This window comes from Hypanus sabinus, chromosome 29 (assembly GCF_030144855.1).
Source record: "Hypanus sabinus isolate sHypSab1 chromosome 29, sHypSab1.hap1, whole genome shotgun sequence".
Taxonomy (NCBI): domain Eukaryota; kingdom Metazoa; phylum Chordata; class Chondrichthyes; order Myliobatiformes; family Dasyatidae; genus Hypanus; species Hypanus sabinus.
The window spans coordinates 10,303,877-10,375,965 of NC_082734.1; the positions used below are offsets into that span (position 1 = coordinate 10,303,877).

Sequence of the window (72,089 nt, forward strand, 5' to 3'; positions counted from 1 at the left end):
TGCTAAGACGGTAGCACGATACTAATACGCAGCAGCCTCTCCGGACTCTGGATTGGGGATTGCCAAACGATATGTGGATTTTCTGGTGTAGTCTGTTTTGTCGTGTGCTTTTGTGATATCATTCTGGAGGAACGTTGTCTCATTTTTTAACTGCATTGCATTTGTGGTTTCTAAATGACAATAAACTGAATCTGAATGATCTCATTCTCCTTTATACTCGTGTACTGGAAATGACAGTTAACAATCTTGAACTTTAACCTGGTCCACGACGAACCAAAGACCTCACTCCTGCAAAACCTTACATTTCTCTAGCATCCCTGTGTCTACCGAAAGAGCCTCTTAAATGTCCCCATTGTATCTGCCTCTGCCACCACCCCTAGCAGTGCATAGCTTGCACCCATCATCTATACCTACCTGTGGCAATCCCCCTATACTCCCTTCCAATTGCCTTCAGATTAGGCCCTCTCATATTAGGTATTTCCGTTCTGGGAAAAAGGAACTGGCCATCCACTCTGTCTATGCCTCTATCAAGTCGCCTCTTATCCTTCTTCATTCCAAAGTGAACAGCTCCACCTTTGTAGATGTGAATGTCAATCTGTTTTTAACTTTGAAGAACTTTATTGAAGTTATTCCGATTTCTTGGACATTTTAGAGGTAGTGTGTTTTTTTTTACAGAGAGAGTGGCAGGCGCATGGACCGGGCTCCCGGAGGTTGTGGTAAAGGCAGAGACGTTACGGAGATTTAAGAGACTCCGGGATAGGCGTGTGGATGAACGACAAATGGAGATTTTATGTGGGAGGGAAGACTCAGATTGATTTTGGAGCACAACGTTGTGGTCAGAATCAGAGTTAATATCACTGGCCTATGTCGTGAAATTTATTATCTTTGTAGCAGCAGCACAATGCATTACGTGACAGAAAATATTAAATGGATTATAAAAAGTATATTTATGTGTATCAAATAGTTAAAAATAGGGTGAAAACAGAATTTTTTTATAAAGCGAGGTAGTGTTCATGGGTTCAATGTCCATTCAGAAATCGGATGGCAGAGGGGAAGAAGCTGTTTCTGAATAACTGAGTGTGTGCCTTCAGGCTTCTGTACCTCTGTCCGGATGGTAACAGTGAGAAAAGGGCATGCCCTGGGTGATGGGGGTCCATAATAATAGAGGCACCGCTCCTTGAAGATGTCTTGGATATTACAGAGGCTAGAGATGATTTTACAACTTTCTGTAGCTTCTTTCGATCCTGTGCAGTAGCCCTCCCCTCCCAATACCAGACAGTGATGCAGCCTGTCTGAGCACTCTCCACGGTACATCTGTTCTCAAGTTTTCAAGTGTTTTGGGTGACAAACCAGATCTCCTCAAACTCCCAATGAAATACAGCCGATATCTTGCCTCCTTCATAGTGGTGTCCAGGTTAGATCCTCAGAGATACTGACACCCAAGAACTTGAAGAGCCTAACTACTGTTTTATGTCACACTTGCAAATCTTTCTTGCTCCTTTCTGGAGTGGAAATACTTTTCCCTATTTATTGGCCACACCGCCCAGCGATCCCCCTAACCCTCGACAATTTATAATGACCAACTAACCTACCGGTAGGTCTTTGGACTGTGGGAGGAAACCGGAGCACCCGGAGGAAACCCCCTGGGGACAACGTACAAACTCGTTCCATTCAGCGGCGGGGATCGAACCTGGGTCACCTGTACCGTAAAGCGTTGTGCTACCGTGCCATCCTCCTTCCAACGCAATCCAAAATGTACTCTCCAAAACAACCACTGTTAATCGTTTGGGTCAAATATCCTTAAAATAAAGTTTATTAAAACAAAATTACAGAAATGTACAAAAGTTTATACCGAATGTTTAGTGTAAAGTCATTTCTTTATGTAACATACATACATTCACATTGTTGTTTCAAAGATGAACAAGTCTCACCTACGTTCTTCTTGCAATAATCCTGGAATGCCTTTAAACATTTTCATCCTGTATGAGAGCAAGTTCTGAGCCCCATTTAGAAAAACACCGAAAGTTATAAACTATAAATACTATTACTGGAGTCATTTAGGATGTTGAATCCTCTGAATTCAGAACAGCATGAATACTGAGAGCAAATCTTGGCTTAAAAGCAAGTGTAACATGTCTGGATCCCAACTCCCAAGGGTGCTGGCTCTGAGTGCACTCCAGATCCCATGGGTCCTGGTTGTTTCTGTATCCCAGCCCCAGTGGGTGCCGTCTCGGTCTGTATTCCCACTGCGTTCCTCTTGAACCAAAGCGGGTTACCACGGGCTTCCAGCCAGGTACAGGTATCAATTATAACCGGCGTTTCAATGAGAAACTCTGCCATCTTCAGGATGAGAGAGTTTGTCATCGAAACATTTGTAATAATCAATATCTGCACCCGGCTGGCAGCTCGAGAAATCATACACACCGGGAGAGCACTAGATCCTTTTTCAGAGGGGATACCTTTACTGTTCCCACAGCCTCTAGACTCACTTTCAAGGATTGTTTGTTCATATTCTTGATACTTATTGCTTATTTATAATTATTATTCCTTTCTTTTTGTATTTTGCATGGTTTGCACATTGGCTGTTTGTCCCCTGTTGGGTGCGATCTTTCGTCAATTCTATTGTGATTTCTGTATTTACTGTGAATGCCCTCAAGTAAACGAACCCCGGGGTTGTACATGGTGACATTTATGCACTTCGATAATAAACTTACTTTAAACTTTATACTTGGGTCTGGGGTGCCAGCCTAGTTTCTTAGGGAATTCAAGATTTAGAAGCAGAAGGCACTAATTAAACTAACCATCCAAAGGTTCATTTATTATCGAAGTGTCAACCTCTGGAATTCTTCTTCTCCAGAGAGCCACGGAACCGAGGAAGAAAGGGACGGTTCCTTTTGTTCACCAACCCCCACAAATCCCTCCCCCACCGCACAAAAAAAACATGAGTGGAACAGCCACGTCAATCCCACCCCCTGCACACACAAAAAAAAGAGAGAAAGTTTGGGTGAAAAACGCAGAATATAAAAAGCTATAAGACTGAGAAAAAAGTCTGTAGTCCAAGTCCATATCCCGAACACAGAAAACCTGGGTGACATAACCGTGGTCGCCATGGCAGCGTAGCAGTTAGCGCGACACTATCACAGCTCGGGATGTCGGAGTTCAGAGTTCAATTCTGGTGACCCCTGTACCCCCTCCTCGCAGGGTTTCCCAGAGTGCTTTGGTTTTTCTCCCCACAGGCACACCGAGTAGGTTAATTGGTCATTGTAAATTGTCCCCGTGATTAGGTTAGGGTGAAATCGGGGGTGCCAGGGATTGCTGGAGTGGTGCCCTCGAAGGGCCGGAAGGTTCTAGTCTGTGCTGTTTCGCTAAACGAACAGGGGCAGGCCAGTCAGACTCTTGACTTTTCTCCCATGCGCTAAGATCACGGCTGCTCTCTGTCCCACCGCGTCCATCCTCCACAAGCTGCCCCGGATGGTCCGGGCCTTCCCCTGAGCTCCGACTCCACTGGCCACCGGCTTCTCTCCTCCTGGCTCAGGCCGGTGCTGGTTCTGTGTGCAGTCCCAGCGGGAGGAGAGGCATCGGCAGGCCGCCGGGTAGACTCTGGAGGAGAGGGGTTGAGGGTGGTGTTGAATCGGCGGCTGTCTGGCCCGCTGAGTTCATCCAGACGATTGCCTGTCGCTCCACATTCCCAACTCCCGTCTGCGTCCGTATCGGTTCGGAGGGCTAATGTGATTCCGAACCTTGGGAAAAAGTGGGAAAACCTTCTGTCTGGAATGATTATGGAAGTCCCAAATCCCGGAAGTCCACGCCCGATGGCCAAAGCCTGCAGGCCTGAGGCCTGCCCTGTCGTGAGGGGGACTGTCCACGTGTGTGAGTAGATCGTCGCGAGGGAGGGCCGGGGCCTGTTCTGCTGTTGTTGTTTCATTGCTCGTTGTGTTCTGTGTTGTTCGTTCGAGTGTTGTGGGCAGGCGATGTTGGTGCCCGGGCGTGTGGTAACACTCGCGGGCTGCCCATCCCACCCCACCACACCTTGCGCTGTGCTGGTTTTAACAGGAATGACGCATTTGACTGTTTCTGCGTACGTGTTGTGGATCAATCTGGATCCGAACCTGCAGGGCATTCAGTGTTCAATCTCTCACACACGCCTGGTTTACCAAGCCGCTACTTACTGGCTTAAGTGGCGACTTCCTCGTGGCCACTGGAACGAAGAAAGTGACTAAATATTTTGCCGTTCTCGCTGGTAAACAATTGCTGCAAGCTGTAGCCTGTGGCTTCCCCCATCGGGGTTGAGCCGTACGATGTGGCATTTTGCGGGGACCAGGACGGTTGCAGCCATGTCCGGGGCTGGAGTTGCTGGAGGCGAACGAGGGGGAAATTCGACGCGGCGGGGGCGAGACGAGGTCCGAGGTCTGAACGATTTGAGAGCTGTAGTGAAGCAGCAGAGCCCGGGTCCGAGAGTGAGGAATGTCCCGCGGTTTGGACAACTTAAGCACGGGCCGGGCCGGATTGAAATGGTCGGGGTGCCGGGGTCGGAGGCGAGAGAGGGACCAGCTCGGCTCACTGCTCTGTGCAATGCGCCGGGCTGGTGCTTTCGAATCGGCTGCGGTGATGCTTGGCATTGTGAACTTCAGTTCTGAACACTGTTTGCTTGGTTTTACCGTTTGCACAATTTGTTTTTTTTCTCTCTCAGCACATTGGGTGTTCTTTTGCTTCTAATGGTTTCTGTCGGGGCTCTATGTTTCGTGGCTGCCTGTAAGGAGACGAACTTCGAGGCTGCATAAAGTACACATACCTAGATAGTAAAAAGTCCTTCGAACTTTTGAAAATACAGAGGCAGGCAGGCACTGGTGACCTTGTCAACAGGTTGTCCCAATGCTGCTGATACCAGACCCCGAGATGACAGTTTTTCACTCTGTAATGTGAACTTATCCAAAACACTCATCGCCTACTTTTAGAGGAGGCAGAAGGTGGTGTTCTGCCCCCTCCCGTGCCCCACAAGTTTACAAACGTACCCTTTCTCGGTGATATGAGGAAATATGAATGTGCAGTTCTTCGCCTGGCCACGACGGGGCGCTGTTGTCCACGAAGTTGCCGGCTGTCCGACCCGGGACAGTCGGACATTCGGGTCCGAGCGATCGAGACGCGACGCCGGACCAGAAAAAGACATCAAACAGGTACACCAGGCTGTACAAGCAAATCTACTGTGGTGAACCCGCCCCATTTCCCCCCCCCCTCCACACCTTGCGGAGCTCAAGCGATCCGGATTCATTCCCAAACTCCAGCACGTGGGGTTCCCGCATTCTCCCCGTGATCATCCCGAGCGCTCCGATTCCGTCCCGCACCCCAAAGGCGGGCCGATTGGCGGACTAGTTGCCCCTGATGTGTGGGTGAGTGGTGGAACTGGTGGGGGGGGGGAGAGTTGGCGGGAAAAAGAAAATGAGAAGATGATGTCCAGCACACGCTCGAAGGGCCGAACGGCCTGCAACACGGGTCTGCCGCCAACTCCTCACGAAATCCGGCACTTCTCCTTTTTACTCTTGATGGTGTTGGTGCTGGCGTGGCGTTCCAGGAACGGAGAGCTCGACCTTCCTGTAAAATCCAAAAGGCACAGGCTTGAACCTGGGCAACTGGAACTTCATTCATATAGCGCCTTCAACGATACAGAAGCAATTCCCCGCCCTGTCCCTGCTCTTGATTTAAAAAAACCTTGTCCCAAAACAAAATTAATGCAGCGACACCGCTCAGGTGGTGTCGGGGGGGAGGGGGACGGTGTTGAGGAATTTCAAATGTTTCTTCACAAAACCCCGCATCAGGTCTCAAACCATCTGTAGTTCCTACCCCCCCCCCCCCCCGCCCCCCCACCTCACTGAGATCCCTCGGCGGGTTCTTTGTAGGTAAATCAGCCACGATCAAATGTCAGCACGTCGTTCCCTCTGAGCTGCGTGGCCATGCGGTAGCTGAAATGCCCCCGCACGCATAGCCTGGTTGCCGCGCAGTTGGAATTATTCCTTATTGTAATGTTCAATTAAAGCGCCTCGCAGTTTTCAGGCCCTGTAAAAACTCCCTGCTCAGCGTAAGGGTTGGTCCACGCAGCTGTTAACAAAAAGTCGGAGGGAACGTTGGATGCAGAGTCGATGGGCTGAATGGCCCAATTCTGCTCCTTTGTTTCAGTACAAACAAATTCTGCTCCCGTGTCAGTAAAAGACGGTTTCTGAATTAAGAACAGAAAATGCTGGAACTGGCCAGTCAGTCTGAAAATACAGTCGGATCCAGGATACCCAACTAAGCTTGCCCCTCTTGCCTGTGTTTGGCCCAAATCTCTCTAAACCATGGGTTCCCAGCTTTTTTAATGCCGTGGACTCCTCCCATGCACCAAGGGGTGCACGGACCCCAGGCTGGGAGTCCTTTCCTGTCCCAGTGTCTCCTAAGTGTTATTGATGCAGTTTCAAACACTTCTCCCAGCAGCTCATTTTACCCACGTACCACCCTCTGCGTGGAGAAGCTGCCCCTCGGGTTGCTTTTAAATCCTTCCCCCTCTCGACTGAAACCGTCGCCACAAAGGATTCTGCAGGTGCTGGAAATCTTGAGCTAAACACACACACACGCACACAAAACTCAGCAAGCCCGGCAGCATCGATGTTTCCTGACCTGATGGGCTCCTCCAGCATCCCTTGTGTGTGCCAACCCTACGCCCTCTGCTTTTCCACTCCTTGTCCTTGGGCAATAGACGTTAGCTCAGGTTCTGTCCCTGCCTGACCTGCTGAGAATTTCCAAAACCCGCGTTCCTCGTTACTAAGGGACTTTCGGGGGGCAGCTGGACATTGGTTCAGTTGGGGGGGGTGGGGGGAATGTTTGAGCAGATTGAGGGAGGCAGAGGGGTGGGCAGAGGAGGATTTCAGAGTCAACTAGATAAGGTCAGAATTTTAGGAGCAGAAAGACCTTAGTGTGTTACAGGGCTGGAGGTTCAGACACAGGCAGAGCCCAGATCACAGAACTAATGATCTTAATACTTTTTTTCCACAGTTTACCTTCTTGTGCACATTGTATGTTTCCCAGTTTATGCAGTTTTTCATTGATTATATTGTATTTCTTTTTCCTGCAAATGCCTGCAAGAAAATGAACCTCATGGTTGTGTATGGTAATGTATATATACTTTGATAGTGAATTCACTTTGACCTTTTGTATTTTGACATACACTCAGTGGCCAGTTTATTAGGTACACCTGTATACCTGCTCGTTAATGCAAATGTCTAATCAGCCAATCAGGTGGCAGCAACTCGATGCGTAAAAGCATGCAGACATGGTCAAGAGGTTCAGTTGTTGTTCAGACCAAACACCACAAAGGGGAAGAAATGCGATCGAAGTGACTTTGACTGTGGAATGATTGTTGGTGCCAGATGGGGTGGTTTGAGTATCTCAGAAACCGCTGATCTCCTGGGATTTTCACACACAGCGGTCTCTAGAGTTTACAGAGAATAGCGTGAAAAACAAAAACCATCCAGTGAGTGGCGGTTCTGAGGGTGAAATCACCTCGTTAATGAGAGCGGTCAGAGGAGAATGGCCGAACTGGTTCAAGCTGACAGGGAGGCGACAATAACTCAAATAACCACATGTTACAACAGTGGTGTGTAGAAAAGCATCTCTGAATGCACAATACATCAAACCTGGAAGTGAGTGGTCTATAGCAGCAGAAGACCACAAACATATTGTCAAAAATGAGAGCGGTCCGAGGAGAATGGTTAGACTGGTTCAAGCTGACAGGGAGGTAACAGTAACTCAAATAGCCACACGTTACAACAGTGGTGTGCAGAAGAGCATCTCTGAATGCACAACATGTTGAACTTTGAATTGGATGGGCTCCAGCAGTGGGTTTCACTACTATACCTAATAAAGAGCTCACTGGACATGGATAAATATACAGTTTGATAAATATGTAAATAATGCGAGAGGCTGTGTTTGCGGGGCATTCAGAAATCTGATGGGGGGGGGAAGGAACTGTTCATCTTTCTGTGTTTTTTTACACGTTGGAAACACTCAGCAGGCCGGGCAGCATCTGAGGAGGGGGGAAGCTGACATTTCAGCCGTTTTCCGTACTAAAGCATATTAAAAACTTGTGCAAATGTACTGTGCTGAGCACCATAACTGGCTGCGTCACCACCGGGAATGCGGGTTGGGGTGGGGATGGGGAGCGACTGCACAGGATCGAAGTAAGCTCCAGGGAGTTGTAAACTCAGTCAGCCCCATCATGAGCTCCAGCCACCGTTGCATCCAGGACATCATTACAGACCCCCATCACCCATGTCTTGCCTTGTTCTCATTGCTAACATCAGGAAAGAGGTACAGAAGCCTGAAGACACACACTCAATGATTCAGGAACAGCTTCTTCCCCTCTGCTATCCGATTTCTAAATGGACATTGAACCCTTGGACACTACCTCTACTTTTATACTTCCTATTTTTTTACACTACTTATTTAATTTCACTATTTAATAGACATATATATGACTTAATGTAATTCATTTATTTTTTCTATGCTTATCGTGCATTACATTGTACTGATGTAATGTTAACAAATTTCATGACGTATGCCGATGATGTTAAACCTGAGTCTGATTCTGATGTGGGAGGAAAAGGTTAGATTGGTCATGGAGTAGGTTAAACAGTCAGCATAACATCATGGGCCGAAGGGCCTGTACTGTGCTGTGTTGTTCCATGGTGTAAATGTATCCCCCTCCACAGGCACTGCCCAGCTCACTGAGTGTTTCCCCTTCTGTTTTTAAGGCTGGAAATTTGCAGCTGACCATTCAGCGTCCGTGGAGAGGGGAACAGTTCAGTTTCCTTCAGCAACAAAGGTCTCTCCCTCCACAGGAGCTGCTCGGCCCGCCGAGTGTTTCCCGCCGTTAAGAACTGACAGTGTGGGAAACACTCGGTGGATCCGGCAGTTCCTTTGAAGGGGGGAGAAGCTGAGTTGACTGCACCTTCCACCACAGACGCTGCCCTACCCCGTCAGTGTTTAACATCAGGCTCAAGGACAGCTTCTACCCCATTTTTATAAGTATTGAACCATACCCTAGTACGATAAGATAAGCTCTTGACTTCATAATCTACCTTGCTCCTTTATTATTTATTTGTACAGCTCCTTCTTGTACGCTGTGCCTGTTGTACTTTATTCTACATTCTGTTATTGTTTTACTGTGTACTACAGAAAGTAGTGGATACAGCCCAGTCCATCACGGGTAAAGCCCTCCCCACCATTGGGCACATCTACACGGAGCGTTGTCGTAGAAAAGCAGCAACCAGGATCAAGAACCCCCACCACCCGGATCATGGTCCCTTCTCACTGCTGCCATCAGGAAGGAGGTACAGGAGCCTCAGGTCCCACACCACCAGGTTCAGGAACAGCTATTAACCCTCAGTCATCAGGCTCTTGAACCAGAGGGGATAACTTCACTCAACTTCACTTGCCCCATCATTGAAATGTTCCCACAACCCATGGACTCAGTGGCGTCATATAAAAACAACTCTGCACTTCAACGCCAGTAAGACCAAGGAATTTGTCGTGGGCTTCAGGAAGGGGAAGTCGGGAGAACGCATGCCAGTTCTCATCAAGGGGCTGGCAGTGGAAAGGACGAGCAGCTTCGACATCTCCGAGGATCTGTCCCGAAGAAGGCGTGCCAGTGTGATGAGGTTTGGTGTGTCGCCAATAACTGAAGCAAATTTCTACAGATCTGCGGTGTAAGGTATTCTGACCTGCTGCATCACCGCCGGGTATGGGGGCTCCAGTGTGCAGGACAGAAAGAATCTGTCCTCCTTGTGCCGGCTCCATCACAGGCAGAGACTCATCACTCTGCGAAGACCAGAGGCTCAAGAAGGCAGCATCATTCATTAAGGGCCACCACCATCTGGGACATCTTATCATTACCACAATCAGGGAGGAGATACAGGAGCCGGATACCCGCACTCAAAGTTTTAGAAACTATTTCTTCCCTCTGTCAACAGATTACTCAATGGTCCATGAACCCATGAACCTATTCCTCTTTTCCACCGTCTACTTATTTTGGGTGGCATGGTAGAGCTATCTCTCCTTCCCTCGGCTAGCCTGCAGGTCACCCTTGGGCAAGGTGTGGCACCTGCTCAGCTCCCCGATCAGTCACGTGAAGCCATGGGGGAAGGTGGTGGATGGTCGGATGAGCAGCTGGTGCAAATCGCAAGTACTGGTTACGCGACCACTGATGCCAGGCAGTTGATCTCTGAAGAGTAAGCACAAAGTACACTGCAGATGCTGTGGTTAAAGCGACATGTACAACACGCTGGAGGAACTCAGCAGGTCAGGCAGCATCCGTAGAAGCGAGCAGGCAACATTTAGGGCCGAGTCCTGATGAAGTGTCTCGGCCCGAAACGTTGACTGCTCGTTTCCACAGATGTTGCCCGACCTGCTGAGTTCCTCCAGCGTGTTGTACGTGTTGCTGATCTCTGAAGAGTATTGTAGCGGCTGGGGTCACCTGTCTTGTGAAGTCACTGCCCAGAAGGCGGCAATGGCAAACCACTTCTGTAAAAAGTTTACCCGGAACCATCAATGGTCACGAGACCATGATCGCCCACATCATACGACATGGCACATGTTTATTATTGTAATATAGTATTTTATGTTTGCTGCCACAAAACAACACATTTTCTCATGAAAAGTGGCAATAATAACCCAATTTCCTAGAGTGCATTTACCTGCATTGGCTTTGTCCTGGCCATCAACCTCCTCTTTCTTCCTCTTGCCCTTGGTGCTTTTTTTGGAGGATAGGTCTGACTCAGAGGGGCCGCTGGGGGCCAGCTCTGACAAGTCCCTGCTGCCCATCAGGCTGGATCGGTCCTTTCTGGAGAGCGCCCTCCCAAAGTTGGGGAACTTGAACTTGCTCCCGCCCACTTTGCTGCTATTGGGCATTTTGTGAGGCGGGACCAGGTCCTCCAGAGGCTCCGGTTGGTCGAGGCCCCTGACATCGTTCTTGAGCAGCCAATCGTGGACGGCTCGTTGGCTCTTGCCGTCGTCCTCCTTCCTGCTTTCGTGCAGGGTCCCCCTGCGGTCCCGGCGGGCCAGAGTCCGGTCCCGTTCCGGGAGTTTACCGTCAATGGTCGGCGACAGCTTGTTGTCCGAGGCTGCCCGGCGAACCCCCTCCATCGCCAGCAAGTACTTGGGGTTGTTGAGCTTGCGCTGGAGTTCGGTGGAGCGGGGAGGGATGAGGCCGCCCTCGGTGCCTTTGTCTCGGAGCTTGAAGTCCGAACTGATTCCCAGCTCCTCGTGCAGGTTCACGGCGTCCGAGTTGGCGTAGAGCTCCCGGAACTCGGTGTCGAACGCCTCCAGGATCTGCCCGGTGAAGAGGGTGGTCATACTGCGGTGGAGCCGGGCGCAGCTCCAGGTGAAACTGGCGGAGGGAAACGAGATGGAGGAGGTAGTGAGCAGGGGTTAGGGAGTGGGGTCCCAGGCCACACTGGGGAGCAGACACCTCTCCCAGCTCCTGACCTTGGGCAGGTACAGACACACCAAGAGACATCTCAGCACAGATATTACATTCATCACTTGTATAAAACACACGCTCTGGGCCTCTACTTGCTGGAGTTTAGAAAAATGAGGAGGTATCTCATTGAAACCTATCAAGTATTGAAAGGCCTAGACAGAGTGGACTTGGAGTGGACCTGTAGTGGGGCTGGGGGGGGTGGTCTTGGACCAGCGGGCACATCCTCAGGATAGAAGGACGTCCATTTGGAACAGAAATGTGGAGGGATTTCTTTAGCCAGAGGGTGTTAATCTGTGGAATTCATTGCTGCAGATGGCTGTGTTTATTTAAAGCGGAGGTTGATAGGTTCTTGATTGTTAAGGGCATAAAGGTACAGGGATGGATTTGGGAGGGATTTAAAAAACCAGCCATGATGGAATAGTAGAGCAGACTCGATGGGCTGAGTGGTTTAATTCTGCTTCTATGTCTTATGGTCATGGCATGTACACCCCATCTGAGCGGCCTGCCACGACCCCTCCCTACCCACCACAACTCACAGGCACGCGCCTGTCCTGCACTGGTCATTTCTCATCTTTCCTGCTGCTGTTTCACAGATTTATACATCAGTAATATTATACCGATTTTACCATCTTGCAAAAACAAGCACTTGACACTTTATGCAAGCCCGCCGATCTTCAGGCTGTGTCACTCTGGGATTTCTGCTGATATTATTTTCTGACTGTATCCCGCTGGCGTTCAGGGCAGCAATGAAGGTCCTCCATCTCAGTCCATACCGCCGCAGGAGGATCCTTCATTGCTGTTTCCTTAAGGGTGGTTGGCCCTGAGCTGAGCCCCTGAACCACTCTTAGTCTGACCTCTACCCTTTGACCTGTTTGGCATGGGTGACCCAACCAAGAGCCAAAGCACAAAGCCCTGACTCCAGCCAACATAGCTCTCTGGGTCATTGAAGCACACAAGCCTTCAAAAACCCTACAAAAAGGTCGTAGTCCTCTTGGAGATGCTGATTAAATAAATAGGCATCCGTTAGTCTCGAGCGATCATGGATTTGCACCTTGGAAGGTTTCCAGGGCGCAGGCCTGGGCAGGGTTGTATGGGAGACTGGCAGTTGCCCAAGCTGCAAGTCTCCCCTCTCCACGCTACGGATGTTGTCTAAGGGAAGGGCACTAGGACCCAAGCAGCTTGGCACCGTTGACGTCGCAGAGCAATGTGTTGTTAAGTGCCTTGCTCAAGGACACAACACGCTGCCTCAGCTGAGGCTCGAACCAGTGACCTTCAGATCACTAGATTGATGCCTTATCCACTAGGCCACGTGCTAGATTGTAACTATATATACTGTGTGTGACTATACGTGCAGTGTTTTGTAGTTTGAGCCCAGACTTCATTAAGGACCCCCATCACCCAGGACATGCCCTCTTCTCATTGCTACCATCAGGACGGAGGTACAGGAGCCAGAAGACACACACTCAGTGACTCAGGAACAGCTTCTTCCCCTCTTGCCATCTGATTACCTCACTACTTTTCTTTTTTGCTTTTTTCACTATTGATCCAATTAAAATTACACACACACACACGCACACACGCACACACACACACACACACACACACACACACACACACACACACACACACACACACACACACACACACACACACACACACACACACACACACACACACACACACGCACACACACACACCTCCTCCGGCGCCAACATAGCCTGCCCACAACTTACTAACCCTCACACACAAGGAAATCTGCAGATGCTGGAAATTCAAGCAACACACACAAAATGCTGGTGGAACACAGCAGGCCAGGCAGCATTTATAGGGAGAAGCGCTGTCGACGTTTCGGGCTGAGACCCTTGATCAGGACACTAACTGCTTACTAACTTACTTACTAACCCTAACCATTTGTGTTTGGATGATAGGAAGAATCTGGAGCACACAGAGAAAACTCGTTACAAACTTCTCCTAGGCAGTGACGGGAAAGAGCCCAGATAACGTCCTCCCTTTATTCATTCTGCCCTTGCCACATAATACTGAGGACGGCCAGGGTGACGGAGGGAAGCGTCTGGGGTAGGGTTGAGACCCAGCCTTTTCTTTTACCTGTAAGACCCCGAAAGGGCTTTATCGCCGTCCACGATCATAAACTTCTGATTTAACGAGCCCAACACGTGTCCTGCCACCAAGTAGAGGCCGATGCCAGCAATGGAACGAACTCGTACGTTCTACGGTGGGAGACAAGACATTGGGGTGACAGCAGGGTCCGACCGCCCACCCCTGCCCCACTGCCTCCTCACACTCACTGGGATTGAGTTCCACAGGCCCGGCCGACCCTCCTCCCTCCCAGCAGCTTCACCTCAGGTTCTCCTTCAGTGAGGGCAATTTGCCCGTGGAAGACTTCGAAATGGCAGCAATGTTTGGGCATTGTGCTTATTGCTTTGTTTTCTCCATGTGAAATATGGACCAGGATACGGTGTAAAGCCTCCGTTTTTGCTTGGCACTCAGACAGGGCATTGTATGCAGAAGCAGTTAAAAGAGAAAGCAGCCTAGAAATGAGATTCAAGGGACCTGCCAGGTGACAAAAGACTTCCATGGCCGTCGAGCTGCCCTACGATGGCAGCCTCCCCCCCGAGGAATGGATGTCTGTGTGAGCAGAGCTGGTCAGTCAGCACACCCGGAGCTCGGAACCCTATTGCTGACTGGTCCAGAGGGGCCAGTACCAAAGATCGAAGCCCGAAGGTTGATCGGGAGGCCAATGGCTGAAGCTTTGAGGCCCAGAGGCCGGACCGTGTGTGTTGGGAGTGGGAGGACTGTCCGTCTGTGTGTTGGGGGTGGGAGGACTGTCCATGTGTGTTGGGAGTGGGAGGACTGTCCGTCTGCGTGGGGAGGGGGAGGACTGTCCGTCTGCGTGGGGAGGGGGATGACTGTCTGTGTGTGTTGGGAGTGGGAGGACTGTCCGTGTGTGTTGGGAGTGGGAGGACTGTCCGTCTACGTGGGGAGGGGGGAGCATTGCCTGTATGTATTGGGGGGGGGAGACTAGCCGTGTGTGTTGGGAGTGGGAGGACTGTCCGTCTGCGTGGGGAGTGGGAGGACTGTCCGTGTGTGTTGGGAGTGGGGGGAACTGTCCATGTGTGTTGGGAGTGGGAGGACTGTCCGTCTGCGTGGGGAGGGAGAGGACTGTCCATCTGCGTGGGGAGGGGGATGACTGTCTGTGTGTGTTGGGAGTGGGGGGAACTGTCTGTGTGTGTTGGGAGTGGGAGGACTGTCCGTCTGCGTGGGGAGGGGGGAGCATTGCCTGTATGTATTGGTGGGGGGGAGACTAGCCGTGTGTGTTGGGAGTGGGAGGACTGTCCGTCTGCGTGGGGAGTGGGAGGACTGTCCGTGTGTGTTGGGAGTGGGGGGAACTGTCCATGTGTGTTGGGAGTGGGAGGACTGTCCATCTGTGTTGGGGGTGGGGGGAGCATTGCCCATCTGTATTGGGGGGGGGAGACTAGCGGTGTGTGTTGGGAGTGGGAGGACTGTCCGTCTGTGTGGGGAGGGGGAGCATTGCCTGTATGTATTGGGGGGGGAGATTAGCTGTGTGTGTTGGGAGTGGGAGGACTGTCCGTCTGCGTGGGGAGGGGGGGAGCATTGCCTGTATGTATTGGGGGGGGAGACTAGCCGTGTGTGTTGGGAGTGGGAGGACTGTCCGTCTGTGTTGGGGGTGGGGGGAACTGTCTGTGTGTGTTGGGAGTGGGAGGACTGTCCGTCTGTGTTGGGGGTGGGGGGAACTGTCCGTGTGTGTTGGGAGTGGGAGGACTGTCCGTCTGCGTGGGTTGAGGGGAGCATTGCCTGTATGTATTGCGGGGGGAGACTAGCCGTGTGTGTTGGGGGTGGGGAGGGTAGAAAGGGGTCTGTGTTGCTACTGCTTTGTTGATTATTGTCCACTGCATTGTTCTGCTGAACGTTGAACATGTTGCTTCTATTGGCACCGGAATGTGTGGCAATGCTTATGGGAGGCCCTGGCACACCCTAAGTGTGTTGGTTTTCAACACAAATGAGGCATTTCATTGTACTTGTGATGCATTAATCTAAATCTGAACTTTAATAATGTCCGAAGTTCAAAGTGAATTATATTTCAAAGTACACTACATATATGCTACCATGTACAACCCAGAGATTCATTTATAATAACTGTAATGAAAGGATCTGTTAAAACTATTTTGCTGTGGGGCGTTCTTGGAGAGTGAATTTATGAAAATCATGGGTATCATGTGCCGTGTAATATGACGTGGGCGATTGTGGTCTTGTGACCGTGATTGTTCTTGGAAGATTTTTCTACAGAAGTGGTTTGCCATTGCCTTCTTCTGGGCAGTGTCTTTACAAAGATGAGTGTCATCAATACTCTTCAGAGATTGTCCGCCTGGTGTCAGCGGTGGCATAACCAGGACTTGTGATATGCACCAGCTACTCCCATGTCTTTATGTGACCCTGATCGGGGGCTAAGGAGATGCTACACCTTGCTCAAGGGTGACCCCAGGCTAGCAGAGGGAAGGAGCACCTTACCCCTCCTTTGGTAGAGACGTCTCTCCACCCCACCCCTCATTATAATCATTACACTCTCATAAGTCTCATTTCTAAGGTGTTGTCTTCTGACTATTTTGATGTAATCCTATATGGTCTGATCTGTTTCCATGGCATGCAAAACAGTAGCTTTTCTCTGTGTCTTGGTACGTGTGACGATTATATGCCAATATTAGTCACAATGTCCATGCTGCTGGTATTGGATGAGGTCATGGGGATGAGGATGGAGATCACACACCATATCCTGGAGGTTCACCTAATGTCTCTGCCTGACCCATTTCTTGTCTTCACCAGTACCCTTGGTAGAGTAGACTCAATGGGCTGAATGGCCTACCTCTGCTCCTATATCTTATAATCTCTTCACTAAGTGGATTGTTAGGCTTGGTGGGTTGTGGGGTGTTGGGGAGGGAAGCGATCAGGAGATTCTGGGGGATACAGTATCCAGACTGAGAATAGGAGACCCAGGAGCTGTGGGAGAGAGTTCGCAACGTGTGTTGGGGAAAGGTGGCAGGAGTGGGAAATGGTGAGAGAAGTGATCAAGGGAGGAGAAGGTGATGTGTCGGTGGCGGAGGGGGAATCCCGAGGGTCAGTGTCGGGGGAAGGGAGTGGAATGTCCTGCTCATTCCAAGCCTCATCACTCCCCCATCCCTCTTGACCCTTCTCCCTCACATTCCCCTTATCTCCCACCCTCTCCTTACACCACTCTCAATCACTCTCCCTGCTCACCTCCCTCCCCATCATTCCCTTTCTCACCCTCCACCACTCCCCCTCTAAACTCCCCCTCCCCCCAATCCCTCCTTGCTCCTCCTTCACGCTCTCCCATCTCCATACACCGCCCCTCCCCATCAAACCCCGCCCCTCATTTGCCACTCACTCGAATCTTCAGCTCATTCAGCTCCAACCCACGGCACATCTCCAGGAAGTACTTCAGGTTACCCTGGTCCAGCACGACGTAGACTGCCACCCTGCGCCGGTAACTAGCCTCCAGAAGGTCCATGAGTATGTTCCGGTCCGTGAAGTCGTCCATCACCACCGCAATCACCTGTTCCAAGAGGGAACGGCACCAACTCACAGCGGCCCAGACTGAGCAGAAAATCCGACCCCCTTCCAAACATTTCCAAACCTCCCCCACCCCTCCCACCATCCACCCACCTCATACACTGCATCATTGGGGCTGAGGTGGAGAAGGCTGAGAGCTTAAAGTTCCTTGGTGTAAACATCACCAACAATTTTGTCCTGGTCCAACCGCATAGACACAACAACAAAGAAAGCGCAACTGTGCTCCTACTTTCTCAGAAGGCTGTGCAAATTTGGTATGTCCCCATTGACCCTTGACCAATTTTTATCGAAGCACCATGAAAAGCATCCTCTGCAGCAACATCATGGGATGGACAATCTCGATAGACCATGGATTTTCGCCTTGGAAAGTTTCCAGGGCACAAGCCTAGGCAGGGTTTTCTTTTTAGTGGGAGACCGGCAGTTGCCCAAGCTACAAGTCTTCCCCTCTCCATGCCACCGATGTTGTCCAAGGGACAGTACAGCTGTATAGCTTCACACTATACTACCCCGGTGGTGCCTCAAAAGGTGGCATCCATCATTACGGACCCTCGTCATCCGCTTGAGACCGCAAGGAGCTGCAGAGAGTTGAAGATAAGGCCCAGCAAGTCATGAAAACTAGCCACCCTTCCATCCCCATTTCCCGCTGCCTCAGGAAAGCAGCCAACTCACTCCCACTCCAGTCATTCTCTCTTCTCCCCTCTCTTAGAACTTAGAACAATACAGCAAAGTGTGGGGTCATCAGCCCACGATATTGACCTATTCGGCCACTTTTAGATCTATCTAACCCTTCCCTCCTACATGTCCCTCCATTTTTCTATCATCCACGTTCAATGGTTCCAGTTAATATCAAAGAATGTATACAATATACAACCTGACATTCTTACTCTCCACAGACATCCACAAAACAGAAGAAAAACCCCAAAGAATGAATGCCAGGAAAATGTTAGAAGCCCAAAGTGCCTATCTAAGAGACTCTTAAATGTCCCTAAAGCATCTGCCTCTGTCACCACTGCTGGCAAGGCATTCCGCCTATGCCAACTCTTTGTGTAAAAATTTTATCTCAGATATTCCCCCCCTCCATACTTCCCTCCAATCACCTTGAAATGATCCCCCCCCCCCAATTTACGCCCTGGAAAAACATCTCCGGCTATCCACTCAGTCAATGCCTCGTATCATCTGATTCACCTCTGTCAAGTCACGTTTCAACTTCCTTTGCTCCAAAGAGGAAAATCCTTGGCTTGCACCGTCTGTAATCATGAGACAAAGCTCTCTAGTTCAGGCGGCATCCTGGTAAATCTCCTCTGCACCCTCTTATTGGGCAGAAGTTCAACAGCTTGAACTCATAAACCCAAAGCACATGGAGGAAAGGGGGTGGGAGAGCTGAGGAAGGAAGGAAGGAGATGAGTGGCTATTTCTGTCTCTATGTAGTGCACTGTAGAGGCTTGGATCTAAAGGCAGTAGAGGCTCAGATCTAAACAAGAACAATATATTTGGGCTGAATTATCACACTTTCCTGTGAAACTGTCGTCCCCACTGTCGATATTTTAATTTATTGTTTAAATTTTAGTTTTAGCGATGTAGCATGGAGTAGGCCTCATGGCCTTAGGCCATGCTGCCCCAACACACCTGACCAACCCAATTAACCCTGGCCTAATCACGGGACAATATACTACGAACAATTGACCTTTGGACTATAGGAGGAAACCGGGAACCCGGAAGAAAGACACAAGGAAGAGACAGAGACACTGTTAGAGCTCAGGGCGTTGCGCAGATTGGAATTGAACTCCAAACTTAGGGACACCTCGAGCTGTAACACAGCGTCATGCTAACCACTACACCACTGTGCCTCAGGAAAGTGGCATCCGTCATTAAGGACCCCCCACTGCCCAGGGCATTGGCCTCTTTTTCATTCCTACCATCAGGGAGGAGGTGCAGGATCTGGGGTTGAGGGGGTGAACAGCTTTAAGTATCCTCAGCATCCACATCACCGAGGACCTCACGTGGTCTGTACACACCAGCTTGTGTGGTGAAAAAGGCACAACAGCGCCTCTTTCACCTCAGACAACTGGAGAAGTTTGGTATGGGCCCCCAAATCCTAAGAACTTTCTACAGAGGCACAATTGAGAGCATCCTGATTGGCTGCTTCACTGCCTGGTATGGGAACTGTACTTCCCTCAATTGCAGGACTCTGCAGAGAGTGGTGCGGACAGCCCAGCGCATCTGTAGATGTGAACTCCCCACTATTCAGGACATTTTCAAAGACAGGTGTGGTAAAAGGGCCCAAGGGATCAGTGGGGACCCAAGTCACCCCAACCACAATCTATTCCAGCTGCTACTATCCGGAAAACGGTACCGCAGCATGAAAGCCAGGACCTACAGGCTCTGGGACAGCTTCTTCCACCAGGCCATCAGACTGACTAACTCCTGCTGATCTGAGTGTATTTCTATGTTACATTGACTGTTCTATTTATTATAAATTACTATGATTTCACATTGCACATTTAGATGGAGATGTAACGTAAAGATTTTTACTCCTCATGTATGCAAAGGATATAAGAAATAAAGTCAATTCAATTCAGTTCAGGAGCCTGAAGATTCACACTCAACTTTTTAGGAACAGCTTCTTCCTGGGCTTCCAACCAGGTACAAGTATCAATTTTAACCGATGTTTCGATGGCAAACTCTGCCCTCTTCACCAAGGATGATGTCTAGGCATGACTAGTCTGGTGGTGTTTATACCCCCATCATCCATCCCTCCTGATTGGTTAGTCCTCATCCAATCAGATTTCCGCCATCCCACCTTGCTTACTATCAAATTCCTGTTCTTACTGAGAGCGAGACCTTTGTCTTTGTTAAAGTTCTTTTTTTCTAGTTTTATTTCAATGGCTTCCTTCACCAGGTGGTCCCAAAACCCACTGGCGCGGTGCAGTAGTTTTGTGCTGAAGAATTCAATCCTATGACCATTGAGAAATCACAGCTTATGTGGGTTAAAGGTGACTAGGGACTCGGGATGGCTGGTGGTTTACAGGATTCCCTATGAATGCAGAGCAGCGTAGATCGTCCAGATGGGGCACACGGTGGAAACCGCCATCAAGGAACACTCCAGGTTGGGTTACCTGGAGCAGAACATTGCACTTGCAATAGCCACTGGATTGAGTTCAACGGCACAAAATTACCATGCCGTGCCAATGGTTTTTTGGGACCGCCTGGTGAAGGAAGGAAATAAAGCTAGAGGAAAAGAATTTCAACAAGGACGAGGGTCTCACTGTAAGTAAGAACAGGAATTCGACTTTAAACAAGGTGTAACAGCAGAAACCTGATTGGATGAGGACTAAACCAATCAGGAGGGATGGACGATGGGGGTATAAATGCCACCGGACTAGCCATGCCCAGGCATCATCCCCGATGAAGATGGCAGAGTTTGCCATCGAAACGCTGGTTAAAATCGGTACCTGTACCTGACTGGAAGCCCAGGAAAGCACTGATTTCTTCTCCTCTGCTATCGGCTTTCTGAATGGTTCATGAACCCATGGAAACTACCTTCTAATTCTCTCTTGAACCGTCTATTTGTTTATTGTAACTTGTACTAACCCGTATGTCTTGCACTGCACTGCAAAGCAACAATGTTCCTCAACGCCCGTTCGTGATAATAAACCTGATTCCGATATTATAGACCAACACCCACAATAAAATTCTATCTTCCCCAGAGCAAACAGTGCAATTCTATGCTGCCGTCCTAGAGAGCACCCTGACATCAGCCATTACGGTCTGATTTGCTGCAGTGTCCTCTCACGATATGAGAAAACTGCAGTGTTCTGTTTGCCACTTGTGCAATTTTCGTGCGTTGGGTGTTTAACTTTTTCCTGAACGGTTCCATGGTGCTTCTCTGTTTAGGGGCCGCCTGCAGGAGGGTAAATCCCAGAGCTGTATTCTGTGTATGTAATTTGATAATAAATGCACTTTGAGTCTTTGAACGGTCAAGTTAGCAGAAAGGGTAGTTGGCTGCAGTCTTCCACCACTGCAGTACTTGTAGGTGTCCAGGACAAAGAAGTTGTCAGGGAAAAAAATCATTGGACCTGACCCATCCTGAAAACTCCCTTTTCCAAAAGCTCCCTTCTGTAAAGCACTGTTTTTTTTGTGTGTGCCATACTTTGCCAGAACCTCAGCGACCACTTCTGTTTTTTCAAGTGGTTGCCTTGGGGGAAAGATTCTGTGAGCGGTCCCCCACGTCCCTCTCACAGCGCAGTTTTTTTAAAATACGAGGCCGAGTTGCGAGCTCGACACTCAACTCGGCACGGATGGAAAGCGTGTTCGGGAGCGGCCTGACTGGATTCGAACCCGGGAACCGTCGCTCCGGAGTCCGGCGCTGATGTTACTGCGCTACCCAGCTGACCTATAGGGCTATTAAAACAAAAACTTTGCGTCATCTTAAAAGTTCTTTCCCCCAGGCAGTTCATCTGATTGACCATAATAGTTAATCTCCCCACACCCCTCTATCTATTACTGCAGTCACCACACTGTACAGTAAATACTTTAACCAGCTTTCTATAATCCTGATTATAAGAAGCATGCTGGTATTTATTTATGCACATTTTATTCCATTTCCATACTTTAATTTCTAAGTTAATTTTTTATATAATTCTTCATTCTTCATAATTGTTGAATTTTGATTTTTGTTGCATGTCACACCAACACACCACAGCAAATTCCTAACCCATATAAACGTACTGGGCGAATAGTGTTGATCCTTGCCCCTTGACAAAATGCTGGAAGAACTCTACAAGTCAGGCAGCATCTATGGAGGGGAATAAATAGCCAAAACATCAACTGTTTATTCTCCTCCATAGATGCTACCTGACTTGCTGAGCTCCTCCAGCATTTGTGTGTGATGCTGTAAACTTCCAGCAAAATCTCTCATGTTTCAGGTTTTGCAGACTTGTGCCTGTTCAGCTCCCACTTGTGGGGCCGCTTCCGACATTCCAGAGTTTCCTGGAGGGCAGTTGGCAGTGTGATGGATTTACCAAGAAGCTCTGCAGTTCACAGAGGGTTAAAGTGCAGCTGGGTGGATGTGGTGGGGACCAGGAGCTCAAGTATGATAAGCCTTCTCCTCCTCACCTCAGTTTCCCCTCTTGCTGCTCACACTCCTTCAGATAATGTGCACTTCAAATATCCGACTCAACATGGCTTTAAATGTACCTCCCATGGGAATGTGCCATCAGGGAGGTACTCCCTCCACTACCTCTCCTACAGGGGCTCCAGGACAACTTTAATCCACAGAAGTTCTTATTTTAGTTTGTTAGTTCCAAGAACAAAAATCAATTATAAAAAGTGGCGATATGGCCCAGTCCATCACAGGAGAAGCTCTCCCCACCATTCAGCACATCTACAAGGAGCACTGCTACAAGAAATCATCAAGGACCCCCACCGCCCAGGCCATGATTTTTTCCCACTACTACCGTAGGGCAGGAAGTACAGAAGCCATAGGTCCCACACCACCAGAATCAGGAACAGTTATTACCCCTCAACCATCAGGCTCCTGAACCATCATGGATAATTTCACTCACCGCAACCCTGAACTGATTCTACGACCTATAGATTCACTTTCACGGACTCTTTATAACTCATGTTCTGGGTATTATTTTTAATTTGTCTTCTGTTCTAGATTGATTGCCAGTCTTTCACAGTCTCGTGTAGTTTTTCACAAATTCTATTGTACCTCTTTATTTTCCGTAAATCCCCGAAAGAAATTCCCGCCGCTGCCTGTGAGGAGTTTGCATGTTCTCCCCGTGTCCGTGTGGGTTTCCTCACACAGTCTAAAAGTCGTACCAGTCAGTGGGTCATTGTAGGTTGTCCTGTGATTAGGCTAGGATTAAATCAAGGGTTGCTGGGCAGTGAGTTTCAAAGGGCTGGAAAGGCCTATTCTGTGCTGTATCTCAATGAATAAATAAATCAATAGTAGTTTATGGTGACATATACATACTTCAATAATAAATTTTACTTTGAACTGTGAACAATCAGGCACTGACGGGTCATAAGTAATATCCCTAGCACTGAAGTCCTGGGCAAAGCACATCTTCAACAAGAGGGAGATTCTAACCACCTACCCCTGACTTTCAGTCACTGAGTCCCCGTGTTTGTTACCCCGGGGCGGCGGGGGGGGGGGGGGGTCACAGTTCCTCATGGAATGGTTATAAAAATACATACAGTTACCAGAACAGGTCAGAGGCCCAGTATTCTGTGGAGAGTGACTCACTTCCTGGTACCAAAGACTTTCTGCCATCTGTTGGGCTCAGGGCACCGGAGTTTGGAGCTTGATTCTGACGTCATCCTCCTGCATGGGTTTTCCCCGGGAGCTCCGGGTTCCTCACACAGTCCAAAGACCTGCTGGGTAGGCTGATTAGTCATTGTAAGTTGTCCTGTGATTAGATTAGGGTTAAATTGGGATCGCTGAGGTGGCGTGGCCCAAAGGGCCAGAATTTCTGTGTCACCTCATAGATAAATAAAATCTACGAGCATAGATCAAGACTCCACGTCCTGGATGGATGTAATGTGAGTAACTTCTCAAGAAACTGAGCCCCAAGCTGGATGAAACAGCCCATCTGATTAGGCAGTTCATCAGTCACCCCAAACGTCCATTCATTCTGAAGTTGTGTCCAGGATTTGCAGTGAGTGCTATCCACCAAGGGACTTGTTTGCCAAGCGTACTCCTGATGACATCTCCCATCCCCATCATCTCTACCACTAGCCACCCCCAGGTTCCCCTGATGTCATACCTTTTCATTTTTTCAAGGGGCAAATTGAAGCAGGAAGAGTGAATTAATGAACGGCTGGCGCAAACACAAAGGGTACCCCACACACACACACACACACACACACACACACACATACACACACACACACACACACACACACACACACACACACACACACACACACACACACGCACGCACGCACGCACACACACACACACACACGAGCTCAGCAGGCCAGGCAGCATCAGTGGAGAAGGGTAAACAGTTAACTCTTCAGGCCGAGACCCTTCATCAGGACCGGAAAGGAAGGGGTCCTTAAACTGCTGGAGAACAGTGTGGAAAGATCAGGTGCCGTTTTCTCCTGGTAGGGATCAGTTTTTAGTTCCAAGTGTACCTGCCACCTTTTGTCACCCGGCAACCTTATCCTTCAATCTCTTTGCATGACTCCAGTATTTCTATTATTTTTTAATGTTTCTTAATTGTACATATGATTTTTTTGTGTTCTGTCGCTGAGCAGCAGTGAACCAGCTGACTGGCCTATCAGAGATCAGCATTTCTGATGATTGCACGTAATAATAAAAAAAAGAAGCCAGGATAAGGAGATGGGGAGAGGGGAAGGAGTACAAGCTGGCAGGTGATAGGTGAGAGGGAACGTGGGATGAAGTGTGAAGCTGGGAAGAGATAGATGAAAGAGGCAAGGGCTGAAGAAGGATCTCTTCACAAGAAGAAACATCGACTGTTTATTCCCCTCCATAGATGTTGCCTAACTTGCCGAGTTCCTCCCACATTTTGTGTCTGTTGCTCAAGATCTCCAGCACCGACAGAATCCCTTCCGTTTACGACTCTGCTACAGGAAGGATTTTGTACCTAGTGAAAGGAGCTGCCATGCCAGTGACCTGGACTTTGGCACAGAGAGCTCAGTGTCAAATAGAACTATAAACAATAAACCCTGGCATGATTAACAGGAGCAACGCACACAAAACACTGGAGGAACTCAGCAGGTCAGGCAGGAAACAAATCGATAGTCAACGTTTTGAGCCAATCACCTTCTAGCTAGCGCCTCCCGTCTGCCTTTTTATTCTGGCATCTTCCCCCTCCCTTCAGAACTGAGAAGGTACCAGAATATAAAGGCGGGAGGGGGGAGGGGAAGAGGCTAGCTGGAAGGTAGTAGGTGAAGCCAGCGGGGTGGGAAATGTCAAAGCCTGGAAAAGAGGGAATCTGATAGGAGAGGAGAGTGGACCATTGGATAAAGGAAAGGAGGAGGGGACCCAGGGGGCAGAAATAGGCAAGTGAGAAGTGAAAGGTCAGACTGGGGAATAGGGGGTGAGGAAATGTGGTTACCAGAAGGAGAGATCTTGTCATTGGGTTTGAGGGTACCAAAACAGAATATAAGGTGTTGCTCCTCCTCCCTGAGGGTGGCCTCATCTTGATACAAGAGGAGGCCCTGGACTGATATGTCGGAACGGGAGTGGGAATCGGATTTAAAATGTTTGGCTTGTTGCAGATGGTGCAGAGGTGCTCGATGTAGCGGTCCCCCAATTTGCGAAGGGTCTCACCAATGTAGAGGAGACCACATTGGGAGCACCAGACACGATAGACGACCCCAGTAGACTTGTAGGTGGAGTGTTGCCTTACTGGAAGGACCACTTGGATTTCAATTGTGCCTTTTGCAGTTTAAGGGCATTCTAAAGGCAACAAAGTGTAATTCCAAAAGTAACTAATGGAGCAAGATGGGCAAATTCTGTACAGCAAGCTCCCAGACTCGACAATGTCCCCACAAGCAATACACACAAAACGCTAGAGGAATTCAAGCGAATCAGCAGGAGGGAATAAACAGTCAACGGTCGGACTCAGATCCTTCAACAGGACCAAAAAACAGAAACATAGAAAACCTACAGCACGGTACAGGCCCTTCAGCCCACAAAGCTGTATCAAACATGCACTTACTTCAGAAGTTATCTAGGGTTACCCATATCCCTCTATTTTTCTAAGCTCCATGTACCTATCCAGGAGTCTCTTAAAAGAGCTATATCCGCCTACACCACCATTGCCGGAAGCTCATTCCACACACTCACCACTCTGAGTAAAAACTCCCTGACATTCCTCTGTACCTGCTCCCCAGCTCCTTAAACCTGTGTCCTCTTGTGGCAACCATTTCAGCCCTGGGAAAAAGCTTCTGACTATCCACATGATCAATGCCTCTCATCATCTTGTATGCCTCTATCAGGTCACCTCTTATCCTCCGCCACTCCAAGGAGAAAAGGCCAAGTTCACACAACCTGTTCTCATAAGGCATGCTCCCCAATCCAGGCAACATCCTTGTAAATCTCCTCTGCACCCTTTCTATGGCTTCCACATCCTTCCTGTAGTGAGGTGACCAGAACTGAACACAGTACTCCAAGTGGGGTCTGACCAGGATCCTATATAGCTGCAACATTACCTCTCAGCTATTAAACTCAATCCCACGATTGATAAAGGCCATGTGCCTTCTTAACCACAGAGTCAAAATATCCTGATGATGAAAGGTCTGAAACATTGACTGCTCACTCAACTTGTTGAGTTCCTCCAGCATTTTGTGTGTGTATGTGTGTTGCTCAAGATTTCCAGCATCTGCAAAATCTCGTGTTCACAATGTACCCATGAATGGATTGTGGCACAATAAACTGTAATTTGCACAGTTGGTCTTCTTTAGCACGCTAGCTGTTTGTCAGTCCTTGTGTTTAGTTTGATTCTATTGTATTTCTTTGTTCTACTGTGAATGCCTCTCAAGAGAATGAATCTCAGGGATTGTTGATTCACAAAAACTTTGATAATAAATGTATTTTGAACACTAGAAGCCAAGTGCAAAGCTGCAGAAATGAGACCCAAAGCACTAGTCACCTGTCACCAACAGCTCTCTAGGTAAAGAGGTCCGTCAAAAGCTGGCAGGGGTAGGGGGTGATAAGTCTTGAGGAAGGGAGGGAAGGGAGAGTTGAGAGTGCAGTTATGGGGAGTGAGGGGTGGGTGGTGTTTGTACGTTGGTGATAGGATGTCAGTGTCAGGGTTTAATGTTGTGTGGAGGGATGGGGGGGTCCTTTGTTTAGCCACGATACCCCCTCAGTGCATGGGTGCCCTTAGCTCTTGGGGTGTCTTGCAACTGTGCATGCTTCCTGCATTAGTGTGTCACGGTGCATTCTCCTCAAGTTTTGACCATTGATCAACCTTGTGCTCCTGATCAATGGCCACCCGGTGCAGAGGGGCTGGGTCACTTGGGGGAATCTCCTGGTAGGCCTAGCCGAGAGGGCATTGCACTGGTCCAGGCAGCGGGCAGTCAGGGGCTCAGCCCGAGCCACCTGCCTGCCGGTCTTCCAGGGTTAGGTCGTTGCTCAGGTGGCCTTGGGGAAGAAGGCTTCAGTCTCAATGGGCACAGTGGGGGAGTTCCACGAATGGTGGGCCTCCCCTGGTCTTGAATGATCTGTTAATAACAGTAATCATATTTTAATTTGAAATTGCTAATGGTTTAGTGAACACCTGACCATTGTGAGTGTGTAAATTTTGTGAGGTGTTGGCGCATGGCCTAGTGGATAAGGCATCGGTCTAGTGATCTGAAGGTCACTGGTTCGAGCCTCAGCTGAGGCAGCGCGTTGTGTCCTTGAGCAAGACACTTAACAACACATTGCTCTGTGATGACACCGGTGCCAAGCTGCTTGGGTCCTAGTGCCCTTCCCTTGGACAACATCGGTGGCGTGGAGGGGGGGAAAGCCTGCAGCTTGGGCAACTGCCAGTCTCCCATACAACCCTGCTCAGGCCTGTGCCCTGGAAAATCTTCCAAGGCGCAAATCCATGGTCTCACGAGCCTAACGGATGCCTATTCCTATTTTTGTGAGGGAACAAACTGTTTGCAAAACTTAAAGAGCTTGGGAGGGGTACCTCAGTGGGAGATATTCCAAACCACATTTCACAGAGATTGAGAAAAGCAACCTCCCAGCAGCAAGCAGAACTTGGCATCGCACAGATCAAGTTCCAGTGCTGAATACTTAAGGGGTAGTCCCATCAACCACCCCTTGTCCCCAACCCTGGTCCAATTCCTCCCCACCTACAACCGTGACACATCGCACGCTCTCCACCGCTGCCTACGCTTCCCACTGCCTCCGTAACGCAGCTAACATAATCCGACCCCACTCACCCCAGACATTTTCTGCTCCCCTCACATCAGGCAAAAATGACAGAGGTCTGAAAGTGCATAGAGCCAGGCTCAAGGACAGGTTCTTTCCGGCTGTTGTAAGATGAATGAATGGATCCCTACTGTAATAAATGGACTCCTGACCTCACTGTCTACCTTGTCATGGCCTTGCACTTATTGCCTGTGTACACTCCATTTTCTCTTTGGCTGTAACGATTCCAGGATTGAAGGGCTTATCATATGAGGAGTGTTTAATGGCTCTGGGCCTGTATTCACTGGAGCACTGAAAGAAACTCCTTTCAAACCTATCGGGTGTTGAAAGGCTTCAGTGGGTGGACTTTGAGAGCTTGTTTCCGATGGTGGGGGAGTCAAAGACAACCTCGGAATAGATGGACGTCCATTTAGAATGGAGGTGGGGAGGAATTTTAGCTGAGAGAATGGTGAATCTGTGGAATTAGTTGTCTCAGGTGGCTGTGCAGGCCGAGTCATTGGGTATATTTAAGGCAGAGGTTGATAGATTCTTGATTAGTCAGGGCATGAAGGGTTATGGGGAGAGGGCAGCAGTTTGGGGCTGAGGAGAAAATGGATCAGCATGAGGAAATAACGGAGCAGACTCGATGGGCCAAATGGCCGAATTCTGCTCCAATGTCTTATAGTCTTGTGGTAAACTGTTTTTGTTTTCCCTAATACTACCTTAGCGCAGTGGTGTGACGAAATAATCTGTATGGAATACATCAAATCAAAGTTTTTCAAGGCGCTTCAGTGCATGATTACTTTTATATATCACCCCAATAGGTTTACAGTAGATGCAATCTCAATAGCTCTTCAGGTGGCCTTAGATTACCTAAACAATACAAACACTTATGTCAGGATGCTGTTCGTTGACTATAGCTCAGTGTTTAACAACATCTTTCCCACTTTGATAAGCTACAAAACCTGGGCGTCTCTATTTCCCTCTATAGTTGGATCCTTGACTTCTTAACCAGAAAACCACCATCTGTGAGGATTGGTGATAATATCTCCTCCTCGCTGACGATCAGCACGGGCATACCTCAGGGATGTGTGACTCAAATGCCACCTATAAATCTGCTGATGATGCAACCATTGTTGGCAGAGTCTCCAATGGAGATGAAAGGGTGTACGGGAGCGAGATACACCAGTTAGTTGAGTGGTGTCGCAGCAACAACCTTGCACTCAACGTCAGTAAGACCTGTGGACTGCAGCGGGCTTCAGAAAGGGTAAGACGAGGAAATACAAACCAATCCTCACAGAAGTGGAGAGAGTGAGCAATCTTAAGTTCCTGGGTTTCAAGATCTCTGAGGATCTAGCCTGGTCCCAACATATCGATACAGCTAGAAAGAAGGCAGGACAGCAGCCATATTTCATTAGGAATTTGAGGATATCCGGCTTGTCACTTGAAACATCCGAAAAAATTCTACAGATGTACTGCAGAGGACATTCCGAAAGGCTGCGTCACTGTCTGGTATGGGAGGAGGGGACTGGGTTGCTACCACAGTGGATCGAAAGGAGCGAAAGAAAGTTGTAAAATTAGTCAGCTCCACCTTGGGTGCTCGCCTCTGTAGAATCGAAGTCATCTTCAGGGAGCGGTGCCTTAGAAAAGCAGCATTCATCATTAGGGACCCCCATCAACCAGGTCATGCCCTCTTCTCATTGTTACTGTCAGGAGCCTGAAGGCCCACACTCAACGATTCAGGAACAACTTCTTCCCCTCTGCCATCCGATTCCTAAATGGACATTGAACCCATGAGCACTATCTAACTTTTTAAAAATAATTTCTGTTTTTTGCACTATGTTTAATTTAACTATTTAATATACACATATATACTTCTGTAATTGATTTACTTATTTATCCTCTCTATTATCGTATGCTGCCACAAAATATATACAACATATACCGGTGAGATGAAACCTGATTCGGGGCGGGTGCAGCTCGTCAGCCTTGGACGGCAGCCCGCCTGGGAGAAGGAAAACTCTGATTTTAAACCTCCGCTGCCTTGCGCCCGCACCCACTCATGGGAAAGGCTTCGGGAGTAAACCCTGAGGACAAATCCAGAGCCGGGGTCCCTAAGGCAGTTCGATGTTGCTTACAACTTCACTCTGGCGACCTCTGTGACGACACTCGTGCCAAGCTGTATCAGCAATTGCCCTTCCCTTGGACAATATCAGTGACGTGGAGACTGGGAGCCCACTGCATGGGCAACAGCCAGCTCTTCAAATCTTCCCACCCAGGCTTTTGCCCTGGAGAGGACACAATCCACCAGAGGTGCAAACCCATGATTCCCTGGGATCGATGGCTGCCTACTATTAAACCTGATTCTGGTTATGTATATTTTATTATCTATTTTACGTTATTCAGGGATACAACACGGTAAAGGGCCTCTCCTGCACGACGAACCTGTGCCGCTAAATTGTGCCCATGTGACCAATTAACCTACTACCCCGTAAGCCTCTGGAATGTGGGCGGAAACCGGAGCAGCTGGAGGAAACCCATGCCGTCATGGGGAGAGCGTACAGATTCTTTATAGATGGGGCACAACTGAACCCGGATCGCTGGCACCGTAATGTCGTTGTGGTAACTGCTAAACCACCACGTCACTTCAGTGATGTACCAATTCAACACTTTGACAGCTTTCTGTTCCCAGACCCAAGAGAACCTGCAGATGCTGTAAATCTTGAGCCACGCAAACAAAATGCCAACTGTTTATTTCCCTCCGTAGATGCTGCCTGACCTGCTGAGTTCCCTCAGCACTTTGCCGAGTTCAATTTCCTGGCCCAGATCGGCTCAATTTCAATATGGACACCCAGTCCCTGTTCATTTCTCCTCAACCATCAGGAAGGCCTGAGGGCTCTCCTTTACTTTCTGGAAAACTGTCCCAACCAGTTCCCCACCCCCACCCCCACCCTCCTCTGCCCGGCAGAACTGGTGCTTAACCCTTCAACAGCTTCTCGTTCCGATCCTCCCACTTTCTCCAAACCAGAAGTGTACTCTCTGGCAACCACGAGGCCCAGTTATGCTCGCCCTTTCATTGGCTATGTAGAGCAGTCCTCGTCCCAAACCTATCCCAGCACTGCATCCCCACTCTTACTCAATTTCATTGACGACTGCATTGGTGCTGCGTTTTGCACCCATGCAGAGCTCGTCAATTTCAGCTGCTTCATTATGCAAGCAAGTAGCATTCTGAACTGAAGTCCACAGACCCTTAGTTCAATGCAGAGCAGAACAGCCCGTCCTTCACCTTAGGCCCTGACACCCTGACCTTTTTGAATTGACATAGCGTCTAAGCATTGGGTTCAGTTGCTTCGACACACTCTGGGACCCGAGACCCACCTCTTCAATCAGGCCTGTACCCAACAATTCCATTTCACTTTCAATCTTTTTTTAATTGATTTAAAAGAATAAGGATACACTCAAGTCAGAGGAGAAGTTATCTCAAATACATATTTCAATAGAAGTACAAGCAAAAAAAAGAATATACACTGTCAAAATCATGTGTAGTATAATATTGAACTGCATAAAAAAAAAGAACCACAACTCCTCTTAACAATTCATAGAAAAAATAAGACTCAAAATTTCTATTATGGAGAAAGAAAAAAAAACACTAAACTAACCTAAAACCAAAAAAAAAGGGGACTGGGCGGTCCATTTTGAGGATATTTTCAATTCGATCATTCATTCATTCATTCCAATTCCAATCCAACATTTCCAATTTGTCCCAGCGCTTAAAACGATCGCTCTTGATTTGTTTCAGCCACATCAAATTACCTCCAAGTCCACAGCGCTACGAGAATGGGGATAACCTCCTAATTCTTCCTCATTAGGCCCCAGCTGGTCCATAGCTGCAATTAATGCCACTGCCTCAAGGGTTCAATCCTGACCTCGGGTGCTGTCTGCGTGAAGTTTTCACATTCTCTCTCTAATTGCGCAGGTTTCCCCAGCGACTCCAGTTTCCTCCCAGGTGCGTGCGCCTTAGCGGATTAATAGATTACTCTGGTGAGGACAGAAGGGAGGCGGGTGGGGTTGTGACAGAGATTGGAGTTACAAAGAAGTACTGTACAGTGGAGAACGGATGGGGTTGCTCTGAGAGCCATCATTAGAAGAAGGTTGTCTATTGATAAGATAATTCTCTCAGAGAACACATGAACAGGCCCTTCAGCTCACAGTGTTGTACCAAACCATTCTAATGCCAAACTAAACTAGTCCTTTCTGCCTGCCCAAATCCATAACCCTCCATTCTCTACATATTAATATGCCCATTTAAAGGTTCAAAGGTTCATTTTATTATCAAAGTGTGTACACAGAATACAACTCTGAGATCTGCCTTCTCCAATTAGCCATAAACTACAGAAAGCCGTAGAGGTAGTTGAAAGATAGACATCAATCTTCCCCCCTACCGGAAAAGAAAAAGAAACAAAATCTGCAAACTCTAAGCCCTCCTGGATACAGGAGACTGAAGGTACACAGTCCACGATTTACAGCTTCTTCCCCTCTCGCTTCAGATCCCTGAAGAAACATTGAACCCATGAACTCTACCTCATGAACGAGAGAAAACCTGCTGATGTTGGAAATCACAAAATGCTGGGGGAACTCAGCAGGCCAGGCAGCATCGATGGAAAAGAGTAAACAGTCGACGTTTCGAGCCAAGACCCTTCATCAGGACTCCATATATTCCACCAGGGTGGCCTCCAACCTGATGGCATGAACATCGATTTCTCGAACTTCCGGTAATGCTCCCCCTTCACCATTCCCATTCCCATTTCCCGCTCTCACCTTATCTGCTTACCTGTCCATCACCTCCCTCTGGTGCTCCTCCCCCTTCTCCTCCGTGGCCTTCTGTCCTCTCCAATCAGATTCCCCATTTCCAGCCCTCTATCTCCTTCATCAATCAACTTCCCAGCTCTTTACTTCACCCCTCCCCCTCCCTTCCGGGTTTCACCTTTCACCTTGGGGTTCTTCCTCCCCTCCCCCTACTTTCTTACTCTGACCCCTCATCTTTTTTCCAGTCCTGATGAAGAGTCTCGGCCCGAAACGTCGACTGTTTACTCTTTTCCATAGATGCTGCCTGGCCTGCCGAGTTCCTCCAACATTTTCTGTGTTACACTACCTCACTGCTTTTTCCCCTCTTTTTACAGCGCTTAGTTAATTTAACTTTTTAACTATATATAGTTACTGTAATTTAGACCTTTTACTATTATGTATTGCAATGTTTCACAACATTTGCCAGTAAACCTTAAACCTGATTTTGATTCTGAATCGAAGGCTCAAGGGAACGGACACAGAAAAGGAGTTGGATGCATGGGGTAGATGTTGAATGGTGGAGCAGGCTTGATAGGCTTACTGTTCTTGCTATTTTTTTTATACGTCGTTGTTCTCACACCCTGGGTGGCATTTTTGCTGTTTTTTCAGCATTTTGTCTGTTTTTTTTAGGAGGCCGAGTCCGATGCTCCCAGCACACATGGAAAGCGTGCAAGGGTTTTGGCCGGATTCAAACACGGGACCTTTTGCCTCAAAGTCCGGTGCTGATGCCACTACACCACCAGCTGGCTTCTTTACCTGCTTTCATTCCTCCAGAGCTAACCTGAGGCCTAGGCCTACGAAAGCAGGTGTGACCCAAACCCGACAAGTCGAAAAAGTCAATGGTGACATTAGCTTCTGACTTCAGGGGAATTCTTATGAAATTGCTATCTCTTATCTCCACAGGCCGAGGATCAATCAGGATGTTACAGTACAGAAAGTTTAAGGTGTCACCTAAAAGAGATCGCAAGAAGGTAGCCATGACGATTTTCATCAGTACTTTCATAGGTATGTAAACATATCTGTGTCTTGTTGCATATATCTAGAGAAAATAGCCCATTTCATTTAGCACAAGGAGATGCTTTATATATTAATTCTGGACACCTTTTTTCTTAATCCTGTTTATTCTTCGGATGTAGTGTCACGGGGAGTTTTATGACCCAGGCCCTGGTAACCCTGAGAAGATGTCAGGCTACATTCATAAACTTGTTTGAGGGGCTCGCTGGGCCAGTGCACAGTAACAAGTCATAAATTGGCCAAGAAGATGTTAAAATGACACATTTCCTTCCCGAAAGAACCAGTTTATAAAACTCCTACAATATTCCTGGCAGCTAAATTACTCCAAACGCAGAACTAATTCACAAACTGGTTTGGTGGGATTTTTAAGATACATATCAGTTTCACTGGATTATTCTGCAGAACTCTATTACTCCAAGCCAGAAATCCGCACTACACCAATTGTGAACCACTGTGGGAGATCTGAAAACGTTGAATTAGATTTTTTAAAAAGTTGGGAATTAAGCTTTTATTAAATGTGGAGACAGACATACAAACAAGTATGGATTAGGGAGGCAGGCCTGAGATTTAGGCCTTGAAGCAGAAGCTCTGCCTTGTAATTGTGCAGGAGGTTGCAAAGTCTTGCTGAACTTTAAAAACTGTAATAAAGAACCTGTGAAACCACCATAAACACACCATAAATGAAACCTCGGTGCCTTAAAAAACCTAATGAGATAAAGCATGAGTATGACATCCCACACGGGAAAATGGCTTGGCATCGGGAAACTGCCTTATTGTAAGCGACATCACAATCCTCCCTGCGTTTCCAGTCCACTCTCAGCACTGGTTCCGCCTTACCTCAGAATTGGAAGAGCACAGATTCAAAAATACGTTAAAAAATTGGCTGATACATCCGAGTGGTAGTAGTGATGGAGTGCAGAATGGTGGGGGGGGAGGTGGACAGTACTGAGGGGCAGCCTCACTGTCAGAAGGACAGTACTGAGGGAGTGCCACACCGTCAGAGGGACAGTACTGAGGGAGTGTCACACTGTCAGACGGACAGTACTGAGGGAGTGTCTCACTGTCAGAGGGACGGAACTGAGGGAGTGCCTCACCGTCAGAGGGACAGTACTGAGGGAGTGTCACACCGTCAGAGGGACAGTACAGAGGGAGTATCACACTATCAGAGGGACAGTACTGAGGGAGTGTCTCACTGTCAGAGGGACAGTACTGAGGGGCAGCCTCACCGTCAGAGGGACAGTACTGAGGGAGTGTCACACTGTCAGAGGGACAGTACCGAGGGAGTGCCTCACTGTCAGGGGGACAGTATTGAGGGAGTGTCTCACTATCAGAGGGACAGTACTGAGGGAGTGTCTCACTGTCAGAGGGACAGTACTGAGGGAGTGTCTCACTGTCAGAGGGACAGTACTGAGGGGCAGCCTCACCGTCAGAGGGACAGTACTGAGGGAGTGTCACACTGTCAGACAGACAGTACTGAGGGAGTGCCTCACCTTCAGAGGGACAGTACTGAGGGAGTGTCTCACTGTCAGAGGGACAGTACTGAGGGAGTGTCTCACCGTCAGAGGGACAGTACTGAGAGAGAGTCTCACTGTCAGAGGGACAGTACTGAGGGGCAGGCTCACCGTCAGAGGGACAGTACTGAGGGAGTATCACTCTGAAAGAGGGACAGTACTGAGTGAGTGTCTCACCATCAGAGGGACAGTACTGAGGGAGTGTCACACCATCAGAGGGACAGTACTGAGGGAGTGTCACACCGTCAGAGGGACAGTACTGAGGGAGTGTCACACTATCAGAGGGACAGCACTGAGGGAGAGTCTCGCTGTCAGAGGGACGGTACTGAGGGAGTGTCTCACCGTCAGAGGGACAGTACTGAGGGAGTGTCACACTGTCAGAGGGACAGTACTGAGGGAGTGTCACACTATCAGAGGGACAGTACTGAGTGAGTGTCTCACTGTCAGAGGGACAGCACTGAGTGAGTGTCACTCTGTCAGAGGGACAGTACTGAGTGAGTGTCTCACTGTCAGAGAGACAGTACTGAGGGAGTGTCTCACTGTCAGAGGGACGGTACTGAGGGAGTGTCTCACTGTCAGAGGGACGGAACTGAGGGAGTGCCTCACCGTCAGAGGGACAGTACTGAGGGAGTGTCACACCGTCAGAGGGACAGTACAGAGGGAGTATCACACTGTCAGAGGGACAGTACTGAGGGAGTGTCTCACCGTCAGAGGGACAGTACTGAGGGGCAGCCTCACCGTCAGAGGGACAGTACTGAGGGAGTGTCACACTGTCAGAGGGACAGTACCGAGGGAGTGCCTCACTGTCAGGGGGACAGTATTGAGGGAGTGTCTCACTATCAGAGGGACAGTACTGAGGGAGTGTCACACTGTCAGAGGGACAGTACTGAGGGAGTGTCACACTGTCAGAGGGACAGTACCGAGGGAGTGCCTCACCGTCAGAGGGACAGTACTGAGAGAGAGTCTCACTGTCAGAGGGACAGTACTGAGGGGCAGGCTCACCGTCAGAGGGACAGTACTGAGGGAGTATCACTCTGAAAGAGGGACAGTACAGAAGGAGTGTCACTCTGAAAGAGGGACAGTACTGAGTGAGTGTCTCACCATCAGAGGGACAGTACTGAGGGAGTGTCACACCATCAGAGGGACAGTACTGAGGGAGTGTCACACCGTCAGAGGGACAGTACTGAGGGAGTGTCACACTATCAGAGGGACAGCACTGAGGGAGAGTCTCGCTGTCAGAGGGACGGTACTGAGGGAGTGCCTCACCGTCAGAGGGACAGTACTGAGGGAGTGTCACACCGTCAGAGGGACAGTACAGAGGGAGTATCACACTATCAGAGGGACAGTACTGAGGGAGTGTCTCACCGTCAGAGGGACAGTACTGAGGGGCAGCCTCACCGTCAGAGGGACAGTACTGAGGGAGTGTCACACTGTCAGAGGGACAGTACTGAGTGAGTGTCACACTGTCAGACAGACAGTACTGAGGGAGTGCCTCACCTTCAGAGGGACAGTACTGAGGGAGTGTCTCACTGTCAGAGGGACAGTACTGAGGGAGTGTCTCACCGTCAGAGGGACAGTACTGAGAGAGAGTCTCACTGTCAGAGGGACAGTACTGAGGGGCAGGCTCACCGTCAGAGGGACAGTACTGAGGGAGTATCACTCTGAAAGAGGGACAGTACTGAGGGAGTGTCTCACTGTCACAGGGACAGTAGTACAGGAGTGTCACTCTGTCAGAGAGACAGTAGTGAGGGAGTGTCTCACTGTCAGAGGGACAGTACTGAGTGAGTGTCACTCTGTCAGAGAGACAGTACTAAGGGAGTGTCTCACTGTCACAGGGACAGTACTGAGGGAGTGCCTCACTGTCAGAGGGACAGTACTGAGAGAGTGTCTCACCATTAGAGAGACAGTACTGAGGGAGTGCCGCACTGTCAGAGGGACAGTACTGAGGAAGTGTCACACTGTCAGAGGGACAGTGCTGAAGGAGTGTCAAACTATCAGAGGGACAGTACTGTATGAGTGTCTCACTGTCAGAGGGACAGTACCGTGGGAGTATCACTCTGAAAGAGGGACAGTACTGAGGGAGTGCCTCACTGTCAGAGGGACAGTACTGAATGAGTGCCACCCTGTCAGAGGGACAGTACTGAGGGAGTGTCTCACCGTCAGAGGGACAGTACTGAGGGAGTGTCACACTGTCAGAGGGACAGTACTGAGGGAGTGCTGCACTGTCAGAGGGACAGTACTGAGGGAGTGTCACACCGTCAGACGGACAGTACTGAGGGAGTGTCACACTGTCAGAGGGACAGTACTGAGGGAGTGTCACACTGTCAGTGGGACAGTACTGAGGGAGTGCTGCACTGTCAGGCAAGTGTTAATAAGGGAGTGCAGCACTGCGAGGTGACAGAGAGAACATCACACCTTCCAGTCAGGACATCAAATCATAGCTCTTATGGATGGATGTAAAGATGTTTGGGTCAGCCATTGAATGAGGAGCTGACCACACGTGGGCCAAAGTTGACTGCCCACCCCCACCAAACACCACATGGAGAGATTACCTCAACCATCATCATGTGCTGATTGTGAGATCTTCCTTCACACTTACCAACTACAACGGGACTTCAACAAGCTTGTCAGAGATCAGCCCAAGGCACTACTAAACGTGAGTTCCTCCGGAGCGAGCCCCCTACACCTTACTCACCTTGCTGGACTCCTGGATCATCTTCCGCACGATTTCCTTGATGAAAGGCTCATTGTTCTTGGGGGGATGCATATAGACGATGGCCCTAGTGATCCCTCGATAGGCCACATACTCCGTCCAGCCCAAGTCCAGCTCGGGAATGGGAATGTCACTCTTTTCTGGCCAGTAGGTGAGGGAGCCATCACCCTCTGTTCCCTTACCTTGTGGAGAGTCTGTTTTGTCCACGTTATACTTTTCCCAATTCTTGGAAATTTTCTTTACTTCCTTAAAAGATAAAAACTCCTTCATGCCTTTTTTCTTGATAATTTTGCTGAAATCTGCTGCCCTGGATTCCAGCAGTTCCCCCAAAGCCAGCCGCTGTGATTCACAGTAAAAAAATTGTGGATTCTTGTCATTAATGCTAACATTAACATGATTATCATCCAAACATATCAACTGGGAGTCAGCCATGTCGCCTGCTGCCTCTCTCTGGTTCTCTCTCTCTCTCTCTCCTTCTCACCTTGCTGACGTGAGGAAACAGGTTTGGCAAAAAAAGACTTCAGCTCTTCCTCCTGATGCCAGCTGACAAGTACTGCAGCCAATCAGTGGGCGCGGATCATCGGAGTGGCCAATCACGTAGCCCTGTAGGCGGGGTCTTTTTCAAGGTGTGTTGTAGTTGAAGAATGAAACCAAACTTCTGAAATAAAATATGGCAGATGCAGGAAAGCTGAAATAAAGGATCACTCAGCAAATGCTGGAAATTCTCAACAGGACAGACGGCAGAGAGGGAGCAAGAGTGTGGAAGATTATTGTCTTGAAGGATAAACTCTTGCTTCTTTCTTCTTAGTTTCTGTCTTACCCATAGATTATTTAATTTAATGTTTTCATCCCCAAAACCTTGACATTTGCTATAAATTTCCTTGGGGGATAGACAAGTCTTAACAAATAGCTAAGCTCTTCCAAACTCACCACCCTTTCAGACCAAACTCACCACCCTTTTTTGTGGCATATATTTATTTCATTCACTGAGACTGCTGACTAAGCAATTTATTCAATTATTAAAATCTTGTCAATTAAAAATATGAACAGGAAATATCATGAACGTTTAGCAGGTTGTCATCATCAGGTTGTATCTACTGTACGTTCAGTGGCTATAAAATTAGTTACCTTCTGTACCCAATAAAGTGGCCACTGAGTGCATGTTCATGCTGCTGTAGCCCATCCAATTCAAGGTTCGATGTGTTGTGTGTTCAGAGATGCTCACTGGATGTTTTTTCTTTCTTGCCCAACCCTCTGTAAGCTCTAGAAACCATTGTGTGTGGAAATCCCAGAAGATCAGCAGTTTCTGAAATACTCAGACCACCCATCTGGCACCAACAATCATTTCACGACCAAAGTCACTCAGATCCCTTTTAGTGTGAACAACAACTGAACCGGTTGACCATGTCTGTGTGCTTTTATGCATTGAGTTACTGCCACATGATTGGCTGAAAAGATAATGGTATTAATGAGCAGGTATACCCAATAAAATGGACATTGTGTCTATACATTTATAATGGCGATGAGAAAGGCAAATATTGCATTCCATTCCACTACTTTGTACTTCCCTGCATCTCAGCATCTAATTCTCTCTCATCACCCTTTTCAATTCTTTCTGTCATTAACCTACGCAGTGGCCAGTTAACCATCAGAAGCCTGAAGGGACACACTCAGTGATTCAGGAACAGCTTCTTCCCCTCTGCTATCCAATTCCTAAATGGACATTGAAGCTTTGGACACGACCTCACTTTTTTAAATATACAGTATTTCTGCTTTTGCACATTAAAAAAAATCTTTTCAACATATGTGCCGTAAATTCCGGACTATAAGCCGCTACTTTTTTCCCACGCTTTGAACACTGCGGCCTATACTACGGTGAGGCTAATGCATGTTTTTTTTCATGCCGCCAAAAACATTTTGCCTCGTAACAGTAGACCAATAAAATTGATGAGTAGTTCACAGAGGTCCAATGAAATTGTACGATAAATCAAGCGCACTTTCACAATTAAATCATTGTAAATCAGTCATTTGTACTCACCCTCATCAACATGGAAAACACTCGAAGAAAAGCATATGATGCAGCTTTTAAGTTAAAGGCGATCAATCTGGCGGTTGAAGAAGGAAATCGAGCTGCTGCACATAATCTTGGCATAAATGAATCGATGTTGAGACGGTGGAGACGCCAGCGTGAAGAACTGAGTCAATGCAAAAAGACGACAAAAGCTTTCAGAGGTAATCATAGCAGATGGCCCGAACTTGAAAACTTTCTTGAAGACTGGGTTAACACACAGAGAGCAGGCGGCTGTGGTGTTTCCACCGTGCAGATCAGACTGAAGGCTAAAGCAATCGCCACCAAAATGAAAATCGAAGATTTTAGAGGTGGGCCATCGTGGTGTTTTAGATTTATGAGACGAAAAGGCCTGTCCGTCAGGGTACGTATGACTCTGTGTCAGCAACTCCCTCCTGACCACGAGGAAAAACTTGCTAACTTCCGCACATTCACTCAAACAAAGACAGCGGAGAATTCCATTGGGCCAGATGATATCATAAATATGGATGAAGTACCTTTGACGTTTGACCTGCCTCTCACTCGGACTGTTAATAAAAAAGGTGACTCGTCCATCACACTGAAAAACAAGTGGCCATGAGAGAACGCATTTTACTTGTGTTCTGAGCTGCACAGCATCCGGACTAAAGCTTCCACCGATGGTGATTTTTAAGCGGCTGACAATGAAAGTTCAGTGAAAGCTGCCATCAAGAGTACAAACTCAATTCCAGCTGTGATTCCTGGGGGCACCACGAAGTATTTGCAGCCACTGGACATCAGCGTGAACCAGGCATTTAAAGTGGCGCTGCGCGTTGAGTGGGAGGCTTGGATGACGAGCGGCGAGAAATCCTTTACCAAAACAGGACGCATGCGAAGAGCATCTTTAACTCAAGTCTGCCAGTGGATCCTAAATGCGTGGAGCCGTGTCACCATCACCAGCGGGTTTCGAAAGGCTGGACTGCTGCATGATGAAGAGGACCGCGTGCGCTCAAGTGAGAGCGACAACGAAGAGACTGAAGTGAGTGACGAGATCCTGAGGTTATTCAATTCGGACACTGAAGAAGAGGACTTTGATGGTTTTATTGCGCAGGAGGAAGATGAAGAAGGCGATCAATAACTTTTCCTGGTAGGCTGCAGTATATATATAGATTTTTTTACCAGTCGTTAGGAGATATTGGAATGTTGTTCGTGCACTGTTCAGTAAAAAAGTATACGCAACGTAATTTGTGTGTTACCGATACGTATGTATATTTAAAAGTAGCTGTGTTACAGGCACTGTTTGAAAAAAAGCATTTGCAATATATATTTGTTTATGTTACCATATGGATTTAATTAAAAGTTAAAAAATCCTCACGTGTAATATCTTTCTGTGTAAATATCTCATATTACAACGTGGGACACCTGCGGCTTAAAATCCGGTGCGGCCTGTACAAGTACAAAATTGATTTTCTTTCTAAAATTAGAGCGTGCGGCTTTTAATCAGGTGCGCTCTGTAGTCCGGAATCTACGGTAATTGATTTACTTGTTTGTTTATTATTATCATGTTTTATTTTATTTATTATTTTTCCTCTCTCTTTCTGATAGGTTATGTATTGCATTGATCTGCTGCTGCTAAGTTAACAAATTTCACACCACATGCCAGTGATAATGTAGGCCTCTGTTAGTCTCGATAGACCATGGATTTGTGCCTTGGAAAGTTTCCAGGGCGCAAGCCTGGGCAGGGTTTTTTTTTAATGTAAGACCGGCAGTTGCCCAGGCTGCATCTCCCCTCTCCACGCCACTGATGTTGTCCAAGGGAAGGGCACTAGGACCCATACAGCTTGGCACCGGTGTCGTCGCAGAGCAATGTGTGGTTAAGTGCCTTGCTCAAGGACACACACGCAGCCTCAGCCAAGGCTCGAACTAGCGACCTTCGGATCACTAGACGAACGCCTTAACCACTTGGCCACGTGCCAACACACCGGTGCTAATAAACCTGATTCTGAACCTGATTCTAACCTTCCAGCACATCCTTGTGATATGGAAGAAGAGCCGAGCACCCACATGATGACAGAAAGTGTGTACATGCTCTGCACAGAGGTATAGACTCACAAAGGGGGGCAGGTAAGATGAATGCATGTCGTCTTTTTTTTAATCAAAATAAACTTTATATATAATTTTAAAAAAACATTTACAAGAGTAAGCCTTGCAATGCTTTTTCATTGACAGTGTTTTTCCCAGGGAAAAGGAATCAAAAACTAGAGGGTATACATTTAAGAATACAATTTAGAAGGGACACGATCAGCAACTTCGTCACACAGAGGGTGGTGCGTAGATGGAATGAGCTGCCAGAGGTAGTGAGTGAGGCTGGTACAAGACAATAACAACATTCAAAGGACACCTGAAGAGGTAGATAGATGGAAAAGATTTTCAAGATTAAATTTGCTTTATCACAAGTACATCAGAACATACTGTTTAATGCATCGTTTGCGCTAACAACCAACACACCCAAGTGTGTGCTGGAGGCAGGGCATGAGAGTCGCCATGTATTCCAGCACCAACACAGCGTGCCCAAAATCCTCGGCGGAACAACACAGGAACAGAACAACAACAGCAAAGCAAGCTCCTTCCTCCCTCCAATCTGTTCACGTACACAGTCCTCTGACCCCAAACGAACAAGCATCAATCAAAGAATATAACACACAAGATTACTCAGATATTACTAAAATATCAAATTACACAACAGCATCAGCTTTCGGACTTCTGATTTGATATTCGGACCTCAATCCACAACATTGACCACAGGACCCACCGATACTGAACACTAGGCCTCAATTTCCGAACTCTCAATTGGCAGGGCTCTTTACTCTAGGCCTCGAACTCCGGCCTCTCCGATTTGCGAACCCAGGAGTCATGAGACCTCATTCCTCCTGCCTGCTTGGAAAAAAGGTTCAGAGGGATATGCACCAAACGTGGGCAAGTAGGTCTAGCTTAGATGGGCACCTACGTCAGCCTGAGTGTGTGATGCACCATCAATAACTCACTCTGAGACGTAAAGGCGAGATATCGGCTTTTATTGACTGGAAGAAGGAACAAGCAGTGGTTGACCACCATACTACATCCTGGAGACTGAGAGGCCGGGCTCAGGCCTTGATCGCCTTTATACAGGGGTCTATGGGAGGAGCCACAGGAGCAGTCAGCAGAGGGGCATGTCCAGACAGGTGTATGTAGTTCACCACAATGTGTTAGGCCAAAGAGCCTGTTTTCATGTTCTGTATCTCTATGGCTCAGGATTGAATCAGGATCCCTGGAGGTTTAAAGAGCCATTTTCAGTTAATGGCTGGGTTGAGTTGTTCTCTGATCTTGGCAATTTACTTATAATTTGCCATACGAGGAGACATCATCAGTGTGCTGTTAATTGTGGTGTGTCCTATATGTACTTATGAATCGTTGGTACGGAAGCTCGATTGTGATGTGGGGAGGAAATCTCGTCACTGATTCTACTTAAGAGCCAATGCAGACATCCCACCTCTCCCGGAAGTTCTGGGAGTCTCCCGCGTATTGACAGCAGCTCCCTGACGCCTGAAAATTATATACAATATCCCAGAAATCGATTTTTTTGAGAGGGAGAAGGAGAGGAAGAGCAAGAGGGAGCATTCTGATTGGTCTCTCTTCGTGCTAAATAGACCTATCAGGTTTCTCTGTGGGCAGGCTTTACAGTTGACCTCAAAACTAATGACAGTGTTGCTCGCTGCACTGTTTGCAACAGTGGCTTTTCTATCACCCATGGTGGGTTAAATGACTGTAAAAGGCATGTTGAGGTGAGTTTAACAGATGTCATTCAATCATTAGCATAGCTAACATTATTTAAACTAGCTGGCTAGCTGCTAAGGAGCTACTCTATTGATGTCCTATTTGATGAGGCCAAACTCCCTGTAGACTTGCTTAAAGTTGTAATAGAATAAAAAATGACTCAATGGTAATATAATATAAGTACATATTTTAATGTCACATTTTCTGCGTATACCCAACTCGGTTTACAGAGTAGACAAAATCACTAAACAAAGTATTACATACACCCTTGGAGGTCGACTGGGGGGTGGGGGTACTACCTCCCTGAAATGAGTTTTTGTAGGGTGGGACATCTGCCAATGTGGGCAAAATTCCAGACCACATCACATGAAGTTTACCGGGCAACCAATCAGTGATGAAATCTCCTCTCTGTATCACTGACAACCAATCAGCCAATCGATAAGTATATAAAGCCCATGCATTTGGAGGTCACACCACAATCAACAGCGCACAGCCACATCCTCTCATGGTGATGAAACGTCTGCAAACAAATTGCCAAGATCGAAGAACAACTCAAGCCAACCAATCAGACACCTGAACTACACATTTCTGGCAAGAGCAACGCCCTCTCCTTAACCACCAGAAACAGTCACTGTCCAAAGCAAATAGGAGCTGTATATCAGAGACACGAGAGACTGCAGATGCTGGAATCTGGAGCACAGGCAAGAAGATGGAGGAATTCAGTAGCTTGAGCAGCGTCTGTTGGGGAAGAGCAATTGTTCAAACCCTGCAAACATACACTCAGTGATCGATCACTTTATTAGGTACATCTCTACGCCAGTTTGTTAATGCAAATCCTTAAAAGCAAGCAGACAAGGTCAAGAGGTTCTGTTGTTCAGACCAAATATCAGTGAGACAAAAGAAATGCTACATAAGTTGTTTTGACCGTGGAATGATTGTTGGTGCCAGATGGGGTGGTTTGAGTATTTCAGAAACTGCTGATCACACGCAACAATCTCTAGAGTTTACAGAGAATGGTGTGAATAACACATCCACTGTCTGGTAATTCTATGGGCAAAAATGCCTTGTTAATGGGAGAGGTCAGAGGAGAATGGCCAGGCTGGTTCAAGCTGATCGGAAGGTAACAGTAAATCAAATAACCACACATTACAAAAGCAGCGTGCAGAAGAACATCTCTGAACGCACAACAAATCAAACCTTGAAAGGGGCCAACTCCAGCAGCATTGGACCCCTCCCCTGTGGCCATTTTATTAGGTTCACTCCTGCACCTAATAAGTGGTCACTGAGTGTAGGATTTCAACCCGAACCGTTGACCATTGTTTTTCCCCCACCTACTGAGTAACTGCAGCTGACTGCTGCTTCGTCTGCAGAGTATTATTTATTTCCTTTTGGCCAGAGCTTGATGTGGATCGGTGGGAAGGCTGTGGGACACTGCGCTTGGTGTCTTCGTCAGATAGCCACAGCCGTTTATAATGGTGCAGATGTTACTGTGAGTCACTGTTTTCACCAGAGGCTGTGTGTGCAGAATCGCATTCAGGGAAATGCGTTAATCATCCATAATCTCAGGGGGATTTTTAATAAATGTCAACAATAGCACAAAAATTTACACTGGAAAATCCTGAGGCTGGAATGATGAAACACTTGCTAAAGTATTAATCCACAGTACAGTGTAAGTGGGTCGGAATGGATAACATGGGCCAAAGAGCCTGTTTCTATACCACACAAGAGTGTAGAGCAGGTGATCAAAAGGTTTTTGGAATGCCTTAAAGGAGCAAAGAGAGAGACGGTGAGAAGTTGGAAGGGGATTGTAGGGTCAAGTGTCTCTAGATTCTGCTTTCCTCCCACATTCCGAAAGATGTATGGGTTGGGGTTAGTAAGTTACGGGCATGATATGTTGGTGCCTGAAACATGGGGGCACTGCTGGCTGCCCCAGCACATCCTTAGGTTCTGCTGGTTGCTGACGCAAACAGTTCATTTCGCTATATCTTTCAATGTTTCCAAGTACACATGGCTAAGAATTTTTTTCTTTATGCAACACACACAAAATGCTGGTGGAACACAGCAGGCCAGGCAGCATCTGCAGGGAGAAGCACTGTCGACGTTTCGGGCCGAAACCTTTCGTCAGGACTAACTGAAAGGAAAGGTAGTAAGAGATTAGAAAGTAGGAGGGGGAGAGGGAAATGCAAAATGATAGGAGAAGACCGGAGGGGGAGAGGTGAAGCTGAGAGCCGGAAAGGTGATTGGCAAAAGGGATACAGAGCTGGAGAAGGGAAAGGATCATAGGATGGGAGGCCTAGGGAGAAAGAAAGGGGGAGGGGAGCACCAGAGGGAGATGGAGAACAGGCAGGGAGTGATGGGCAGAAAGAGAGAAAAAAAAAGGAGGGGGGAAAAGTACTAAATATATCAGGGATGAGATAAGAAGTGTGGCTTCATCTTGACAGTAGAGGAACTCAGGTTGGAGGAACAACACCTTATATACCGGCTGGGTAGCCTCCAACCTGATGGTATGAGCATTGACTTCTCCAACTTCCGTTAATGCCCCTCCTCCCCTTCTTACCCCATTCCTGATATATTTAGTTTTTCTCCCCCCTCCTTTTTTTTCTCTTTCTGCCCATCACTCCACCTGTTCTCCATCTCACTCTGGTGCTCCCCTCCCCCTTTCTTTCTCCCTAGGCCCCCTGTCCCATGATCATTTCCCTTCTCCAGCTCTGTATCCCTTTTGCCAATCACCTTTCCAGCTCTCAGCTTCACGCCACCCTCTCTGGTCTTCTCCTACCATTTTGCATTTTCCCCTCCCCCACTACTTTCAAATCTCTTACTATCTTTCCTTTCAGTTAGTCCTGACGAAGGGTCTCGGCCCGAAACGTCGACAGTGCTTCTCCCTGTAGATGCTGCCTGGCCTGCTGCATTCCACCAGCATTTTGTATGTGTTGCTTGAATTTCCAGCATATGCAGATTTCCTCATGTTTGATTTTTTTCTTTATATTAGGTTTGAGCTTGGTTCAGATCAGTCATGTTTGGATCAAACTAATTTGTCCACAATGAGTGAATTTCGGGTTGACATATTGGGTCTGTTTTGGATTCACTGCATTGGATTCATGCTTGGATTGGCACATTGGTTAGGGTTGGATTGGCACATTGGTTAGATTTGGATTGACCACATCGGGTCAGGGTTGGACTGTCCACATCGGGTCAGGGTTGGACTGTTCTCATCGGGTCAGGGTTGGACTGTCCACATCGGGTCAGGGTTGGACTGTCCACATCGGGTCAGGGTTGGATTGTTCTCATCGGGTCAGGGTTGGACTGTCCACATCGGGTCAGGTTTGGACTGTCCACATCGGGTCAGGGTTGGACTGTCCACATCGGGTCAGGGTTGGACTGTCCACATCGGGTCAGGGTTGGACTGTCCACATCGGGTCAGGGTTGGATTGTCCACATCGGGTCAGGGTTGGACTGTCCACATCGGGTCAGGGTTGGACTGTCCACATCGGGTCAGGGTTGGACTGTCCACATCGGGTCAGGGTTGGACTGTCCACATCGGGTCAGGGTTGGACTGTCCACATCGGGTCAGGGTTGGACTGTACTCATCGGGTCAGGTTTGGATCGTCCACGTCGGGTCAGGGTTGGATTGTCCACGTCGGGTCAGGGTTGGATTGTCCACGTCGGGTCAGGGTTGGACTGTCCACGTCGGGTCAGGGTTGGACTGTCCACGTCGGGTCAGGGTTGGACTGTCCACATCGGGTCAGGGTTGGATTGTCCACGTCGGGTCAGGGTTGGATTGTCCACGTCGGGTCAGGGTTGGACTGTCCACATCGGGTCAGGGTTGGACTGTCCACATCGGGTCAGGGTTGGACTGTCCACATCGGGTCAGGGTTGGACTGTTCTCATCGGGTCAGGGTTGGACTGTCCACATCGGGTCAGGGTTGGACTGTCCACATCGGGTCAGGGTTGGATTGTCCACATCGGGTCAGGGTTGGATTGTCCACATCGGGTCAGGGTTGGACTGTTCTCATCGGGTCAGGGTTGGATTGTCCACATCGGGTCAGGGTTGGATTGTTCTCATCGGGTCAGGGTTGGACTGTCCACATCGGGTCAGGGTTGGACTGTCCACATCGGGTCAGGGTTGGATTGTCCACATCGGGTCAGGGTTGGACTGTCCACATCGGGTCAGGGTTGGATTGTCCACATCGGGTCAGGGTTCGATTGTCCACATCGGGTCACGGTTGGACTGTCCACATCGGGTCAGGGTTGGATTGTCCACATCGGGTCAGGGTTGGACTGTCCACATCGGGTCAGGTTTGGATTAACCATCTGTTGCCGATGAGAGAAGATTACATAAGTTTGTAACCCAATGAGCCTTTGAGCCAAGTTAAAAGAATGTTTAAACTTCAAACAAGTTGCTGATTCAGTAGTTATGCAGAGACCGGAATGGGGAATGTGTGAATTTCCCCTTAACAGGAAAACTGATTATCTTCTTGAAACCCGCTTATTAATTTTTAGACTTTTTGTAAACATTTCAGATTCTCTGACTGTTGCGCTGTGGTCATGAACTCTCAATTTCCTTGAGTCATAGAACACTACAGCATGTAAACAGGCCCTTTGGCCCATCTAGTCCATACCAAAATATTATTTCACTCAACCTGCTCCTGGACCATAGCTTCAGTACCCCTGCCCTTCATGTTTCTATCCAAATTCCTCTTAAAAGTTGAAATCAATGCTGACATCTACCCATGACCTATTGTTCACTTGCAGATTGCAGTCAGTTCAGATTGACAACATCTCCCCCACAATCTCCATTAGCACAGCTACACCACAAGGCTGTGTGCATAGTCCCCCCCTGCTCTACTCACTTGACACAGCTCCAAAGCCATGTTCAAGTTTGCTGATGACACCATTGTTATTGGCCAAATTCAAGGTGGTCTCGAATCAGTGTTTACGAGGGAGATCGAAAATCTGGCTCACTGGTGCCACAACAACAAACTCTCACTCGACGCTAGCAAGCTGAGTATTGAATTCAGAATGAGGAAACTGTGGATTCGTGAGACAATCCTCATCAGGGGATCAAAGGAGGAGAAGAGCAGCAACTTTAAATTCCTTTGGTGTTTTCATTTCAGAGGAGCTGTGCTGGGACCACCACTTCAGTGCCTCTACTTTCTTAGAAGTTTGCGAAGATTCGGCATGATATTTGACAAACTTCTATGGATGTGTGGTGGAGAATATACTAACTGGTTGCATCATGGCCTGGCATGAAAACACCAATACCCTTGAATGGAAAAGCCTACAAAAAGTAATGGATACAGCCCAGCCCTTCACGGGTAAAGCCCCCGCTTCCATGGAGCACATCTACATGGTGCTCTGTCACAGTGAAGTAGCGTCCATCATCAGGCATCCCTACTACACAGGTCATTCTCTCTTCTCACTGCAGCGGAGCGTTAGGAATCACACCACCAGATTCAGGAACAGTTACTACCGCTCAGCTATTAGGCTCTTGAATCAAAGGAGATAATTTTATTCAACATCACTGAAGTGTCCCCACAACCTATGGAGTCACTTTCGAGGACTTGCTATTTATTGTTTATTTATTTGTTCTTCTCCTTTGCACTTACGCGGTTTGTTTGTTTTTTCTTGTGCGTTTGTTGTTTGCGTGTCCTGCTGGGCATGGTCTTCCATCAATTCTGTTATGGTTCTTGAACACTGTGTATGCCCGCAAGGAAATCAGGGTGGTAGATGGTGACATACAGTGTAGGTACTTTGATAATAAATTTATTTTGAACTTTGAAGTCTCACCCAAACCTGCTGTTAATCTATACAGTCAACATCACTGAGGGGCTCCTTGGGAGAGACACAGTTAACTCACAAGCCAAAGCTTGATTATCCAATTCCTAAGGTTGCATTGGGGATAAATGTATGGAAAATGGAGCTTATACTAGATATTGAACTGGTGGACCATTCGGTTCGATGGACAGTTTCTGTGATCTATCACTGCAGTAAACACATCAGTAACAGTAACCGTGAAACCCACTCTGGTTCGCTAACGTCTTAAGGACAGGAAGTCCCTACTTGGTCTGACCCAAAAGCACACCAGAGGTTCCCAACCTGGGGTCCACAAACCCCTCAGTTAGTGGTAGGGGGTCCACAGCTGAAAGGTTGGGAACCCCTGCAGTAGAACATGGCTGACTCAGAAAATGACTCAGTAATACACTCAGCTCAGAGGCAACTGAGGATTGGAGACCTCGTGAACCCTCTTGAAGACAAAAAGAGAACACAGAATCCGGAAGCTGGAACAAAATGAACTGCGGTTAGAACACTATGCATTCAGCCAAAGGAGTAGGTCGACATTTTGGGTCGAGATCAAGTCTAAGAGGGAAGAGGAAAGTTTGCTAGTACTCACTGTTCTGCCCACCAAGTTCTCCCCGTGTTCTGTTTTATTTTGGATCATATTCATTGGCTCACGTAGCTGTATCCATCGTCAAGAATCCCCACAATCTGGGTTTTTCCCTCTCCTCACTGCTACCAGGACGGAGGAGGTACAGCAGCCTGAAATCCCCACCACCACCACCACCAGATCCACAAGCAGCGACTTCCTTACAACCATCCGGTTCTCAAACTGAACTGCACAACTTTAACCCCATCTTGGCTACAGAACACAATAGACCGCCTTTTGGCCTGTCATGGACTTATCCTAGATAGTGCCTTAGTTCTGGTTTGCACCCAGGTCTTGCTTTCGCACAGTTTATTTCTCACTGTGTGGTATAATCTTGTGTATGATTTATACCGCGTTGTCTATATCTGTGTTCGAAGTTCAAAAAGTTCTAAGTAAGTTTATTATGAAAATCAACATATACTACCATAAGATCATAGACCATAAGACATAGGAGCAGGATTAGGCCATTCAGTCCATCGAGTCTGCTCTACTATTCCATCATGGATGATTTATTATCCCTCTAAATCCCATCCTCCTGTCTTCTCCCCTTAATCTTTTATTCCCCTACTAATCAAGAACCTATCAGCCTCCATTTTAAATATATCTAGTAATGTGCCCCCCCCCCCCAGGCATCTGTTGCCATGAATTCCACAGATCCACCACCTTCTGACTAAAGAAATTCCTCTTCACCTCTGTTCTAAGGGAACATCCTTCTATTCTGAGGCTATGCCTTCTGGCTTTAGACTTCCCCACTAGAGGAAACATCCTCTCCACATCCACTCTATCTAGGCCTTTCAATATTCAATAGGTTTCAATGAGATCCCCCCTCAGTCTTCTAAACTCCGGTGAGTACAGGCCCAGTGCCTCCTAATGCTTCTCATGCATTAACCCTTTTGTTCCCAGGATTATTCGGGTGACCTTGTCCAATGCCAGCACATCCTTTCTTAGATAAGGGTCCAACACTGCTTACAATACTTCAAGTGCAGTCTGACCAATACCTCAGCATTATATCCTTGCTTTTGTATTCTAATCCTCTTGAAATGAATGCTAACATTGCATTTGCCTTCCTTACCAAAGGTTCAAAGGTCAAATTTAATGTCAAAGGAATGTATACAATAGACATCTCGAAATGCTTTTCCTTTGCAAACATCCACGAAAACAGAGAAGTGCCCAAAGAATGAACGATAGTTAAACGTGAGAACCCCAAAGTCCCCCCCAGTTCCCCCCTCCCGGGGGTAAGTGGCAGCGAGCAACAATCCCCCCCACCTCGGCCCACCAGCAAAAACAATGTGCATCAGTACCATCACCGAGCCCAAACATGTGCTAAGCAATAGCAAAGACACAGACCAAGGTTACCCATCCGAAATTCGACAACCCACAGGTTCTCTCTCTCCCTGGCAAGGGAGAGGGAGGCATCCCCCATTTTCACTGCGAGCAGGAGACTTAGCAACAACCCGCTGGTTTACGATGTTAAAAATCATCGCTTTTATTGAGCTCTGTGTCCAAAGATCGCAAAGACCTTGGGTCTTCAGGCCCACAGCGAAAGATTTTTCCGGCCTCTCCGATGACACACAAGTCTCCTGCCGTGACACTAACCCTCGATCCACCCGTGTTCTACCACTGAATCAATCTGCAAGTTAACCTTTAGGGAATCCTGCACTACCTTGAGATTCGACAGTAGAACAGAGAAATACAATAGAATCAATGAAAAACTGCACATAAACAAATCTGACGACCAATATGCAAGAGAAGACAAACTACAAATAAAAATAAATGAATAATATTAAGAACATGAATGTAAAGCCTTGAAAGCCAGTCCATAGGTTGTGTAATCCATTCAGAGTTGAGATGAATGAAGTTATCCATGTCAGTTCAGGAGCCTGATGGTTGTAGGTTAATAACTGTTCTGGTGGTGTGGGATCTAAGGCTCAGGTACCTCCTTCTGGATGGCAGCAGTAAGAAGAGATGGGAGTCCTTGATGGTGGATGCTGCTTTCTCACAGTATCACTCCTTGCAGATGTGCTAAATGGTGTGGGTGGCTTTGACTGTGTTGGACTGGGCTGTGTCGACCACTGAACGTGCCTTTGATGCTGCAGATAGGGAGGGTTTCATTGTACCTATCATCTCACCATACTCACTCACATGACAATAACCTCAATTTGACTTGGCCTGAGGCTTGTTAGCAAAGCCAGCCTTTATCTCCCATCCTATTGCCTGAAGTCCCAGGCAACTTTGTATACCAACATCTTTGGAATCAACCCTCTTCACCACCGTTTCCGCGCAGTATCGTTTTTAGAATATCAAGCCATTTGCGTTATTGAGAAATCTATCTTCGATATTAATCAGCTGGCATTATAGCGTGTTTCACTTGAGATAAGCCTTTTAGATTACTTCTGGCAGATAAGAGCTCAAACCGCCATCTGAGATCTCAGAATAATTCAAAGGTAGTTCGCGGTTCTCTCAGCAAGGGGAGAGGTTGTAGAAGTGAAAGTGCCAAAGGCTACAGTTCACTGGGATACCAGTGAGAAGGATGCAGAAAGGAGAGGGAAGAGAATCCATTGTTCTCCTTGGGAGAACAGTGTGTCAACATAGATGCAAGATGGAGAGCGTTCGGACTGGCTGATCGCAGCCTGGTACGGCACGAATGCGCAGGATTGGATGCCCCTGCAGAGGGTTTTAGATTCTGCTGTCTCCATCCTGCCCACCATCGAGGAGTGCCCAAGAGGACGGCATCCATCACTAAAAACCCTAACCATCTAGGGCATGCCCTCTTCACGTTATGACCACCACAGAGGAAGTAAGGAGTCTTAAAACTGGCACGCAATTAATCAGAAACAGTTCTTTCCTCTCTTCCATCATCACTCTCAACGGTCCATGAACACCGCCTCATTATTCCTCCTTTCTGTGTTCGTTATTTTTTTTTGCGGACATTGTACTTTCATGTTCTTGCACTGTACTTCTGCTGCAAAGCAACATATTTGTCCCACTATACGTTTGAGAGCACGTGGACTATTTCCTTCCAAACCCTCCCCATTTAGCTTTTGAATTACTTGGGTAGTGGGAACACTTGTGGTCAGGTTCCTTGGGCCTCCCCGGAATGGAGTTCGAACGGACATGAATGCAGGACGTTTGTCAAAAGCGGACAGCTTGTTCCTGCGTGTGAGGTGGAGTAACTCGTTTGTAAAGGCCTACTTTACAGAAATAACTGCAGTGCAGTTGGTAGAGCTGCTGCCTGTCAGCTCCAGTGAACTGGGTTCAATCCTGAGCTCCGGTGCTATTTGTGTGAATTTTCATGTTCTCTCTGCTTGGGCTTCCTCTCGGTGCTTCAGTTTCCTTCCATATGTTGATTTATTTAGAGATCCCTCCCACATAGCCCCCCATTATCCTACATCCATGTGCCTATCAGAGAGTTCCTTAAATGCCCCTAACACATCTGCGTCTACCACTACCCCAGGCGATGCGTTCCACATAATCAACACTCTCTGTGTAAAAACCTTACCTCAGACATTCCCCCATACTTTCCTTCACTTGTCTTAATGATATGACCCCTCATAGTAGGCAGTTCTACTCTGGGAAGATGTCTCTGGCTATGCATCTTATCATCTTGTACATCTCTATTGAATTACCTCTCGTCCTCCCTCGCTCCAAAGAGAAAAACCCTAGCTCACTCAACCTATCCTCATAAAATAGGTTCTCTAATCCAGACAGCATTCTGGTAAATCCCCTCTGCACCCTCTCTAAAGCTTCCACATCCTTCCTATAATGAGGTGACCTGAACTGAACGCAATATTCCAAGTGTGGTTTCACCAGGGTTTTAATTGAGCTACATTACCTTGTGCCTCTTGGAACTCAATCCCTTGAGTAGTGATGGCCAACACACCATACACCTTCTTAACAACTCTAATAACCTGTGAAGCAATTTTGAGGGATATTCCTGAAATAATCCCATTTTTATTCTGCCCGGATTCCCATCAAATCCCCCCTCAGGTTATACCACTCACTTACACGCTACAGTGGCCAATTAACCCACATATCACCAGGAAGTGGGGGCAAACCAGAGCGCCCGAATGAAACCCAGGTGATCTCACAAGGAGAATGTGCTAACTCCACACTGACAGCACCCAAAAGTCAAGCTTGATGTTGGGTGACCCAGCTTGGGTCTCTGGCATTCTAGAGTTCAAGTCTCTGGAGTGAGTCTCTCAAAGTCTAGCCTTACACCCCGGTTGTGAGAGGGTGGCAATGGGCAAGGCCAGCCAACAGGGCTCTTGTGAAGTTGTACAGGCCAACCCCCTGTACCGTGGATACAATGGATTACAGAAACATTAATGAACTTTAACCATACCATCAACTTCAGAGGGTGATGGAGGTGGAAGGTCATTGATGACTTACGCTCCACTGGAAGCTAAGGGCCCAAGTAAAGCAAGTAATTCACTGGAGTGGGTCTTGAACCCAAGATGTCCTAACTCAGAGGCAATCAACTTGATTGGCCAGTAGTTCACTCTATACTTTTGGAGGTCAAAAACTCTTAGCAAAGTTTCCTCAAAATATCTGGCTGAATCTATCATAATCTTTTTCAAAGAGTGATAGAATAAACCCACATGTGTGGGATTGATCTGCCTTAGTTAAGGATTCCCAACTTTTAAAAATTGGGAATTAGGGAAATTGCCAAAACCAACATGTTATATCATTCAAAGACATCATACACCATAACACCGTACAAAGTTCATTAAAGTGTAAATATTTTATTGACTGCTGTCTAGATGGAGGGAGAAGGAAAGGATAATTTTCCAGAGTAGTGGGATGTCACCGGTTGATTGACGACACATAATTACTCGGGAACAAGCCAATCTGCCCCCATAAACTCCCCTTCCACCATGAGGGGTCTGAGGTGTCCAGAACCTCGATGATGTCACCGCACTTGAACTCCAGCTCATCATCCGCCTCGGCTGTGAAATCGAACATGGCTCGAACACGCCTGGTTTTCTGCAGAGAGGAAGCATAGAGTGAGCATCTGTCTCAAGGGCCCATCATACAGCGTCTCCTCCTCCCATCCGCACTTACTAATCCATAGCGGTGCTCTATTCTCCAACGTCTTGATATTAGTAATCAATTTTTAAATTTAGATTTAATATTCTTCTCTTCATGGTTTTGCCATCTTCTCATCTCCCCACACCTCTGTCACCTTCCCTAGCCTATGAAATTCCTCAGATTTCCAATTCCAGCCTCTTGGACTTTCCCAGTTTTAATCATTCCACCTTTGGAAGTTATGCTTTCAGTTCCCTCCTTAAATCTTTCCCTCACCCCCTCTCTATCTCACTTCTTTTCGAATGCTCTTTAAACTAGCGCTACAATGGACTTATCTTTGATTATATCTTTGTTTTTGTTTTGCGTATATGCTTTTTTCACGTTTTGGCACAATTTGCAGTATAATGTATGTAAAATTTAGAGTGTTGTCTGAACCTACCTGCTTGTAATGCTGCTGAAAGCAAGTTTATCATTCAAGTTTAATTATCATTCAACTATACATGAATGTCCATGAATAGAGCCAGATGAAACAGCGTTACTCGAAAACCAAGGTACAAAACACAGTGGTAACAGACAATCACAGCACAAGACACAAATAGCACATATAAGATATCAGTAAAATACATTCACACATGAAAAAAAATGATAGTCCAAGGCCCTGAGTCCATGAATGTTGCAGCAGTCTGCACTCAAACGCAATATGGCTTGTCTTCTGCCGAGCAAACACTGGGGGGTAGCACCGACTCCAGCTTGGATGCCGTGTCATACCGCCTCTGGTGGAGCGCACCAATGTCCGACAGGGTCTTGTGACCAGCAGCAGCACAATCCGCACCAAGTCCAGCTCTTTCAGTTTCTCTGCCAACGAGCAACTCACTGATGGAGTAGACCTGCAGTACTTTAAGTTCTTAATGTCCAGCAGGGTCTTGCGATTATAAAAAGTACATTTATAAAAGACAATAACACCTCTGGTTGACCCTATAGAAGCCACTGCCATCAAACACACTGCAATCTTACTGGAAATGTCCTGTACTTCAACGTAACTGTGCACACGACAATGAATTTGACCAGACTTGATATCTTTATCAACGTAACCTTCACTAAAGCTTCGCTCTTTGGCTTTATTGTAAAACACTTGTGTTAAATGGATTGCAAAATCTTACTGTATTGAAGTTGCTTGTTTTTGTAAATGGGATGAGGTGTACTTTATTTGTAATGTGATCGGAGGATGGAACAAGAATGGCTTCTTCCTTTAGTCACCAAAAACTCTCGCAAGTTTCCATAGCTGTTCTGTGGAGAGCGTTCTGACCGGTTACATCATCGTTCGCTATGAAGGCTCCAGTGCACAGGATCACAAGAGGCCGCAGAAGGCCATGGACTCAGCCAGTTCCATCACGGACACACCCCTCCACACTACTGAAGACAGCTTCAAGAGGTGGTCCCTCAAGAAGTCAGCATCCGTTATTAAGGATCCTTACCAAATTCTCTTCTTATTACTGCCATCAGGGAGGAGGTACAGGAGCCTGAAGGCCCACACTCTCTTATTCAGAAACAGCTTTTTCCCCTCCATAATCAGATTTCTGAACAGTTCATGAATCCATAAACATGACCTCATTATTTCCTTTCTTTTACACTATCTATTCATTTAGTAATTTTAATGTACTTGTGTTGTATTGCTGCCATCAAACAACAAATGTCACGTCATATAAGTCAGTGATAATTATTCCGATTCCTGTCTGTTTGTTGGTGGACTACTTTGACTACTCATGAACCTCCTTGACTTGTTGCTCGCCCTAAAGCTTATGTCATTGGACTTTACTGAAGAAGGAGGCCATTCGGCCTATCGTGCTTGCACTGACTTTTTGAAAGATCTCAATGATTGTCTCACCAACCCGCCACATATCAACCGCCAATATCTCTTCAGATCTCTTCTGGAAGTTCATAGTCTTCCCCTCATATCCTCTCCACAGATCTCTGCGTGAGAGGAAGTTCCCCCATAACATCATTAGTTCTTGACGCATCTAAGTCACGTACTTGGGGCTTCTTTACTGGCGGGAAGGATGTGTGTAGGTGCACTGTACTGGTGACAGTATCTAGTCAATTCTAGAAAAATTAGCAGACGTGTTTGAGTATGAATGAACTGTCATTACATCTGTTGTGGACCCATCATTACAATCTATTATATTGCACCACCATCCCCAGTGGGATAATGGGAGAGGCAGAGTGTGGAAGGATGCAAGATCTGAGGGAGAAGATATATTGGTGTTGCCATGTTATCATCATATGTCTAGAGAAATGGTGAAAATCTTTTGTTTGCATGCTAAAAATGGCACCAGAGCTCTTTGTGAACCTGGCCAACTTCCTCCGGTTCATCCATGAAACAGTTTAATCTCTTCTCTTTTAATGTATTCTTTTCTTTTTCTGGGTGGTTGGGGTCCTGTTGGAGTCCATGATCTACAGCTGCACTCAAGCTTTGTTTTTTCACAGAGGTGGGTTCCAGCACTTGGAGCTTGCCGAGCAGCCGAACGTTTTCAATGTCTCCGGGCGCAGCCTGAAAGACGTGCACCTTCACGGTGCAGCCCTGTGGGCGACCCGATTCCTCGCCAGGGTCACTAATAGAAGTGTCGCGGAAGATGGAAACACTGAGACGCTACCATCGAAAGGAGGCGCTCAAATAAGTGATGCTGCAGATTGTGACATCGAAACAGCGAGCCCTCATCTATATCTGCCTTGCTAGTGAGAGAGAGCCCGTCTGAAATGTCGAAGCGTTGGGATGGACTGTAGCTGGACTCAAGATCATGGTGCTGGGGGTGGGGGGCTTTGCATGCATGGTGGTTGGGGGGGAGAGGCCTTTGCTGCTGCTTGTGAGTGGGAGAAGGAGGGCGTCTTTGGAGTTATAACATTTTCCTATCACTCATTCATTGGGGTTTTTATTCTGTTTCATGTATGTCTGCAAAGAGTAAGAATTGTATATTCAGGTCTCTGATACGAAATTGAACCATTGAGCCATTGAGCACAGACAAATCATGCCGTCCATGAGAACACTGAGATTGTAAATAAGAAAACAGATACCGTATAAAGTGTTACATTTACAGGGAAACTATAACGGGGGGTGGGGTGTGGGTGGCACAGTAGCATAGCGGTTAGCACAACGCTTTACAGTATCAGCGACCAGGGTTCATTTCCCGCTGCTGCCTGTGAGGAGTTTGTACGTCCCTGTGGCTGCGTGGGTTTCCTCCGGGTGCTCTGGTTTCCTCCCACAGTCCAAAGACGTACCGTATGGTAGATTAGTAGGTTATTGTAACTTGTCCTGTGATTAGGAAATCAGGGGAATACAGGGCGGCATGGCTCAAAGGGACAGGAGGGCCTATTTCGCGATGTATCTCAATATAAATATAGACAAATAAATAAACAAACAAATGATGAATCAATCAATAAATAGATGGTTGGATGGATAGATAGATAGTAAAAGACTTTCAGGACGTATATTGTATACATTTTTCTGACATTAAATGTACCTATTGATAAATTAAATAAATAAATAGATAGATAAACCATTTCTGTTCTCTAAAGCCCTGATATTTAGGTGGCAGTTTTAGCTTGATGGTCATCGAATTATCGGCACCCAATTGCCCACCATTGAGAACAGCTACCGTAAATGCTGCCTGGGCAGGGTGAAAAGCATTATCAAGGATGCATCTCACCCTAACCATGGACTTTTACTCTCCTCCCATCTGGTAGGCGCTACAGGAGCCTCCGCTCCCCACCAGCAGGCTCAGGAAGAGCTTCTTCCCTGAGGCTGTGACCCCGCTGAACCTCACATCACAGCGCTAACCCATATTGGACTGTCTCAGTGCTTCTATATTTGTGTGCTCTAGCACTTACTTTTTATTTGCAGTCATTTTGTAAATAACACTATTCTTTTGCACTTCTGGTTAGATGCTAATTGCATTTCATTGGCTTTGTATCTGCACAATGACAATAAAGTTGAATCTAATCTAATCTCTCTCAAGAAGATGGAAAGTTCAAATGCTTTCCTGAGTAAACGGTCTTTGCTGATTCTCCAGTGTGGTACTGAGGGAGCGCTGCACTATTCCTTTCATATCAGAGTTACACCTGACCTGATGTGTGATTAATGTACCAGATCATTGAAGATCAGAAGGATTGGTGCTGTTGCACTGGACAATATGTTGCCCCTCTGTCCACATTTCTCAAGAAAATCATCCAGCTACCATCAAAGTTGCATTTTGTGAGAGGTTGCTGTGCTTAAGAAGCAGAGGCAGAAGTCTGCCCTTTAGTCCCTCAAGTTTGCCCCTTTTACCTCAGCGGCCCTTTCCTGCACCAACCCCAAATGTCTAAATTTTCTGCCATGTTTACTCTGTCACAACAGTGACCAAATTCCAAAAAGCTGACAGTGTGGTGAAGAAGGTATATGGTGTATTGGCCCTCGTTATTCAAGGGATTGAGTTCAAGAGCCGCCAAGTAATGTTGCAGCTCAGTGAAACCCTGATTAGCCTGTGGAATATTGTCTTCATTTCTGGTCGTCTCATTATAGGAGGATGGGATGCGGAAGCTTTAGAGAGGGTGCAGAGGAGACTTACTGGGATGATGCATGTCTCAGAAGGAAAGGTTGAGTGAATTAGAGTCTTCTTCTTTGGAGCAAAGGAGGATGAGAGATGATTTGATGGAGGCTTATAAAATGATAGCTGATAGAGTGGACTGCCAGCACCCCCTTTCCAAGAGCGTAACTGGTTATTATGAGGCGGCATAATTTTAAGGTGATTGGTGGATAGCATAGAGGATGGATGCCAGAGATGTTTGTTTTTTAACACAGAGATAGGGGCATGGAACACACTGCCAGGGGTGGTAGCAGAAGCAGATACATTAAGGAGATTTAAGATGCTCGTAGAGTGGCACAAGGATGATGGAACAATGGAATGCCAAAGGTTAAAAGGCCAATGCGAAGGGGGCTGTACTGAGCTGAGCTTCTCTACATACTATGTTCTACGTCAGACCTGAGGCACCCTGGCCAAACATAAATACAATGTATCTCTTTGCTCCCCTACTGCTCAATGTGTTTTTGACTCGGACTTACCGGCAAGGGAGGGCAGTCACTGGGCTTCCTGGTTACCATTGGGCTCTCTTGGAAGGGAGGCTGTGGGCTACAGGACTGCCTGAACCGTGGAACTCCTTCACTCAACGACGGCTGCGGGTTGCAGCCTCTGCGGATGGAGGGCTCGCTAAAGTGCGCTCCGCGGCCCAGGGAGGTCGCCGGCCGGGGCTCCGGTATGCGGGAGCTAGGCATGCGGGAATCTGGCATCCGGGAATTTGGTATTCGGGAATCGTGCCGAGGTTCCGGCAGCCGGGGGGCCGACATCCGTGATTCCATCATTGGGAAATCTGGCATTCCGGAATCCATCATTCGGGAGCTAATCATTCGGGAGCCTGGCATTCGGTGCTCTGGCATCCGCGGCTCTGGCATTCGTGGCTCTGGCATCCGGGGCTCAGGCATCCGGTGCTCTGGCATTCGCGGCTCTGGCATCCGGGGTTCGGGCATCCGGGGCTCAGGCATCCGGTGCTCTGACATCCACGGCTCTGGCATCCGGGGTTCGGGCATCCGCGGCTCTGGCATCCGGGGTTCGGGCATCCGTGGCTCTGGCATGCGCGCTCCCATCATCCGTGCATCAGGGTAGCTGCCAAAACCCTGGCAAATAAAAAAGAGTCTTAAAATCCATTCTGCTTTATATTATCTAAACGTACGTCAGAAATGATGGAAAATCTTGTGCACAATTCCAGCCTCTCATCCTTCCCTGAGTACCAATTCCCTCAGTACTCACTCTCCCCTGACAGTGAGGCACTCACTCAGTACTGTCCCTCTGACAGTGAGACACTCCCTCAGTACTGACCCTCTGACAGTGAGACACTCCCTCAGTACTGTCCCTCTGACAGTGAGACACTCCCTCAGTACTGTCCCTCTGACAGTGTGGCACTCCCTCAGTACTGTCCCTCTGACAGTGTGGCACTCCCTCAGTACTGTCCCTCTGACTGTGTGACACTCCCTCAGTACTGTCCCTCTGACAGTGTGACACTCCCTCAGTACTGTCCCTCTGACAGTGTGGCACTCCCTCAGTACTGTCCCTCTGACAGTGAGACACTCCCTCAGTACTGTCCCTCTGACAGTGAGACACTCCCTCAGTACTGTCCCTCTGACAGTGTGGCACTCCCTCAGTACTGTCCCTCTGACAGTGTGACACTCCCTCAGTACTGTCTCTCTGACAGTGTGACACTCCCTCAGTACTGTCTCTCTGACAGTGAGACGCTCTCTCAGTACTGTCCCTCTGACTGTGTGACACTCCCTCAGTACTGTCCCTCTGACAGTGTGGCACTCCCTCAGTACTGTCCCTCTGACAGTGTGGCACTCCCTCAGTACTGTCCCTCTGACAGTGTTACACTCCCTCAGTACTGTCCCTATGACAGTGAGACACTCCCTCAGTACTGTCTCACTGACAGTGTGACACTCCCTCAGTACTGTCCCTCTGACAGTGAGACACTCCCTCAGTACTGTCTCTCTGACAGTGAGACGCTCTCTCTACAGTAGTGTCCCTCTGACAGTGTGACACTCCCTCAGTACCGTCCCCCTGACAGTGAGACACTCCCACAGTACTGTCTCTCTGACAGTGAGACGCTCTCACAGTACTGTCCCTCTGACAGTGTGACACTCCCTCAGTACTGTCCCTCTGACAGTGAGACACTCCCTCAGTACTGTCCCTCTGACGGTGTGACTCCCTCAGTACTGTCCCTCTGACAGTGAGACACTCCCTCAGTACTGTCTCACTGACAGTGTGACACTCCCTCAGTACTGTCCCTCTGACGATGAGACACTCCCTCAGTACTGTCCCTCTGACAGTGTGATACTCCCTCAGTACTGTCCCTCTGACAGTGAGACACGTCCTCAGTACCATCCCTCTGACAGTGAGACACTCCCTCAGCACTGTCCCTCTGACGGTGTGACACTCCCTCAGTACTGTCCCTCTGACGGTGAGACACTCCCTCAGTACTGTCCCTCTGACAGTGTGACACTCATTCAGTACTGTCCCTCTGACAGTGTGACACTCCCTAAGTACTGTCCCTCTGACAGCGTGACACTCCCTCAGTACTGCCCCTCTGACAGTGTGACATTCCCTCAGTACTGCCCCTCTGACAGTGAGACACTCCCTCAGTACCGTCCCTCTGACAGTGAGACAGTCCCTCAGTACTGTCCCTCTGACTGTGAGACACCCCCTCAGTACTGTCCCTCTGACAGTGTGATACTCCCTCAGTACTGTCCCTCTGACAGTGTGGCACTCCTTCAGTCATGTCCCTCTGACAGTGTGGCACTCCTTCAGTCGTGTCCCTCTGACAGTGAGACACTCCCTCAGTACTATCCCTCTGACAGTGAGACACTCCCTCAGTACCGTCCCTCTGACTGTGAGACACTCCCTCAGTACTGTCCCTCTGACAGTGTGATACTCCCTCAGTACTGTCCCTCTGACAGTGTGACACTCCCTAAGTACTGTCCCTCTGACAGCGTGACACTCCCTCAGTACTGCCCCTCTGACAGTGTGACATTCCCTCAGTACTGCCCCTCTGACAGTGAGACACTCCCTCAGTACCGTCCCTCTGACAGTGAGACAGTCCCTCAGTACTGTCCCTCTGACTGTGAGACACCCCCTCAGTACTGTCCCTCTGACAGTGTGATACTCCCTCAGTACTGTCCCTCTGACAGTGTGGCACTCCTTCAGTCATGTCCCTCTGACAGTGTGGCACTCCTTCAGTCGTGTCCCTCTGACAGTGAGACACTCCCTCAGTACTATCCCTCTGACAGTGAGACACTCCCTCAGTACCGTCCCTCTGACTGTGAGACACTCCCTCAGTACTGTCCCTCTGACAGTGTGATACTCCCTCAGTACTGTCCCTCTGACAGTGTGGCACTCCTTCAGTCGTGTCCCTCTGACAGTGTGATACTCTCTCAGTGAGATGGCATTCCAGAGTCTCCACCCGGGATTTGCATGACTGACGGTAGTGAAAACCAAGAGCAGGGTACTGGCACAATGAAGGAAGCCTAATTGAGAAGATGGCCAACGACAGACAGAGATGGATGATCTTCATTTTTGCCCTAAACGCCAGCGGGCGTAACAGGCAGTAACTAACTAACTAACTTCACCAAAGAGGAGCAGAGCTGAAGGAGCATTTTTCCTTGCTTCGCTGTGGAAGGGACTAATCTATTATACAGAAAGCACTATAAAGCTATTGGAGATTTGGTACCATTAAACCAAATACCTTGCTTCCTTTTCAGGTCGATGTAAAAGCTTCCACGGCACTCTTTCAGCTTGGAAGAACTCCCCACCCCCTCTCTGTCCACCTGCGGGAGTTGTTGAGGAGGGAGATGGGTTTCCTGTTCCTGCTGGTCACCATTACTACAAGGCAGCACACCAAGCGGCATGGTTTGAAGTGAGAGCAATGTGCTGTTTTCATCCCAAGTGCCTACTGATCTACATTGGTTCCCATTCAGAGTCACAGAGCCACTACAGCACAGAAACAGGTCCATCTAGTCCATGCTGGACTATCATCTGACTAGTCCCACCAACCTGCATCTGGACCACAGCCTGCCATACCACTCCCATTCATGTACTCAACCAAACTTCTCCTAAACTTTGAAATCCAGTCTGCATCCTCCACTTCCACTGACAGCTCGTTCGACTCTCACACCACCCTCTGATTGAAGAACGCCCCTCTCATGTCCCTCTTAAACATTTCACCTTTCACCCTTAATGGAAGGAGGTACAGAAGCCTGAAGGCACACACTCAGCAATTCAGCCACAGGTCTGCCTGTCTACCACCCGATTCCTAAATAGAAATTGAACCCATGGACACTACCTCACTACTTTTTTATTATTTCTGTGTTTGCACTATTTTTAATTCAACTATTTGATATATGTATATGGATATATTGACCATAGTTCATCTTATTTTTTCTATATTTATCATGTATTGCAATGTACCACTGTTACCAAATTTCACAACATATTGGGATGATATTAAACCTAGTCCTGACCTATAACTTTTAATTCCAGTCTCATCCAACCTTGGTGCAAATGGCCTGCTTTCATTTGCCCTATCTACACCCCTCATAAGTTTGCATACTTTTATCAAGTCTCCCCTCATTTTCCTACGCTCCAGGGAATAAAGTCCTAACCTTTTCAAACTTTCCCTGTAGCTCAGATCCTCAAGTCACAGAGTCACAGAATCCCGGCAACATCCTTGTAACTGTTCTCTGTACTCTTTCAATCTTATTAGCATCTTTCCAGTAGGTAACCATATAACAATTACAGCACAGTAACAGGCCATCTCAACTCTTCTAGTCCGTGCCAAATGCTTACTCTCACCTAGTCCCACCAACCTGCACTCAGCCCATAATCCTCCATTCCTTTCCTGGCCATATACCTATCCAATTTTACTTTAAATGACAATACCGCACCTGCTTCTACCACTTCTACAGGAAGCTCGTTCCACACAGCTACCACTCTCTGAGTAAAGAAATTCCCCCTCGTGTTACCCCTAAACTTTTGCCCCCTAACTCTCAACTCATGTCCTCTTGTTTGAAACTCCCCTACTCTCAATGGACAAAGCCTATCCACATCAACTCTATCTATCCCCCTCATAATTTTAAATACCTCTATCAAGACCCCTCTCAACCTTCTATGCTCCAAAGAATAATGACCTAACTTGTTCAGCCTTTCTTTGTAACTTAGGTGCTGAAGCCCTGGTAACATTCTAGTAAATCTTCTCTGTACTCTCTCTATTTTGTTGACATCTTTCCTGTAATTGGGTGACCAGAACTGGACACAATACTCCAAATTCGGCCTTACCCAATGCCTTGTACAATTTTAACATTACATCCCAACTCCTGTACTCAATGCTCTGATTTATAAAGGCCAGTATACCAAAAGCTTTCTTCACCACCCTATCCACATGAGATTCCACCTTCAGGGAACTATCCACCATTATTCCTAGATCACTGTGTTCTACTGCATTCTTGAATGCCCTACCATTTACCATGTATGTCCTATTTTGATTATTCCTACCAAAATGTAGCACCTCACACTTATCAGCATTCAACTCCATCTGCCATCTTTCAGCCCACTCTTCTAACTGGCCTAAATCTCTCTGCAAGCTTTGAAAACCTACTTCATTATCCACAACACCACCTATCTTAGTATCATCTGCATACTTACAAATCCAATTTACCACCCCCTCATCCAGATCTTTAATGTATATGACTAACAACATTGGACCCAGTACAGATCCCTGAGGCACACCACTAGTCACCGGCCTCCAACCTGACAAACAGTTATCCACCACTACTCTCTGGCATCTCCCATCCAGCCACTGTTGAATCCATTTTACTACTTCAATATTAATACCTAGGTAGGTATTAATATTGAAGGTAGGTGACCAAAACTGCACACAATACTCCAAACTGGGCCTCAATAATGTCTTACACAACTTCAATATAACATCTCAAATCCTGTACTCAATATTTTGATTTATGAAGACCAATGTGCCATAAGCTCTCTTTATGGTGATACCACTTTCAAAGGATCATAAATTCCCAGATCTCTCTATTCTACCATGGTCCTCAGTGGCCTACTGTTCACCATGTAAATCCTTCCCTGGTTTGTCCTCCCAAGGAGCAACACGTCACACTTGTGTGCATTAAATTCAGTCCAACACATGTTGGAGGAACTCAGCAGACCAGGCAGCATCTATTGAAAAGGGTATAGTCGACATTTCGGGCTGAGACCCTTTATCAGGATGGGGCTTTTCCAAAGATGCTGCCTGGCCTGCTGAGTTCCTCCAGCATTTTGTGTGTGTTGCTTGGATTTCCAGCATCTTCAGATTTTCTCTTGTTTTAAATTGCATCTGCCATTTTTTTCAGCCCATTTTTCCTGCTGGTTCAGATCCTACTGCAAGCTTTGATAGTCTTCCTTGCTGCCCTAATCTTGGTGTCGTCCACAAATTTTCTGTTACAGTTTACTACGTTATCATCCAGATCATTGATATAGTTGACAAGCAATGTTGGACCCAGCACCATTTCCTGTGGCAAACCACTAGTTACAGGCGTCCAGTCAGAGGAGCAACCATCAACTGCCACTCCCCAGCTTCACCCATGAAGCCAGTGTCTAATCCAATTTATTACCTCATCTTGAATGCCAAGCGACTGAACCTTCTTGACCAAGTTCCCATGCAGGACTTTGTCAAAGGCCTTGCTAAAATCCATGTAGACAACATCCACTGCCTTGCCTGGTAACTCCTTGAATGATGATGATGATGTCCAAGTTGCATGCCATCTTGGACAATGTCTCCTATCCACTCCATAATGTACTGGTTAGGCACAGGAGTACATTCAGCCAGAGACTCATTCCACCAAGATGTAACACTGAGCGTCATAGGAAGTCATTCCTGCCTGTGGCCATCAAACTTTACAACTCCTCCCTCGGAGTGTCAGACACCCTGAGCCAATAGGCTGGTCCTGGACTTATTTCCACTTGACATGATTAACTTATTATTTAATTATTTATGGTTTTATATTGCTATATTTCTACACTATTCTTGGTTGGCGCGGCTGTAACAAATCCCAATTTCCCTCAGGATCAATAAAGTATGTCTGTCTGTCTATCTGTTTCCTTGAAAAACTCTATAAAACTGGGTAGACATGACTTGCCATACACAACACCATGTTGACTATCCCAAATCAGTCCATGTCTATCCAATATTCTAGTCCCTTAGAATATCTTCCAATAGCACCCACTGCTGGTGTTAGGCTCACTGACCTATAGTTTCCCAGCTAGTTCTTAGAGCCTTTTTTTTAAACAAGGGAACCACATTAACTATCCTCCAATCCTCCAGCATCTCACCTGCTGCTAAGGCCATTGCAATTTCTATACTAGCCTCCCACAATATCCGAAGTTACACCTTGTCAGGCTCTGGAGATTTATCCACCCTAATTTGGCTCAAGACAGCAAACACCTCCTACTCTGTAAACGGTAAATGGTCCATGACTTCGCTGCTGTTTGCCTCACTTCTGTAAACCCTGTGTCCATCTCCTGAATGAATACAGATGCAAAAAAAATCCATTTAAGATCGCCAACACCTCTTTTGGTTCCCTGCATAGACAATCTTCAAGAGGACCAATTCTGTACCTTGCTATCCTTTTGCTCTTAATATCTCCTTCACCTTCTCTGCTACAGCAACCTCATGCCTTCTTTTAGCCCTCTGATGCACTATCAATAACTCCAAAAGACTGGAAGTAGAGTAAATACTGAAAGGCTTTTATTAGCAGTGAAACGGACGATGTCCATGCTGGATGACTGTGGGAGGAGCAGTGACACCATCGCTTTTATCCAGGGGTCTGTGGGAGGAGCCACAGGAGGGGGGGGGCGTGTCCAGACAGATATACATGGTTTATCACACCCTCCAGGTTTTCTTGTTAGGAATTCATAGAACAGTAGTGCATAGTACAAGGTCTTCAGCCCGCAATGTTGTGCCAACCCTTTAATCTACTCTTAGATTAATCTAACTCTTCCTTCCCATTTAGTCCTCCATTTTTCTTGCATCCATGTGCCTATCTGAGAGTCTCTTAGATGTCCCTAATGTATCTGCCTCCATCGCTACCTCTGGCAGAGTGTTCCACACACCTACACCCTGTTTAAAAAACTTACCTCTTACACCTGCCCTATACTTTTCTCTGAACACCTTAAAGTTAAATCCTCCTTGTGCAGTACTTTGCAGAAGTCTTATGTACACAAATATAGCCAGGGTGCCTAAGATGTTTGCACAGGACTGTAGTAATTTTATGTAAGCTCTGTACTGCTACCACAAAAAAAAACAACAAATTTCATGACACATGAGTGATGATAAACCTGACTCTGATATGGGTCTTTGTTGTGGACTGAGAGTAGGAAAGGGGCAGAGAGAGGGGAAGCATGGTTGGGAGAAGGGTAAGAGAGTGACAAGCACCAGGGAGACACTCTGTAATGATCAATAAACCAATTGTTTGAAATCAAATGACCTTGCCTGGTGTCTCAGGGCTGGGTGTGTCTACACCCTTGCCACCCCCTGCCCATGGTACTCCTCTGCCCCACACCCTTCCCACGGCACCATTCCCAACATCCTCTGCTTCCACCAGATTTACAAACACACTCTCCACTCCATGTTGGCAAATACAGTACAGGCACCCTAGCTATAGATATGTGCCTAAGACTTTTGCACAGGACTGTATTTCCATCTTGGGAAAAAGTCTCTGGCTATCCATTCAGTCTATGTCTCTTATCATCTTATACACCTTTACTGAGTCACCTCTCATCCTCCCTCTCTCCAGAGAGAAGCCCTAGCATGTTCAATCAATCCATCCCTTTTCTAAAAGATTTGGCTCACACGACTGTTTATTCTCCTCCATAGATGCTGCCTTACCTGCTGAGTTCCTTCAGCATTTTGGGTAAGTTGCTAAGCTAACTGGCCGCCAGTATTTGCCCCTACTGTGTGGTTGTGGTGAACTATGTGCCTGTCGGGACACGCCCCTGCTGACTGCTCCTGTGGCTCCTCCCACTGGCCCCTGTATAAAGGAGGTCTGAGGCCTGACGCTCGGCCTCAGTCTCCAGGACATAGTATGATGGACACTCACTCCTGGTTCCTTCTTCCAGTCAATAAAAGCCGATATCTCGCCTTACGTCTCGGTTATTGATGGTGCATCAGTGGTTGAGTGGTAGAGTCTAGGGGGCGGTGACAGGAACATAGGGTGATGATGGCTCTTGGGTCACCATGGTAACGAATCAGTTAGCACAACCCCACTTCTACACCAGAAACCCGGGTTCAATTCTGCCATTGTCTGTAAGTTTCCGCAGGGTGCTCCAATTTACTCCCACATTCCAAAGACGTGCCGTTCAGAAGGTTAATTGGTCAGATGGGAGCAGGGGCTCGTTGGGCCGGGACGTAAAACATAGAACAGTAAAACACAGAAACAGACCTTTTGGCCCACAGTGTTGCACTGAACAAATTAAATTAGCAAAATAAAATAATAAAATTAACTAAGATAGGGTGGGATTTGCTATGTTTTGTAACACCAAAGAGGGTGGCATGGTAGCGTAGAGGTTAGCACGACGCTTTACCAGTTACCCACGTTCAATTCCCGCTGCTGCCTGTAAGGAATTTGTACTGTGACCGCGTGGGTTTCCTCGCGGAAAGAGGTACCGGTTGGTTGGCTAAATATTCATTGTAAATTGTCCTGTGATTAGGTTAGGATTAAATTGGGGATGTGCTGGGTGGCATAGCTCGAAGGGCCAGAAAAGCCTACTTACTGTGCTCTGAATCTCGACAAATGAATAAAGTTAATTGAAAGGGAAACAAAAGAACTGAGAATGTAGGTCTAACTCTGTTAAGAGAGGCGTGCACATATTCTACAGGGGTTGTATTGCGAGCATCCTGAGCAGCTGCATCACTGCCTGGTTCAGAAATTGCACCATCTCGGATCGCAAGACACTGCAGCGGATAGTGAGGTCAGCTGGGAAGATCACCGGGGTCTCTTCCCGCCATCACGGACATTTACACTACACGCTGCACCCACAAAGGAAACAACATTATGAAGGACCCCATGCAACCCTCATACAATCTCTTCTCCCTCCTGCCGTCTGGGAAAAGGCTCCGAAGTATTCGGACTCTCACGGCCAGACTATGTAACAGTTTCTTCCCCCAAGCTATCAGACTCCTCAATACCCAGAGTCTGGACTGACACCTTACTGCCCTATTGTCCTGTTATTATTTATTGTAATGCCTGCACTGTTTTTTGCACATTATGTAGTCCTGTGTAAGTCTGTAGTCTAGTGAAGCTTTCTCTGTGTCATTTTTTTTACATAGTTCAGTCTAGTTTTTGTACTGTGTCATGTAACACCATGGTCCTGAAAAACCTGACTTGACTTGATGTGACAGCGTCATGGTGTATGTAATTCATAATGGATGATTGAAACAATCAAGAAAGCTTAATTAAACTATGTATTTACAATATTACTCATCATCGTCATCATCTTGATGTGGGAGATCATGTTCTCATGACCACGATTGCTCTTGGCAAATTTTTCCACAGCAGTGGTTTGCCATTGCCTTCTTCAGGGCAGTGTCTTTACAAGACGGGTGACCCCAGCTGTCATCAATACTCTTCAGAGATTGTCTGCCTGGTGTCGGTGGTCGCATATCCAGGACTTGTGATATGCACCGGCTGCTCATACAACTGTCCACCACCTGCTCCCATGGCTTCACATGACCCTGAATGGGGGGGGGGGGGAGGCTAAGCAGGTGTCAATTCTTGCCTAAAGGTGACCTGTAGACTAGAGGAAGGAAGGAGCACCATTGGTAGAAATGCATCTCCACCCCACCACCCACAGTATAACTCATATACGACACAATTATCAAACACACAGCAGGATTAGAGTAATGACGGTCAGTGAGAACCCAGTCTACAAAGGAGATGTTCTGTATCTCTCTGTGACTCTAATGTCCACCGCTTTCTGCCTCACACTGGACCCTCCCAGCCCACTGCCTCCCCTTGCCTCCCTCCTCCCCCCCCCCCCCCCGCCACCTGCACCCAGACTTCATTCCTTGGCTTCATCTGTGGTCTTGCCCAACCCTGATAGCCCGGAGACAGTGCATGCAAATTGTTCCCAGAAACCAACAAAATCTTTTACTTTGAACTAGTTTGAATGTGTCAGAGTGAAATTACACCAGTTCCATGTCTTCATGACGGATTTGCATGTAGTCCAAAACAGAACCTCCTTCTTTACAAACCAGTTTCCCAAACACCTCTCGTCCTGACAAGATTTACTCATTTGGGTACAGGATTTAGAACAGTGTAGACTCTCCAGCCCGCCATGTTGCACCGAACTTTTAGCCTTCTCCAGGATCAATCTCACACCCGGATGAAAAATGTTCACGAAGGAGATCTCACTGCATGACCCTTGCGTGATTTGAGGGGTACTGTGCAGGGGAGTTTCTCCAATGTGCAATAGTGTCAGCAAAATTTTAATGTCAACCACAGTGGGAACAAGGATATTTGGTTTAACACCACAAACGGAACTCGTCCAACACTGCAGCATCCGCTCTGCAGTACAGCGCTTCTGACCCTGTGACACTTCCTCAGCACTGTCCCTCTAATAATGGCACTCCCTCAGTACTGTCCCTCTGATGGTGAGACACTCCCTCAGTACTGTCCCTCTGACAGTGTGACACTCCCTCAGTACTGTCCCTCTAATTATGGCACTCCCTCAGTATTGTCCCTCTGATGGTGAGACACTCCCTCAGTACTGTACCTCTGACGGTGAGACACTCCCTCATTGCTGTCCCTCTGACAGTGCAGCACTCCCTCAGTACTGTCCCTCTGACAGTGCAGCACTCCCTCAGTACTGTCCCTCTAATTAAGGCACTCCTTCAGTACTGTCCCTCTGATGGTGAGACACTCCCTCAGTACTGTCCCTCTGACAGGGTGACACTCCCTCAGTACTGTCCCTCTGACTGTGCAGCACTCCCTCAGTACTGTCCCTCTAATAATGGCACTCCCTCAGTACTGTCCCTCTGACAGTGATACACTCCCTCAGTACTGACCCTCTGACAGTGTGAC

The 72,089-nt window shown here is 47.6% G+C and overlaps 2 protein-coding genes across 2 annotated transcripts in view; both read right to left on the reverse strand.

Annotated features, from left to right (window-relative positions):
• Positions 1-1,790: 1,790 nt before the first annotated feature.
• On the reverse strand, positions 1,791-38,569 carry LOC132382964 (protein FAM83F-like). The gene is made up of 5 exons (XM_059953581.1): positions 38,082-38,569; positions 16,947-17,114; positions 13,613-13,734; positions 10,722-11,413; positions 1,791-5,589 (listed from the first exon to the last, which is right to left on the reverse strand). Exons 1-5 carry the CDS (start codon positions 38,529-38,531, stop codon positions 5,507-5,509), a joined length of 1,515 nt encoding a protein of 504 aa, XP_059809564.1. The 5' UTR covers positions 38,532-38,569; the 3' UTR covers positions 1,791-5,506.
• Positions 38,570-55,100: 16,531 nt separating this feature from the next.
• The window catches only part of LOC132382965 (GRB2-related adapter protein-like), a 91,051-nt gene continuing 74,062 nt past the window's right edge, over positions 55,101-72,089 (reverse strand). The window contains exons 5-6 of the mRNA XM_059953582.1: positions 60,480-61,088; positions 55,101-55,345 (exon numbers count right to left, since the gene is read on the reverse strand). Coding sequence (XP_059809565.1) covers positions 55,166-55,345; positions 60,480-61,088 — 789 coding nt within the window. The 3' untranslated portion in view covers positions 55,101-55,165. The remainder of the gene's footprint in view (positions 55,346-60,479; positions 61,089-72,089) is intronic.

What these genes read in the sequence shown, in the direction of transcription:
- LOC132382964 (XM_059953581.1), bottom strand. Translation starts at nt 38,531, where the DNA reads ATGGCTGACTCCCAGTTGATATGTTTGGATGATAATCATGTTAATGTT. An exon ending in TGAATGAGCTGAAGATTCGA is followed by an intron (nt 13,735 to 16,946) that starts GTGAGTGGCAAA and finishes CTCCCACCGTAG; the next exon opens with AACGTACGAGTTCGTTCCAT. An exon ending in CCAGGACAAAGCCAATGCAG is followed by an intron (nt 5,590 to 10,721) that starts GTAAATGCACTC and finishes TGGATTTTACAG; the next exon opens with GAAGGTCGAGCTCTCCGTTC.